Source organism: Cicer arietinum, chromosome 6, assembly GCF_000331145.2.
Source record: "Cicer arietinum cultivar CDC Frontier isolate Library 1 chromosome 6, Cicar.CDCFrontier_v2.0, whole genome shotgun sequence".
NCBI classification, from domain to species: domain Eukaryota; kingdom Viridiplantae; phylum Streptophyta; class Magnoliopsida; order Fabales; family Fabaceae; genus Cicer; species Cicer arietinum.
The window spans coordinates 44728410-44800498 of NC_021165.2; the positions used below are offsets into that span (position 1 = coordinate 44728410).

The window sequence follows — 72089 nt, forward strand, 5'->3', positions numbered from 1 at the left end:
ATGGATTAAAATAAGTTTATTTAAGAAGAAAAAAAAGACCTAAAATCTAAATCCATCGAAAGTAGTGCACTTATTAGAAGAACTACATTGACTAAAAATCAAAATGAACTAGAATAAACCTAGTAGATATCAAAATGACCTAAAATATGAATCTATTGAGACTTATGCATTTATTGGAAGAATTACATTCCTAAAGAACAAACATGGATTAGAATAAACTTATTAATGATCAAAATTATCGAAATTCTTAATCCATTCAATCTAACGCACTTATTAAGTGAACTACATTAACTTAGAACCAAAATGAACTAGAATAAACTAAGAGAAAACTAAAATGACCTAAAATATTAATCCATTGAAGTTTATGCATTTATTTGATGAACTACCTTGTCAAAGAACCAAAATGGATTAGAATAAACCTAGTAAAGAACAAAATCACATAAAATTTTAATCCATTGAAAATAATGCACTTTCTCAGACGAACTACATTGACTAAGAAGCAAATTGAGCAAAAATAAAGCTATAAAAGACTAATATCTTAATCCATTGATACTTATGCACTTATTGGACGAACTACATTGCCTAAGAACATAAATGGATTACAATAAACCTATTAAAGAAAAAATTGACATAAAATATTAATTCGTTGAAATTATTGCATTTTTCAAATGAACTTCATTGACTAAGAACCAAAATCACTTCAAAAATGACCTAATATCTTAATCCATTGAAAATTATGCACTTATTGGACGAACTACATTGCCTAAGAATCAAAATGGATTAGAATAAACCTATTAATGACCAAAATCACCTAATATCTTAATCCATTGAGACTTATGCACTTATTGGACAAACTATATTGCCTAAGAACAAAAATGGACTAGAATAAATCTAGTAAAGACCAAAATGTTAAAATCTTAATCCATTTAGACTTAGGAACTTATTTAATGAACTACAATGCCTAAAAATCAAAATGAACTAGAATAAAACTATTAAAATTAAAAATATCCAAAACTCTTAATCTATTTAGACTTATGCATTTATAGGAAGAATTACATTGCCTAAGAACCAAAGTGGATTAGAATAAACATATAAAAATTTGAAAATGATTTAAAATCTTTACCCGTAGAGATTTTGCACTTATTAGGCGAACAACATGGACGAAGAACCAAAATGGACAAGAATAAACCTAGAAAAGACTAAAATGACCATAGTTGCAATCGATTTAGACTTATGCCCTTATTGGACGAACTACATTGCCTAAGAACCAAAATCGATTAGAATTTACTATTAAAGAACAAACTGATCTAAAATCTTAATACATTGAAACTAGTGCACTTATTGGATCAACTACATTTATTCACAATCAAAATCACTAGAATAAACCTAATAACAACCAAAATGACCTAATATCTCAATCCATTCAAAGTTATGCACTTATTAGATGAACTACATTGTCTAAGAATCAAAATGGATTAGAATAAAACTACTAAAGACCAAAATGACCTAATATCTTAATCCTTTGAAATTTATGCACTTATTGAACAAACTATATTATCTTAGAACAAAAATGGACTAGAACAAACCTAAAGAAAACTAAAATGACCTAAAATCTTAATCCATTGAGACTTATACACTTGTTTGACGAACTACTTTGCCTAAGAACCAAAATGAATTAGAAAAAACCTATAAATAAACAAAATGACCTGAAATCTTAATCCCTTGAAAATAATGCACTTTTTCGGATGAACTACAAATAATAAGAATAAAACAGACTAGAATAAACTTACAAAAGACTAAAATGACCAAAATCTTAATTCATTGAGAATTATGCATTTAGTGGACAAAATACATTTCCTTAGATAAAAAAATGGATTAGAATAAACCTATTAAAGAACAAAATGACCGAAAAATGTAATCCACTGAAACTAAGGTACTTATTGGACGAACTATAATGCCTAAGAACCAAAATAGATTATAATAAGCCTACTACTTACCAAAATAAACTAAATTTTAATCCATTTATACTTATGTCCTTAATGGACGAACTACATTGCCTTAGAACCAAAATGGATTAGAATGAATCTATTAAAGACAAAAATGACATAAAATCTTAATCAATTGAATTTGGTGCACTTATCAGACGAACTTCATTAACTAAGAACCAAAATGGACAACAATAAACCTAGTAAAGACCAAAATGATCTAAAATCTTAAACCATTGTATGTTAAGCACATTTTTGACAAACTGATTTGCCTAAGAACCAAAATGGATTACAATAAACCTATTAAAGATAAAAATGAATTAAAATTTTAATCCATTGAAGCTAATGCACTTTTTAGATGAACTACATTGACTAAGAACAAAAATAGACTAGAAAAAACCTAGAAAAAACAAAAATGATCAAAATCTTAATCCAATGAGACTTATGTATTTATTGGACGAACTACATTGCCTAAGAACCGAAATGTATTAGAATAAGCTTATCAAAGAACAAAATGACCTAAAATATTAATCCTTTGAAACTAATTCACTTTTCGGATGAACTACATTGACTAAAAATCAAGGTGGATTAAAATAAACGTAGAAAAGACTTATTACTGCCAAAATTTTAACCCATTGAATGATATGCACTTATTTGACGAACTACAAAGCTTTAGAACCAAAACGAGGTAAAATAACCCTATTAATGACTAAAATGACCTAAAATCTTAATCTATTGATACTTATGTACTTAATGGACGAACTACATTCCCTAAGAACCAAAGCAGATTCAAATAAACCTATTAAAGAACAAAATTACCTAAAATCTTAAACTATTGAAACTAATTCAGTTTTCAGCAAACTAAATCAATAAAGAACCAACATGGACAAGAATAAACCTAGAATACACTAAAATGACCAAAATCTTAATCCTTTGATAATTATGTATATATTGGATGAACTACATTGACTAAGAAACAAAATGGATTAGAATAAACCTATTAAAGAACAAAATGACATAAAATCTTAATCCATTGAAACTAATGCACTTTGACATTGAACTACATTGGCTAAGAACCAAAATGGACAAGAATAAACCTAGAAAAGACTAAAAATGACTCAAATCTTAATATCTTGAGACTTATGCACTTATTGGACGAACTATATTATCTAAGAGCCAAAATTGAGTAGAATAAGCCTATTAAAGACCAAAATGACCTAAATCTTAATCCATTGATACATATGCACTTAATGGACAAACTACGTTGCCTATGAACCAAAATGGATTAGAAAAAACCAATGAAAGACAAACACGATATAAAAATTTAAATCCATTGATATTAGTGCACTTATTAGACGAACAACATTGACTAAGAACCAAATAGGACATGAATAAAGCTAGTAAAGACCAAAATTATCTAAAATCTTAATTCATTGAGACTTATCAATTTCTTGGATGAACAGCATTGCCTTAGAACAAAAATAGATTAGGAAAAACTTATTAAAGATCAAAATGACTTAAATCTTAATCCATTGAACCTAATGCACTTTGCGGACGAATTTCATTCACTAAGAACCAAAATGGACAAGAGTAAACCTAAAGAAGACTAAAATAACCTAAAATATTAATCCAATTAGACTTATGCATTTATTGGACGAACTACATTGTCTAAGAACCAAAATGGATTAGAATAAACCTATTAATGACCGAAATTACTTAAAATATTAATCCATTGAGACTAATACACTAAGACTACATTGCCTAAGAAGCACAACAGATTAGAATAAACATATTAAAGAAAAAAAAAACTAAATCTTAATCAATTGTTACTTATGCACTTAATAGACGGACTACACTGCTTAAGAACCAAATAGGATTTTAATAAACCAATTAACGACAAAAATGACATAAAATCTTAATATATTGATACTTATGCAGTTAATGGACAAACTACATTGCCTAAGAACTAAAACATATTAGAGTATACCTATTAAAGAGCTAAATGATTTAAAATTTTAATCCATTGAGACTAATGTATTTATTGCATGAACTACAATGCCTTAGAACAAGAGTGGATAAAATAAACTTATAAAATATCAAAATCACCTAAAATCTTAATTCATTGATACTTATGATGTTTATGGACGAACTACATGGCCTAAGAACGAAAATGGATTAGAATAAACTTATTAAAGAACAAAATGAACTAAAATCTTAATCCATTGAAACTAATACCTTCTCAAACGAAATGTATTTACAAAAAATAAAAATGGACTAGAATAAACCAAGAAAGACCCAAATGACCTAAAATCTTAATTTATTGAGGCTTATACATTTTATGGCAAACTACATTGCCTTAGAACCAAAATGGATTAGAATATACTTATTAAAGATAAAAAAAATTAAAATCTTAATCCAGCGAAACTTATGCACTAATTGAACGAACAACATTGAATATGAACCAAAGTGGACTAGAATAAACCTACTAGATACCAAAATGACTTAAAATCTTAATACATTGAGACTAATGCACTAATTAGACGAACTACATTGAGTAAGAACCAAAATGGACTACATTAAGCCGAGTGAATACTTATATGACAAAAATCTTAATCCATTAAGACTTATGCACTTATTGGACGAACTACGTTGCCTAAGTACCAAAATTTATTAGAATAAACACATTGATGATAAAAATGACCTAAAATCTTAATTCGTTGATACTAATGCACTTAATGGACAAACTACATTGCCTTAGAACAAAAATGGATTAGCATAAACCTTTTAAAAACCAAAATGACCTAAAATCTTAATACAATGACACTTATGCATTTGTTGAACGATATACATTTTTTTAAATCAAAAATTGATTAGAATAAACTTATTAAAGATCAAAATTACCTTAAATAATAAACCATTGAAACTAATTCCCTTATTTGGTGAATTACATTTATTAAGAACCAAAATAAACTAGAATAAACTTAAACAATACTAAAATAACCAAAATCTTAATCCATTGAGACTTATACTATTATTGGACAAACTGCATTGCCTAAGAACAAAATTGGATTAGAATAAACATATTCATGACAAAAATTACCTAGAATCGTAATCGATAGAGACTTATGCACTTATTGGATGAACTACATTCCCAAAGAACCAAAAGAAATAGAATAACCCTATTAAAGTCCAAAATGACCAAAAATCTTAATCCGTTAATACTTATGAACTTAGTAGATAAACTACATTGTCTTAGATCCAAAATGGTTTAAAACAAACCTATAAAAGACAAAAATGATCTAAAATCTTAATCCGTTGAGACTTATGAACTTAGTAGACAAACTACATTGCCTTAGATCCAAAATAGTTTAGAACAAACCAATTAAAGACCAAAATGAACTAAAATCTTAATCCATTGAGATTAATGTACTTATTAGACGAATTGCATTAAATAAGAGCCAAAATGGACTAGAATATACCTATTAAATACCAAAACGACTTAAAATATTTATCAATTGAGACTAATGCACTAATTAGACGGACTACATTGCCTAAGAACCAAAACGGATTAGAATAAACATATTAAAGACCAAAATGACCTAAATCTTAATCCATTGATACTTATGCACTTAATAGACAAACTACAATGCTTAGGAACCAAATAGGATTATAATAAGCCTATTAAAGACAAAAATGACCTAAAATCTTAATCCATTGATACTTATGAACTTAATGGCCAAAGTACATTGCCTAAGAACTAAAACGAACTAAGAGTATACCTATTACATAGCTAAATGATTTAAAATTTTAATCCATTGAGACTAATGCATTTATTGAATGAACTACATTGCATTCGAACAAAAGTGGATTAGAAAAACCTTATAAGAGTTAAAATGAGTTAAAATCTTAATCCATTAATACTTATGCACTTAATGGACAAACTACATGGCCTAAGAACAAAAATGGATTAGAATAAACCTATTAAAAACCAAAATGAACTAAAATATTAATCTATTGAAACTAACGCACTTCTCAGACAAAATGTAATTACAAAAAACCAAAATGGACTAGAATAAACGTAGAAAATACTAAATTGACCAAAATCTTAGTTCATTGAGACTTATGCACTTATTAATGGACAACATTGCCTAAGAACCAAAACGGATTAGCATAAACCTATTAAAGACCAAAATGACCTAAAATCTTAATTTATTGAGACTTATACATTTTATGAATGAACTACATTGCCTTAGAACCAAAATGGATTAAAATATACTAATTAAATATCAAAATGACCTGAAATCTTAATCCAGCGAAACTTATGCACTAATTGAACGAAATACATTGAATAAGAACCAAAGTGGACTAGAATACTAGAGACCAAAATGACTTCAAATCATAATACATTCAGACTAACGCACAAATTAGTCGAACTACATTGAGTAAGAACCCAAATGGATTAGATTAAGCCGAGTGAAGACTTATATGACAAAAATCTTAATCCATTAAGACTTATGTACTTATCGAACGAACTACATTGCCTAAGTACTAAAATTTATTAGAATAAACATATTGAAGACAAAAATGACCTAAATTCTAAATTTGTTGATACGTATGTACTTAATGGACAAACTACATTACCTTAGAACTAAAATGGATTAGAATAAACCTTTTAAAGACCAAAATGACCTAAAATCTTAAAACATTGAGACTTATGCATTTGTTGGACGAACTACCTTTCTTTCGAACAAAAATGGATTAGAATAAACTTATTAAAGATCAAAATTACCTTAAATCTAATTCCCTTATTAGGTGAGCTACATTAACTAAGAACCTAAATAAACTAGAATAAACCTATAAAAGAATAAAATTACCAAAATCTTAATCCACTGAGACTTATGCAATTATTGGACAAACTACATTTCCTAAGAACCAAAATATATTAGAATAAACATATTCAAGACAGAAATTACTTAGAATCTTAATCCATTTAGAGTTATGCACCTATTGGACGAACAACATTGCCTAAGAACCAAACCGGATTGGAATAAACCTGTTAAAGACCAAAATGAACTAAAATCTTAATCCATTGAGACTTAATCACTTATTAGACAAACTCCATTGAATAAGAACCAAAATGGACTAGAATAAACCTACTAAAGACTAAAATGACTTAAAATATTAATCCATTGAGACTAATGCACTAATTAGGTGGATTGCATTGACTAAGAACCAAAATTGATTAAAATAAAATAAAAAGACCTAAAATCTTAATTCATTGAGACTTATGCACTTATTGGACGAACTACATTTCCTAAGAACCAAAACGGATTAGAATAAATCTATTAAAGACCAAAATGACCTAAAATCTTAATCCTTTGATGCTTATGGACTTAACTTACGAACTTCACTGCCTAAGATCCAAAATGAATAAGAATAAACCTATAAAAGATAAAAATGACATAAAATCTTAATCCATTGAGACTTATGCACTTATTCGACGAACTATATTGCCTAAGAAAAAAACGGATTAAAATAATCCTATTAAATACCGAAATGACCTAAGGTTTTAATTCATTGATACATATGCACTTAATGGATGAACTACATTGCCTAAGATCCAAAATGGATTAGTATAGACCTATAAAAGTAAAAAATTACCTAAAATCTTAATCCATTAAAACTAGTGAACTTATTAGATGAACTACATTGAGACCTAGTAATGACCAAAATGACCTAAAATCTGAATCCATTAAGAATTATGCATTTTTGGAACGAACTACATTGGCTTAGAACCAAAATGGATTAGAATAAACTTATTAAAGATCAAAATGACCTAAAATCATAATTCATAGAGACCAATGCGCACTTATTAGACAGACTACATTGAATAAGAACCAAAATTGACTAGAATGTGAATGTACAAACACGAGAAGAATGGATTTAATTGTGTTTGACAAAGTTGATAGTTTTTTGCTAATTTGATAAAGGCTTGTTATTTTTTATGAATTACTTAAATAAGAAGCAATCAGGTTTAGAGGCATCAAACAGTGGAAGCATAAATAATTTGCCACATATTTATCCTGATTCACAACTAACTTGGCTTTATTTAGTCCCCTCATTCATAAGGCTTTAATCCACTAGTTCAAATACCTTGAATTATAAAGCAATTGACCCTCTAAGCCAAGTCTTCCCAAACAACATGACAACTTCAGACTTTTGAGGAACTAACCACTTTGACCCTGCGAGCCAAGTCTCCTCCCAACAACCTGACAACTCCAGATTGAAGATGGAATTAAACCACCACCGGGTTGGATACAAAATATTGGAACTTTAAGTGTTTGCTTCTAACCAAGCTGATAATAATAATAATTCTCACACTTTAAGAAAAAACACAAAAAATATTTCTCATTCGACCAAGTATTTCTCTAATTGAACTCTATGATGAATTATTAGAATTTTGAGCTTGAGTTCTTAAACTCTTTTCTGATTTCTCGATGATCTTCTTGTTCAGCCTTTAGTATCTATTTATAGATAACATTAGAGATTCAACTTAGTCCTTGTTTAATTATGAATTGTATCTTCATTCCTAGCTTGGTCAACAATGATCTCATTCAAAAATAATTTTGAGCAAGATGTTTTTGATAATATGTTATTTAGCCAATTCATTATTTTTGAATCCAATATGAGCATTTCTTCTAGATTGATTATGTTCATATTTTGTTCATATTGAGTTTATAAATTCGTCACATTGATTTTGTTCGTATTTTGTTCAGATTGAGTTTGTAAATTCTTCAAATTGATTTTGTTCGTATTTTATTGTAGATAAATCTTGATCAAATCTTCTTTAAATCTTGACCATATCTTCTTTTCAACTTGGTCAAAGTTTTTCTTCAATTATAAATTTGAATAAAATCTTACTTTAAATTTTATTCAATTATAAATTTGAATAAAATCTTATTTTAGTTTTTATTCAATTATAAATCTGATTTAAATCTTATATTAGATTTTCTTCAATTATAAATTTTAATCAAATCTTATTTTAAATTTTCTTCAATTAAAAATCTGAATCAAATCTTATTTAAGATTTTCTTCAATTATAAATTTTATTTCATACTCTATGAAGTCAAATATATTGGTCTCATAAAATACTATGTTATCATCAAAACTCTAAGTGTAAAACCAACTTGGTTCCAACAATTAGTCCTTGCGTAATTACAATTACTCACATATTTGTATTTGAGATTACAAAATTTTATTCACAAATTTGTTCCAGAGAAGATGACATTAATGTGAGATCTATGTTGGTAAGCCACGTATTCAGTTACAGTGCCACATCAAAATATCTAACATCAATGGTTTACTGAGGGACTACTTTGATTGGTCTTTTTACAATTTCAAAGATTTATTTAGCAATTTTGCAAAATTTAAAGACTAATTTGTCTATTCATTTGTGGTTTGTTGGTAAAAAAATTGGTATTATTAGATCGGTAGATCATAGACTAATGAATTCGAAAGTCCATTCTACTTTAGAGTGAAATACCATCCTTTTAACTTAAATTATTTGTCATAAAAAAAATATTAAAAAAAAAAGAGGAGGGGAGTTGGTAGCAAAATCAGGAGGTGTAGGTAATCTTGCCCCGACTAAATTTTGCATTTTTGGATTGTCTTTGTTAGGGATGTTATGGGTCGGTTTGGTTCAGTTTTTAACAAAAAATAAGTCCAAACCAATGAAATTTATATGGGTTAATTTGGTTCAATTTTACTTATTTTGTATGACTGGATCCGAACCAAACTAAACCGATGATATACGAGTTGGTTAGTTTTGATAATTGGATTTTAAAAAAAAAACAACTATAAATTTTTTAATTTTTGGCAGAATAAAAATAAATGCAAGTGCAGTTGCCACTTTAATTTCTTCCTCTAAAATAGAATTTGGAATAACTACAAACTCATAATTTAATCCTCTAAAAGACTAAAACAAAATATGCAGTAGCAACATAATTTGGTCCCTTAAAACAGAATTTGAAATAATATCGTGTAATAACAACCAAAGTTAAAATACAAAATAGGTCGTAGTAATGATAAATTAAATTAGAATTAAGTTGTCTAGATTCTAAATGAGAATTTAAATTACAATGCAAAATAAATAATGTCCAGAATAGGTAACGACAACCGTCTAAAGTATGCGGTAACAGTCCACTTGAATGATACAAACTTGAAATAAAATGAAATAAATAAACAGATAGAAATTGTAATATTGAAATTATTTCCAACTGTCATTCATGTCTTAGATTGCATTCTTCATTTATATCATGCAATAGATCCAACAATTTCTAAAAATTAAAACACAATCCACACAATGAAAATCATAATTTCTTCAAAGTGTATTTTTTGTCAAAATTGCATTTTATCGTAATTTCGCTAATCTCATTGTCAATACAAACATACACTTAGTTAAAGTGAGTCTTTAACTTTTTAAATATAAATGATGTTTTAATTAAATAAATAATCAATTTTTTTACGAAGATAATTATATCTAGTAATAACTAGTAATTTACAAAGACAATATTTTGTTATCGTTAAATTTATTCATAAATTATAATTTGAACTGCAAAGTCATTTATTTGCAAATTAATTATATAATAAAGAGGATAAAAAATTGCCACCAATTTTACTAGTAAATAGTGTACAATACCTAAGTATCACTGACTCTACGTTATCAAACCATGATGGACTAATTTATGTTTGGGACCATGCTAACCATCACTATACAACAAAATAGGAAATATCAATTAATGTACAATAAAATAGGAAACAATAATCAAAATAGAAAATGGGAACACCAAATCAAAACAGAAAAAGAAAACAACAAAAAAGAAACAACTTTGTTACCTCAATGCAAAGAAACAAATAGTGATAGAAAGAAACTAAGATAAAGAGATAGAGAGGAGGTTGCGGCGGTGAAAAACAATTGAGAGAAATAGAGAATGAAGGTGTTGCGAGACAGAGAAACGAAAAGCAAGGAAAGAAACAGTTGTAGGTTGACGAAGAGAGAAATGGTTGAGATGGTGAGCGAGGTGGACAACGCAATTTCAATGAGTGAGTGATAAGGTGAGTTTTTAGGGATGAGACGAGAAACTGACGATGATACAAGTGAGTGAATAAGCGACACAAGGAGTTGTCAATTGTCACAAGTAAGTCAATGTAGTGTTTGAGATCGGGTTGCAACATATTTTTTCCTTAATACGCCTGAAATAAATTTTTATCTTATTGGACTTAATTATTGCATAAAAACTAAATATATATTTATATATATATATATATATATATAAATATGAATAGTGTTGATTTAGTTTAATTTTTGTTGGTTTTTAAAATTAAAATTCGACAACCAAATTAATAATCTTCAATTTAAATTGATTTGGTTTGATTTTTTACCAAATCAGAAAATAACTAATAATTTTCGGGTTGCTTTAGTTTGGATGGCTGAATTTATTTCATCCATTTACACCCGTGGTCATTGTATACCCTCCCCAAAAGTCACGTTCTATAATAATTAAAAACAGGGGTTTATGCAAGAGCAAGAAGAGAGGAGGTTTATGCAAAGATGAAGCATTTTGTGGTGAAAAAAACATGGAGCAACGGCGTTAGAGTTGGAGCACTAGAAGTAGGAAACATCACAGCCACAGGAGGAGTTGTAATTGAAACACCTGCTCTTCTCATATCAACTCGTAAAGGACTCCCTCATTTTACACCTCCTGATCTTCTTCCTTCTCTCCCTTCTCCTGATTCCCATTTCCTTCAACTTTCTCCACTCCACTTGTATGTACTATAACTTCTATATCATTCCCTCTTTTTTTTTTTTTTTTAATCTTCATTTCATTCACACTATTAATTAATTTCATTTATTTATTTGTGTGTATTATTGTTGTTGTTTAGTTTGGAAGGACTTTCTCCAACTACGATATCGAAAATTGGAGGGCTTCATAAACTTATTGGTTTGCCTGATTATGCAATTGCAGCAGTTCCTAGGGATTCTATTCATTCGATTCCTGAATCTAAGAGTGCTTCCAAACTCGGACCCACTTTCGAGACTCCTTGTGGTCGTCTATTGGTATATTTATGCTATCTCTCTATAGGCAAAGAGAAAATATACTTTTCATAATCCTGTAGATCTTATCAAAATTAGCTCTAAAATGATCCTGAACATGTCTTAAGCTGTTTCTGTAACTTCTCTCAAACACTATCAAGTGTTTATACTAGTAGATAACTCCAAATACATGAAACTGAGAATGACCTGGAAAATCTGTTTGCAAGTGACATGTATCCCTTACCTTACAAGTTGATTTTGAGTAACTTTAGACTGATCCCTAAATTCAGGAACAACTCCTAAACATACTCTAAACTGAAATATAAATCATATATTCTAATGATTCTTATTTTAAATCTAAAATATATTTAAATATAAATCTCACTCTATGATCTTCTAAAGATATTTAGGCATATTATTCTCAACACTTCTCACTTAAGGAAATAAGTCATAAGTTTATGCTTCTTCCCTTATGATAAGGTAAGAGGAGAAGTTAAACACGAGAACTTCTGAAAAACTTTTAAGATGCACCGGAACTGATTTTAACTACACCAGAAGCTGCAATTTGAAAAACCCATTGTTATTATAAGATTTTTTAAATAACATTTTGATGTGTTTGTGTTTCTTGAGGAGTTTATCCTAATAGACTTTAATGAGAAGTTAAATGAGAGGTTCTGAGAAAATTAAGAAGAAACTAATTTTAACTAATACCAGACACTGCAATTTGAAAATAAACCCATAGATAGTTATTTTATGATTACTTTAATTTAATATTTTTTGTTTTTGTATTAGTGTTTCTTGAGAAGTTTATCCAAATATACTTTAATGCATCAACATGCTATACACATTCTTTAGTTTTACTTTTAAATAATGGTGGGGAGAATTTTAATGTATCTTCTGATTCTTAATTGACATGGCCAGGTTAAACCTAAAGATTATGTTCAAATGATTTCTTGCATGAGGCCAAACATATGGGCTACTTTGGCTGATGAAGTACCTGCTTGGGTGTCTGATAAAAGGAACAGAACCTCAGTGGATAGAACTTTGAGATGGCTTGATGATTGTCTTGCATTGAATCCGGTAAAGGACACCTTATGTTTTTCTTCTCTAGTGATATGAATTGCCTAAATCAAGACTACATGAAAATTTTAATAGCTGAAATGCTTTTGGTTTTGTTGGCAAGGCGCAGGGCTGCAAAGTAAGTAGTAAATAGCAATGAATTTGAAAATGTTGTCATCCTAGGCTTATTGAGTTTCTATTTAATTAATTAGTTATTGTGGTATTCATAGAAGACTCTAGAATGTTTTTCATGTTTTGGTTTAGATTGATATATTATTTTTGGTTCCTCTGCAGTGCTAACTTCTGTCGAGGGATGCAAAAATTTATCCTTTCATTCATTAATCTAACTGCATTTGCATCAATTAGATATTGTGGTATTCAAAAATTTATTCTATAGGATTGATAGATTATTTTTTTAGCCACTATATGTATGTAGCCGCCATATCCCTACCTGCTAGGCTGCTATACCGCTACAGCATTTTGGGGGTCCGCCACTATGCTGCTTAAGCTATCTGCTACTGACTACGTAGCTCTTACTAAGATTCTTGCTAGAAAGAGTTTTAGCACTAGATGGAGAGATTCTTTTTTTAACAGACCAAGGCCCTTATGTTCTCATTTTTGTCACTAACTAGTCGATGTGAAATGTTATTTTCAAATCAAAATCATTTCATCATGCTTAAACCTGTTTTTTGGGAAATAAAAAGTATTGAGAGTGTTGGTCTGTTGGAATGTGTGTTTTCCTTGTTTTATATTATCCAAAAAGGGGTTCTTGTAAGGAAAAAGATGTGTAAATATCACCACTCTTAGTCATCCCATTATTGTGTCTTTAAAGTTTAAACTGTAAGCTTAATATTGTAGTTTCAATTGGATATTGGATATAATTCCTTCCCCTTCAATCTTTTCCCTTGTGTATTTAATATAATTCCCTGGCTTCATCGAGCACTATTAACAATTCAACATATTTTGGTCTCTCAAAATTTAGGCCATTGGATCAATCTTTGGTGCCATTGTGGGAGGTTCTAATTTGGATGAAAGGAAGCGATGTGCAGAAGAGGTAGCCAAGCGAAATGTAGCAGGTTGCTTTTCCTTTTATTGAATAATTATGTTCTTCCATCCTAATAAGCCAGTATTTACTATAGCAGTTCATAACTTCAAACTTCAGATAGAATCGTGTAGCTTGTTTATGCAAATCTCATCATTGTATTATAGGTGAGTTATTGCATGCAGTACTTAGTGGTGCCTGGATGGATCAAAGGGAAAAATACTGTAGGAAACCAATTCTGCATAAAATATAAAATTAAAATAAATCGTAACAGATCATCTAGGATATACTCTAAACTTTAATGTATCTTCTGATTCTTAATTGACATGGCCAGGTTAAACCTAAAGATTATGTTCAAATGATTTCTTGCATGAGGCCAAACATATGGGCTACTTTGGCTGATGAAGTACCTGCTTGGGTGTCTGATAAAAGGAACAGAACCTCAGTGGATAGAACTTTGAGATGGCTTGATGATTGTCTTGCATTGAATCCGGTAAAGGACACCTTATGTTTTTCTTCTCTAGTGATATGAATTGCCTAAATCAAGACTACATGAAAATTTTAATAGCTGAAATGCTTTTGGTTTTGTTGGCAAGGCGCAGGGCTGCAAAGTAAGTAGTAAATAGCAATGAATTTGAAAATGTTGTCATCCTAGGCTTATTGAGTTTCTATTTAATTAATTAGTTATTGTGGTATTCATAGAAGACTCTAGAATGTTTTTCATGTTTTGGTTTAGATTGATATATTATTTTTGGTTCCTCTGCAGTGCTAACTTCTGTCGAGGGATGCAAAAATTTATCCTTTCATTCATTAATCTAACTGCATTTGCATCAATTAGATATTGTGGTATTCAAAAATTTATTCTATAGGATTGATAGATTATTTTTTTAGCCACTATATGTATGTAGCCGCCATATCCCTACCTGCTAGGCTGCTATACCGCTACAGCATTTTGGGGGTCCGCCACTATGCTGCTTAAGCTATCTGCTACTGACTACGTAGCTCTTACTAAGATTCTTGCTAGAAAGAGTTTTAGCACTAGATGGAGAGATTCTTTTTTTAACAGACCAAGGCCCTTATGTTCTCATTTTTGTCACTAACTAGTCGATGTGAAATGTTATTTTCAAATCAAAATCATTTCATCATGCTTAAACCTGTTTTTTGGGAAATAAAAAGTATTGAGAGTGTTGGTCTGTTGGAATGTGTGTTTTCCTTGTTTTATATTATCCAAAAAGGGGTTCTTGTAAGGAAAAAGATGTGTAAATATCACCACTCTTAGTCATCCCATTATTGTGTCTTTAAAGTTTAAACTGTAAGCTTAATATTGTAGTTTCAATTGGATATTGGATATAATTCCTTCCCCTTCAATCTTTTCCCTTGTGTATTTAATATAATTCCCTGGCTTCATCGAGCACTATTAACAATTCAACATATTTTGGTCTCTCAAAATTTAGGCCATTGGATCAATCTTTGGTGCCATTGTGGGAGGTTCTAATTTGGATGAAAGGAAGCGATGTGCAGAAGAGGTAGCCAAGCGAAATGTAGCAGGTTGCTTTTCCTTTTATTGAATAATTATGTTCTTCCATCCTAATAAGCCAGTATTTACTATAGCAGTTCATAACTTCAAACTTCAGATAGAATCGTGTAGCTTGTTTATGCAAATCTCATCATTGTATTATAGGTGAGTTATTGCATGCAGTACTTAGTGGTGCCTGGATGGATCAAAGGGAAAAATACTGTAGGAAACCAATTCTGCATAAAATATAAAATTAAAATAAATCGTAACAGATCATCTAGGATATACTCTAAACTAATCTAAGATATATAAATATATTGTCAGATATTTATTAGATTTTCTAACAATTTTGATGTAAACTTCTATTGATGATGTCAACATTTTGATGTCTTCTTTATATGATTTTCCAGCGGGTAATTATGGTTTTAATTGTTTTGCTGTCTGTATATCTATATCTATTTCTTTTATTTCTTCGAAGCCAACAAAATACAACCTTGTATTCTATCCATATGATTCAAAATGAGTACTATTTCTTTTACCATTTGTAGAGACAAGTTTTGGAGGAACACGACTTTCATTTTAGTAAACTTAAAGAATATATGGAATATAAGTTTACCAACAGGCATATAATTCTAGCTAACGGTAGGGGTAAAATTAGAAAACATACAAGCCACAAGTCTCACAGTTTATGTATCCTAGTTTCGTCATACAACTTGACGAGAAACTAAAGAGTGATATAAACTATAGAGTTTTTAGCAAGGTGGGGGGAGGAACGTTTTAGGAGTAATTTGTGATAAAAGAGAGTTACTAAATCAAGTGAGGGAAAATTTTACTGCACATTTATAGGACATGCAATGTTGTATAAGACTGAATGTTATCTGTTATGGAGCCAACAAAGTAAACACAATATTGCAAAAATGAGAATGTTAGGGATGACTGGACACATAAAACAAGATATGATTATGAATGAGATCATCAAATAAAAAAATATAGTTGCACTTATTGTGGAAAACATGGTAATGTCTCAGTATAAGTGATTTGGGCTTGTGAAAAATGCTCCCTAGAAGCATCAATAATGTGGTAGATTAGATGAAGGTTGATCCAATAGTTAGAGTTAGAGGAAGATCTAGGAAAACTAAGTTAATTCATTAAGAAGGATTTAGATTTAAATGGACTATCATTAGACATGATTTATCACAAGACATCACGGTGTCATTTAATCCTTGTAGTGGACCCCAACTAGTGGGAATAGACTTTGGTTGTTGCTCCTGTTTTGTTGTTTTCTCTTTATGTTATGTGATACATTTGAGACCTGGAAATGCCTATATTTTGTTTAGATATGGTACTTGAACTATGGTAAATCATGTAGGTTATTGGATTGGAGGATTTGGTCTAGGAGAGGCCATCGATGAGCGATCTTCTCTTCTGCGTGCTATTGTCGTAAGTGAAATTTATTAAGACATTATTCAAATTGGATTTTATTTAATGCGAAATAGATGCTGAACTTATAATAACACTCAAGAAAAAGCTCTTTTTTTTAGTTCACCTTTGCAACACAGAAATAAAGCAGAATAAACAATAAAAAATTTCCAGCTAAGAAAACAAGCAGAGCTGAGTTTATGGCCTGGCGTATGCCAGACATTTTTTTACTACCCATCTTCACTCTCTTTCACCTTCTCCTTATGCTAATTAGGGTCACTGTAAATTCTTGTATTTATTACTCTTTATATGTAAAGTATTTCCATTTCCATGGTAATTCAGACACAGATTGCATCACATATCTCTCATCTCTTTTCCTTCTTAACACTTGCCTCTCTCTTTTGCTCTCTTGCTGAGCTCTAGAGCTTGTTGTGGCTAAAATATGCAGCTTTTGTCTCCTTGAGTAGAAATCTTGCAAATAAAGTTAATCATCCTAGTTACAAATACAATAATCTTTTTTGTTTTACTCCATGAAAATGAAGAAATAATCTTAGCATTGCAATGATCTAATTCTTAAGAACAAGAACCGAAAGGAAAAAGAGGAAAATAAATCCTGTAAACAAGAAAAAACATGCATAAAATAAAAATCTGTCTTATGTTTTTACCAAGGGCAATGTAGGGATGGTCCTTGGAAGAGACCATTGGCTGAACGTATAAGGGAGGCCATGGGAATTACACTATCCTAATTAGTCACACTTCCTTTGGCTTGTTTATTACTATCTTTGCTGAAATATTTTCTTGAAGCTTTAAATAAAATGACAATTTTTAATACTGGTGTATTGGTAATATCCAAGTGGTTAGGAATGCAATCATTGTTTGCTGTGTTTCTTTCTAATAAAATTATGGCTAAATGCATGAAGTGGTCCTTTTTCTAATAACAAGTTAGTACTTTTAGTCTCTAAATGTTTGGGTTGTTACCATTTTTTTCAATTTTCCGTCCAACTCCATTAGTGTTCTTTAAACTCATTCATATTTATGAGTTTCTGGGTTTCAAACCCATAAATTTCTGAAGAGAACATGAGTTTTTTGGCAATCTTGGTGAAAAAAGAGACTTGAAACCCAAACCGGAGGTAAAAAAAGAGAAATTGCTCTCCTTTTTTTGGGTATATGCTTCAAATCTAAAATTTGAAATCGAAACTCCATTCCATCTTTTTCTAGATTTGAATCAAACTAGTGCAAAAAAGCACATTTTGAAGAACAATCCACAAATGGTAGCTTCGAGATCTCTTTTTCACCAAGATTGCCGAAAACCCCATTTTCTCTTGAGCAGTTTATGGGTTTGAAACCCATAAAGTTGTGAATATGATTGAATTTGAATAAGAACACAAACTGAATTGGATGGAAAATTGATAAAAAGGTTAACGATGCAGACGTATACAGACTAATAGGATAACTTGTTACAAAAAATACTCAAAGGAGTAATTTGTTATAATTAAATAATTTAAAGGACTATAGAATGCATTTATCCCAAAATTAATGAATTTCAGCACATGGTAGAATGAGTCAGTGCATTTATCCATGCTTCAATGCCCGAAGGCTCTTTTGTTAGGTGGTTGTGAGTGTTAGAATATCTTGAGAATATTTCACCACATCAATGTTCTATCATAAAATATATTTGTGGTTTTAGATTATCTATTAGGCTTGGCTTCCATATTTCCTTATTTATCTTGATTGTTTTCATATTTAATTAGGGTTAAGTGTCTATTATGATTGTAAGCACAGGTTAGTTCTTTACTTTTTGTAATAATCACATCCAACAGATCATTCACTTCAATATTAATGAAGTTTTGGTATTCTAAGCATTTATTTTTCTTTCTCTATATCTTAATCCTCTAACCAACACGATGGCTATCATCTTCCGAGACTTATATTATTGTTATCTATGGCGAATTCTCTAAAATATGAAGCTCTTTTATAAGAATGTTTTTCTTTCTCCATGTCTCTTTTCTTAGCGATAGTTCTACCAAAATTCAGGTTGTTTTCCTCATTGTCCTATTATTGTTGGTGGATTTTCTTTTTATCACTCCCTTAATGTCTTAGAAGCCTTGGATCAATTGATCCCACTGTCTTGTCATGTCCTCCTTCTATCTATCTCAAATGAAGATTATCTCTCAGCTATTGTAGAATCAACTTACCCGTGGTGGATAGCCTAGTAAAGTAGTAGGCCTCGTAGATATCCCAAAGAAGCATCCTAGCCTCACCAGAAACGCAGTTTGGCCCCACAACTGAAGCAGTGTGGCCCTGACTACCCTCTATATGGTCTGCCCCTTGTAGTCCCAGATGCAGTATGCAGAAAATATATCTGAATATTATTTCAAAGGTAATCAAAGTACAATCACTAAACTGTTTAAATATATTTGAATATTATTTCAAAGGTAACCAGAGTACAATCACTAAACAGTTTAAATATACTATGTCCTACAATCAAGAGAACAAAAAATAGCCTACAAACAGCAGTGAAGATGCTAAACAACTACTGTAACAATCAGCAACAGAGGCCAAAGAAGCGCACTTAAACCTTAAGCCACAAAAAAAAACTAACAACCCTAGTATAGAACGAACAACAAGAATACCCACGAAAAAAAGTATCTCTGCTTGTGATTTTGACCCCCAAAACATAACAAGGAAGGGCCGCGTAAGAAATAAAAAAAGTCCCATCGGAAAAGGAGATCAGGAAGGTGGCGCCGGAAAGTGGTCGGATCAAGGGTGGTGTGTGGCGGCAAGTTAGACGTCAGTTTGCCGTAAAAATTCAGGGTCTGACCAGTTTTGGGGTTTTGGTTCTGGTTCCGTGAGCGTTTGTGAGATAGGTGGCAGGTGGTAGTGAATAGCGTTTCAACAGTAGTGCATGAACAATAACTTTTCCAACCAGTGAACAATTACATGTAACAGAACTGGTACGACAGTGAATAGGCATAGAAAAATCCTAAGTGGCTGCAAAGGGGGCAACAATGAACCAAAGACAACGGCTAGGGTTTATGCGGAAGTAAGACCTCCAAAATCAGGAACTCGTAATACCATGTAGAAAGTATATCTGAATATTATTTCATAGGTAATCAGAGTACATTTACAAAACTGTTTAAATAGACTATGCTATAATTAACAACAACTGGGGAGTAGCTTAACCGGTTTGAGCTAAGGGTTGACGGTGTTGAGGGAGTGATAGGGCCAAGGTTCAAACCCTGGCGAAGGAGAATTTACTAACTTAACTAACAATACAATACTTTTCCTATAAAAAAATTTCACAACAACGGGCCTAATTAACGAGTACTATAAAATATGTTCAAATAATTAATTATATTTACAAGTTACAACACAGTATGACCCGAACTAGGACCTTTTCAATAACACAAGTTTTGTTTTACTTTTTTTTATTTTTCATTATGGGTATCTAGGTCATTCCGCACCCACTTAAGCCTTAGTAATCAAAGTTAGCATAAAGCTATTATTAATAATATTCAAACCCTTATTGTTTTCTCTCCTCCTTTTCTCTAAAATCCCACAACTTCAACATGGTATCTAGAGCCTATTTTGATCTTCCTTGAAGAATCTTGTCGTTGTTCACCTGTCGAGTTCCCAATAGTTTAGTAATATAATCATAGTTTCTCTTGTGCAACGTGATTATTCCTTTTTCTAACCACTATTGTGACACATTCTAACATCGGTTTCACTCTTTTTTGTTCAGTTTGCTATTGCCGCCGCCACCACTATTTTCGGCGAATTTTCCTATGAATAGCGTAATCCTCTCCAAATCAGGTCATGCCCAAAAGCGCGTCACTAAAAGCCGTCACATGTGCTCTCACGCGTTGCTATTCTCTCATGCGAGTAGATCTCACGCGTCGTTGTCTCCACAATGTGTGACAGCGCGTTCTGACACTGCTCGGTTGCTATCTATCTATCTCGCCTCAACCTCTCGGTTCTAGATCTGCCCTAACTTTCAAATTTTGATCAATGAAAATATGTGTTTCTATTCAAACAACCATTATCTCTCTTGTTTTGGACACATTTTTTCACTCCGTTGACAGATCATGGCTTCTATTCCCACCGACGATCATTCTGATGCATTGGCCCCATCTTTGTCCCAAATATATTGGTCTCTCTTCTCTCTCCCTGAAGCAGATTAAAGTTTATATGTTTTGGGTCTCCGATATTACTGGTTTGAAGCTTACAAATGCAGTTTTTAGAATAATGGACCTCCCTTGTTCAATTGCTTGCTATGAATTTCTATCATGCTGGTGATCATTTCTGCTATCTAGCAAGGCTATATTTATAGCAATTCTCTCCGACTTCACCCACATCTTCGAGTTGTCTTTCCATCTTTTTTTATTATTTTGCAAAGCAATACATTGTTTTCTTATTACAAGCTAAAAAACTTAGTAAGCTTTAGCTTGAGGGGAAGTGTTAAAATATTAGAAAATATCTTATAATATCTACTATATTATATTAGATTATGTTGAGTTATTTCCTATGATCAATTTATAATCATAGAGATATCTTAGAATATGTCTCATTATTATTATGATTTGTTCTTGATTTAAGATTGAGTCTATGTTTCTCTATAATTAGAGATTAGTATTGAGTCTTTTGTAATCAAGTTAGCATAAAGCTATTATCAGTAAATATTCAAACCCTTATTATTTTCTCTTCACTTTTTCGCTAAAATTCCACAACTTCAACAATTATAAACCCCCAAAGGGGTTGGTTGAGCATCGTGAAAAATAAATCGTTTTCATTTTTCCTCTGTTTCATTCTTTCTCTATTACCATTGTTCTTGCTCTATTGTTTTCGTTGTTTTTGTGACTTTGGTTTGTCTGCTCTGTTCTTTATTTTGTTGATTACAATTATTATTAGAACTTGATTTTGATGTTGGATTTTGATTATTAAGTATGATTACCCCTTTAATTTTGTGTATTTTGCTATTTTTTTTAGTATTTTTGTATATTGTTTGTATTTTATGTTTAGTTTATATACTGTTTTTTGGCCTTCGCAATAGCTGTCATCTTGCTATCCGCGACCCCGCTATCCCACTTTTAGGATTTAGCGCTCCGCGCCGCTATCTGAGACTAACAACGTAGTTCCCCCAAACACACTATCGCCTTAGTTTTTGTGGTAATTATGATCTAACCCTAATTTTCATCCCAGCTGCGATCCAACACCGATTCTCGTCCCAAATGTGATTTGAACCAACTCTATTCTTAAATAGCCCTAACTTTCATTGGAGTTGACTTTCTTTTTTTTAGATGGATAAGTTGGAGTTTACTTTTCTATCAAGCTTTGTGGAGTCCATATAATTTTCTTTTTATAGGGTTCATTTGTAAATTGTAGCAACCATATAATTTTCTTTTTATAGTGTTCATTTGTAAATTGGTACAAGATTTATCTTGAGCGGAGTGTTAGAATATCATACCATGAAATATATCAGCACATGCTAATTAGGACTAAGAGTAGTATTAGTATAGTCTCTGTTGTCAATCCTAGTGTGATCCCGGAATCAAGTGTGGTGGAGGGACTGGTTGCAACACAACTGGCCAGAAAAGCGAGTTCGACGATGGCAGTGCGTGCAGCTGCGAATCGCGACCCGCTCCATGGATTTTTTTAAAATGCAGATTTTTTTTATCTCTCACGGCTTCATTACGGGTATTTGGGTCATTTCGCACATTTAAGCCCTAATTTTTTATATTATTATAAACCCACGAAGGGGTTGGTTCAGCATCATGAACCGTTTTCGTTCTTCGTCTGTTTTGCTCTTGCTCCGTTGCCATGTACTTGTTGTGTCGTTTCGTTCTCTTCTTGCTCCGTTCAGCATCGTTCGTTTTGTTCCGTTCTTAGTCCGTTCAGCATCGTTCATTATGTTTCATTCTTGCTCCATTCAGCATCGTTCGGTTGTTTCTCTATTATTTTCGTTCTTTCTGTTTTGCCTGCTCTGTTTCTTCTGTTTTTTTCTGGTAGAACTTGATTAATGTGTTGTCATGTCACTTTGATTATGATTACTATTAGAACTTGATTTTGTTTACTCATTACTAATAGAACTTAATTTTGGGTATTTTGCTATTTTTTAGTATTTTATGTTTATTTTATATACTATTTTTTTGCCTTCACAATAGTGGTCATCCAGCTATCCCATTTTTGGGGTTTGGTGTTCCATGCCCTATCTGAGACTGACAACATAAACTCTAGTAAATAAGAATTGTGCTCTGGCTTTTGTAATAACATCTGTTAAAATATTATATTAGAATGTAAATAATTAGATTAGATGGGCTGTAAGTATTATGGCCCGTTAGTATTACTGTCAATTATGTTTGTTTAATACTCATAGTCTATATAAAGAACTTCCGTCGTATAGTTGAAACACACGGGTTATTCAACATGTCTCTCGATACTTTGTCTATGAAGTCCTATACCTAGGGAAGGAGGTAGTATAGCTTTTCATGTAACAAAGTTACATTATTCTCAGGACGTCTTGCCAGATGAAAAGCCGCGCATGATCTGTGGTCTTGAACTCCCAGGTACACAACTATTAAATTCTTCATGTTTAGTGACCTGCTTTGCTCAATGGATGTGGTTATTCTTTTCTTGCTATGTGGTTATCTTATGCTCCTGTACTTTATTTCTCTTGCTAATCATTCTCTTTTCTCGACTTAGAAAAGAAAAGTTCATTGACCTAAGTCATTTTTACTTATGTTGGCCGCTGTTTAATTGATTATGAATTTATCACATGTCATGAACTGCCTAACGAAATCATCAAGAGTTACATCATACATGATTAAGAACATATAGTCATTAAAATGGTTAAATCATATATATGATTCTAATTTTTTCTTTAAGCCAAAAAGAAATAGAGTGCAAAAGCATCATATAGTAAATGTGAAATCCCAACTATGTTGGCACCCCAAATCAACCTATCATTTTGTTAGTAAAAATACTATTGATTAGCCATTTTGTTAGTAAAAATAATCAATCATTATCTTTTGTCCATTTTTCCCCAAGTTTAAATTTTTAAGGTGAAGAGACATGAATGGTTTTCATATTATCTCTTTAACACACCCTCTTCCAAAAGAGTCATGTGGGCTTGAAGCATGGACAATGCACAGGTGTACTTTGATTGGCTAAAAATCAACTTCTTTATTAGAAGATGGGGTTTGTGAGGAACAAACTTAAGACCATTTGGTTATAGATTAGAGGCTCTTACATCATATCATGATGCACTGTATATCCCAAAGCATAAGCTATTTGGCAAAGACACATGCTTGCTTTGATATAAACACTATATTGAACACACTTTTTATCTTGAAATGGATTATTCCATGATGAAGTTTGAATATATACAAATTTGTTGCTCATAAAAAGTTACTATAACTTTGCAGAGGAGATCTTACAGGGGATTGCTGCTGGAATTGATCTTTTTGATTCAACGTAAGTAGCTATTTCAAATTTTCATTTGTTCAATACCCCTATTCAGCTTGGTGTATTGTGTCACCGAAAATTTAGATGGTTGTTGTGATGACTCAGGTACATCTATTCCCTCACACTTGGAGGGTTTGCGCTAACCTTTTCACTTGACAAGAATGGGAATCAAGATAATTTTCAGAAAAACAAGATGGGAAGTGACTCGACTAAAATTAATTTGCGAGCAACAGTTTATAGGTAACATAATCATTTTAACTGCTTTTTGCATTTTTTTCGAATTCAATTTTATGAATAGTGGAATGAAATATTGGGTCTGTGGCTTACACAGATTTTACTAAACTTGTGATAGAAAAAGGCCATTTAAGCTTAAGGGTAATTTTATACCATGGCTATAAACATTAGTGACTTCAAATATGGAATTATATGCAGAAAATAGATCTTCTGACTCAGAGCTAGTGACTTCCGATGTGTAATACAGCACACAAGTTTTTTGTTACATTCACCATTTCCTTCACAAAATGTTGTCGAAGGGAAACTTTATTAAAGCAATGTGTTTTTTTTTCCTGAAATAAGTTAACTGAAGATGAAAAATTGAAAATAAACCAAGCAGTGACAAGCACCTTATTTACTAATTCCTTTGTTTGTGTTTTCATGCAGGAAAGACATGTCCCCCATCATAAAAAACTGCACCTGCCATACATGCCAGAATTATACAAAAGCATACATCAATCACTTATTCAATGTTCATGAAATGCTGGCACAAACTCTGCTAGAAATGTATGAATTTCTATGCTTCAAATCTTCAATGATACTCTTGACTTAAAATAGGATACCGAAACATATAGTGTATGTGTATATATTTATACACAATTAAATATGCGAATAATACATAAAATATCTAAATTGTAAATTAAGATGACCACCAAATAATCACCAAGGCAGAATGAAAATTATAATAGATGAAATAGGAGACAAAAAGGCAAATGGGAAAAGATAGAGAAAACATAACAGGATTATCCAAGAAGTATCAGAGATGTGTCAAGAGAAGAACAGTATCTTTTGGGACATTTGTGTGAGGTATCTGACATGTGTCTGACACACAAATACGCCTAAACCTAGAAGTGTCAGTGTTTGGTGGGTTAAGATGCTTAGTTAGGTTGAGATAGTTAACGTAAATAAATAAATTAGGCATAACTTGCTTAAAAATAACAAAGACGGTTGGCTGGGAGACTGGGTTTTTTTGAGGCATTAGTATTGAGGAGAGTTCTGAGACTCAAATATCTGGAAAAGTGCATGCTCTTTTCTGTTCATTCAATAATAATTTCTTTTTATTGTTCTCAGTCTGAACCAGTTTCTATCATCGCCCTTTGTATTGTAATAGCTAATTATTAGCAATCATAATTTCTGCCCTAGGCTATTCAATTTTGATAAAATTCAATCATAAGCCAGCAAGCTTATTTTAGTCTACTTTTTCTCCCTCTACTGTTTTCTAGCAACACTATTACAAATAATTGTGATTGGTGAAGTCCTTAGTCATAACAACCACAATCATATTACTAATTATAACACATGAGCATTAATATTCATATGCTGAATTTTGCAGCCATAATACACACCACTATCTGATGTTCTTTCGTGTGATAAGAGAAGCAATACAAGAAGGGAGGTTTGAAAATTATCGACAAACATTCATTGAAAGCAGGCGCGAGCATTATGATAGAGGTGTGGTCTGTGAAGTCGAAGGAACAAGGTGGTTAGACAAAATAGTGCAGTTTGTTTTGAAGTGTATAGGCTTTGGGGTTAACTAACATTATTGTGTTGGGGAACAATTCAAATGCGGGGATCATTGAATTCATAGAAATATTAGATTGAAAATAGGCCAAACTCATATTTAGGGGTGAAGATAGATCAAACTACATGACAAAGGCTATGACTTAGTCTAGGTTAGATTCAAGCCAAATTTTTTAAAAACAATTGACAAAGTCAAATACTTGAAAGGGAGTTGCTATTTACACTCTCCAATTTTTCCTAATACACCCCCACCTTTTGTGTAAAATTTTTGTTTTTTCTCAAAATATTTTTTTTTTAGGTATACTTTTGTACTTTATCAATACATGTCTGAAAATTAATTTCTCGAATTAAAATGTGTTTCAAATATTAATATATTTTTGGAGTGTTTTGTGAAAAAATAACTTTCAGAATACACTTTTTACTTCCAAAGAACAGCATAGAAAGAGATAGTGAGAGATTGAACAGAGCATTTGTGACTCTTTTGCTCTCTCATTTTATGACTCTTTGTATTGTTGATAAGTCGTTCTCATTCAAGCACTTTAGAATTGTATTCAAGCATTCTCCGTTTGTATTTGTATTTTAGAAGCACTTGCTCCCAATGACATATACGCAGCTTTAGTCTTTTTATTGATCGGGAAATGATTAAAAAATTGAGATCTTTGAAGTTTAGTCTTTCAAAAAAATATTTATTCATTTTTAATTGTAAGAGTTTTTTAAGGACTAAAAGTAACATATTTTTACAATTTCTTTTTAAAATAAAGAATAAAATAAATAAATAAAATATAAAAATTTGAGAATTTTATTATAAGAACTAAAAATAAATTTTTAAATTTTATAGGACTATAAATTTTTAAATTTTATAGGACTATAAATTTTTGTTTAACTCTAAAGAAAATAATATAAAAGCTACAAGATAGGAGAAGAGAGATTTTATTAAGGTCAACCAGCAACTCGTTAAGATGAGTTACATTTACACAATGAGAAATAAATTAGGGCCATAACCTCTTAAAGCCATAGCATCAAATTAAACATTACTCCCTCTGCCCTGTAAATAAATGACTCATTTGACCGTTTTATATATTAAAAAATAGATTAATTAATATATAATATCAGTGTAAAGTTTTTTACCCGACAATCAATCATCATTTGTCTAATAAATCAAATAAAAAGTTGAAAAATGGAAGTTATACAACTGTATTAAGTGTTCGCAAGTATGATTGGTTGTCAGTATAAAGTTTTTATTCTCTTAAAAATACAAATAAACTAAAGATATGATATTTTTACTAAATTATTCTTATCAATCAATTGCAAGTGTGCAAGTAGACACAATCATATCACATAAGAGTTGAATGAGGTGATTTGAATGGACAACAAACCTCATTTCTCTAGATGTTGAGATATGTTAAAAAAAACATATTATGTCAAATTATTTTATCCTTAAATTTTAAATTTTTAACACCATTTTTAGACTCTTGTAAAATCCAAAGTAAATGGTAAGGATATTGCTAAGCGGAACAAGTCAATCATCTAAAAAAAGTAGGTAATTGATATATATCGTAATAGGAATGTTATGGACACCCACGTAGTAAATGTTTTACTATTTAAGCATAGTTAATCATTAATTAACTTAATTTTACGATGTTTTATATTCAAATACAAAAATTGCAACAAGTCAGAAAAAATGAGATTATTGGACCTATCAATATGTCGGTCACCAAAACAAGGCCTTGCAAAATCAAGACTTCGAAAGTCTTCCCCTAAAAAGGGTTGTGCACCTACTTCTCGATTTTTACAGTGTCTTAAAATATTTGTAGAAACAAATATGTCTACGGATGTCGACATGTGTGAAATATCATTGGAGAAACGTATTTTTGGCGTTTCTTATGTAGAAAATATTAGTAAGGAGCAAATGATAGAGTTTTTAAACATCAAAAAATAAGTACTTCTGTTATCGCCATATATAAGATATTCCAAATAACTTTAGATGAATGAATTATTTTTTTGTATAAATGAACCAGTGACCTAAGTTTATATTTTTATTCAAGGTACTTATATAAAAAATTGGTGTGCCCGCGTCAATTGTTCAACAAGTTCTCCTTCATATCTCCCCATCTGATATCCATGTTTAAAATTGATTCAACTTGGGTCAAAGATTATGTAGTTGATGTACTGGTGAACAATAAAAATCATCTAGATAAGTTTATTATATCATATAATTATGGGTTAGTTTTTCTTTCAAATTTAATTTATGGTATATTATTTTCTCTCTTTGCATTTGATTTGCTTATTGAATATTTTTAGGATGCATTGGGAGTTTTTTTTTTTTTTTATCAAAAGTATTAGTCCATTTTAAACTTTTTTCTCGTATATTTAGCCCAACTCAATTAACCTAATAAGTAGTTAATTTTAGAGTTGGTAAATAATTACTTACCAATTCACAAAATATTAGAGGACTTTAATTGTTAAGATTTTATGGTTTCATAATTTTAGTTTCATGTTTTTAATAGTTTGTGAATTGGTATGGTGGAGTCATTAACTTTTTATGGCATGTTGTATAACTTTGAATGATGAATCGTGAATGTTTGAATGATAATTTCTATATTTTTCTTTGACTCATTAATTTTATATGTTAGTTTCCTTTAATGGTCTTTAATTTTATTTTTCTATAGTTTTTTATGAATTTATGAATTAATTAAAAAAATCAAAAAGTTGACTAGGTGGCTCACCTTATACAAGAATAGGGTAAGATTTTCAACCCATTAACACTAGTTGGTCCGCTCCTTTTTAGATGGATAATGATGGGGCTGAGCAAGGCAGAGCAAGTTAGCCATATTTTTTCATCTCTATATGTAAAATACTTATGTTTTTATGAAGGCAAAGATCAAGGAAAGTGATCAAGTTGCAAACTAAAAAAGAAGTCAACAATCAAGTCAACTATGATCAATATGCTAGAAGTCTTATAATGTAAGGTACATGATGCAATCTAATATTATTATATTTCAAATGCACATGAGAACCTTCTATTTTAGCATATGCATCAAAAGAATTTTAAAAGTGTCAAAATGCATGAACAATGTTTGAAAATCAAGTTTTTGACATAAATCAAAGTTGTATTCGACTACAACATGATGTAGTCGAATACAGACTCAAGTCAATAGCAAAAACTGAATATATGTATTTGACTACGAGATGGTGTAATCGAATACAAAACCAAGTCAATGGTAAACTTCAATCATCTGTATTCGACTACAAGGTGTCGTATTCGCATACAAGGTTAAATTTTTCAAATAAAACTGAACATTACAGAGGTGTATTCGACTACACTCATGATGTAGCCGAATACAACTACGAAACAATGCAATTTCTCAGTTCAGATTCAACTTGGATCATTGCATATGTTCATCAAACCTCTAGGAATGATTGCCACTGATCTAAAGTGATGTCTAAGGAGTATAAATACTTCATAGCTTTAAATTTAACGAATCAATGATTTCCAAATCTTTTCATCAATCTTAGAACAACTTTGAACAAACTTTCTGAAGTATATTGATTTATTCAAAGTCTTAGTTTCATATTTCAAGTACATATTTTACATTTTCATATCATTGAGAAATGTTCTTTATTGTACCTGAAATTATATTAGATTGTTATCATTGTACTCAATCGTTATACACTTTTGATTTCAGTCAAAGTCATTATTGTAAATCATTCAAGTTATTGTGTAAATTGAGGAAAATTGTGTACTTTCTTCAAGTGTTGTAATCTAAGATAGTGGTTTTCTATCTTAGGGTGATTGTTAGAAGTTTGTAACAGAAGTCTTAGAGTTAGACTTGTACTTACTCTAACAAATAGTGAAAAATCTCTTGTGGTGTGCAAGAGGACTATATGTACCATTGGTTGTAAGTGAAACCAGAATAAATTGTTGTGTTCTTTATTTTTTGGCCATGCATTTACATTTTTCCATACACTAATCCTAAATAGAAAAATAATCCACTAAGTCTCTAAACCAGAAAACTTATATACACCTAATTCACCCCCCCCCCCCTAGATGAGCCTCTGTACTAACAATTGTTGAATTGATTATGGACATACAGAAAATATTTTCTCATCTTACCAACCACTTGACGAAGGTTGGTAAGATCTTCATTAATGATGAATTGAACCTCAAAGTTCTAAGATCATTAACAACGGCTTGACAACCTAAAGTAACGACAATTTTTAAAAAGAAAAGCCTATCAAAGATGTCTCTTTCTGCACTTTTCAGAAAACATCAAGAACATGAAATTGAACTTCGAAGGCTAGAAAAGAATGAAAGTCAAGAAAAGAAGGCCAAAGAACATTGCCTTAAAAGCAGAGTCTAAAGAACAAATCAATGATGAGAATTCAGATGTAGATGAAAACATCACCCTCCTAGTAAAGAAACGATAAAACTTTTAAAATGAAAACTTTCAAGAAGAAGGATTTTTCCAATACAAGTCAAAACTTCACTTGTTTTGAGTATGGTAAACAAGGACACATAAAAGCGGAATGTCCAAATATTGTCAAGAAAAATGCTCTCAAGAAGAAAGAATTCAAAAAGGCCTATATAGCATGGGAAGACAATGAAGTCAGTTCATCCTCAAATACAGAACGTGACGAATGTGCAAATGTTGTTTTGATGGCATCACACCAATCCGACGAAGAAGAAGAGGTTAGAAACAAAGATTCTTCTCATAATAATGATGCTAGTAGTGAATTGATTATTGAGTGTAATGATGTTCAAAATGCAATAAAAGAATTACTTATGGAATGTAAAATTTTGTACAAAATAGTGTCAACTCAAAAGAAACAAATTTCATCTCTTAAAGAGAAAATTGACACTACGGAAAAAGATTCTGAAAAATAAAAAAAAAAATAATTTACATGCAATAAGTGTGATTCTCTTTCTTTTAAAATTGTCCAATTAAATAGAGTCATTGGCAGATTTGAAAAGGGACAAGTTGGATTGGAAAATGTTCTTAATATAGAAAGATATTCCAATAACAAGAGTGGTCTTGGTTACTCAAAATTTGATAAACCAAGTATAAACAAAACCATCTTTGTTAAGGCAAGTGATCAATCCAACAAAGAGAAAGCTATAATTATGCAAAAAGATCATCATTACTATAAGAAGAATTTTGTTCAAAACAAATTTCATATACCTATGTATAGAAGTAAATCTACTCCTACATGCTTTTATTGTGGTCTAAATAACCACATACCTAATGCTTGTCATTTTAGGAAATTTGATGTTCCAAATGGGCATTATGCGTGGGTCAAGAAAGACACTGATCCTCAAGGACCCAAAGCACCTTGGGTACTTGACAAATTATGACCTTGTTTTGTAAGTATGCATACAAAGTACCTCTAATATGTGGTACTTGGATAGTGGGTGTTCAAAACACGTGACAGGTGACAAAACAAAATTTTCAACTCTAACTCTTGAATCAAAAGGCTATGTGATCTATGGAGATAACAACAAGGGTAAAATTTTGGGCATTGGAAAAGTTGGTGAAGTCTAACTTGTGTAAATGATCCATATGGATATGTGCAAATCTTTTATGCCATAGCCATGCATCATTGTTCTCACTTACCATAAGACATTTTATTTTCAAGGATAAATCATCAAGATTAATTATAAAAATATTTTTAAAATGCATACCAACAAAATGGATTTCATTTGATACCTCATTTCGGATAATGCATTAATCTTTGTTGAAAGCTATTTTGTAACCCTTGTCACAAAGCAGACTAATGCTAATAAGATTATGCTTTTGACAAGCATGATCTTGTTGTAGGCTTACCAAAGATGAAATTCATTAAGGACAAATTATGTGATGTTTGTCAAAAGGGTAAGAAAACTAAGGTTTCCTTCAAACCCAAGAATATTGTATCAACTTCAAGACCACTTCAATTGATATATATGGACTTGTTTAGTCCATCAAGAACTAAAATTCTTGGTGGAAATTCATATGGACTGGTAATTGTTGATGATTTCTTAAGGTTCACTTAGACCTTATTTTTAGCAAATAAAAATGAAGCTTTTAAAGCATTTAAAAATTATGTTAAACTAGTCCAAAATGAACAAGAAACCAAAATTATATCAATAAGAAGTGATCATGGAGGAGAATTCCAAAATGCTTCTTTTGTAGAATATTATGAAGAAAATCGAATCTTCCATAACATTTCTGCACCAAGAACACCTCAACAAAATGGAGTTGTTGAGAGAAAGAATAAATCATTAGTGGAACTTACAAGGACCATGCTAAGCGACTCAAGTTTACCAAAATACTTTTGGACAAATGTTGTAAGTACAACTTGTTATGTATCCAACCGAGTAATAATTAGACCAATCCTAAAGAAGACTCCATATGAACTCGATAAAAGTAGAAAGCCCAATATCTCTCACTTTCACATATTTGGATGTAAATGCTTTGTGCTAAATAATGGTAAGGAAAGTCTTATAAAATTTTCATAATACTTATTTGTTTAATTAATATATTTTGTACTATTTCATATATTTCAAACATAATCTATCAGTGTTATTTTGTAATGTTAATTTTTAGAATATTATTCGTTATATTTTGCTTCTATTTTGTTACTTAAATATAACTTTATAGTAATAATATTAAACTAATATTTTATAATTGTAATTTGAATAAACACAAAAATTGATATATTTTAAACAACATTAATTGGATCATATCAAATTTTTTAAAATGTCTTTCAAATCAAATTGAACTACGACTATTTAATTTTTAGATCAAATAACATTTACCTTATAATCAATCAAAACCGCACGATAAATACCACTAATTCATAGTTCAAATTATGTTAAATTTGGTCAAATCTATTATATATCTTACATAATCAATTTCCTTCATTTTAGATTTTTCATAAAATATTTACATTTAGTTTTAAATATATGTATCAAATAAAATTTTTATTTTATAGATTTTAAAAACTAACTTACCAAATAATTTTTTTCATTTTCTCATCTCTAAAATAATTTTTAGAAATAGAATTGTCAAACAAATATTTTTAAAATTTTATTCTTAAAAACACTTTCTTAAAATTAATTTATAAAATAGTTTTCAAAAATTAAAAAAAAAACTCAATTAAACAAGCCCTAAATCTCTAAAAACCAGAAAATTTATATACATCTAATTTATCCTCCCCCTTTTCTTTTAGGTGCGCCTCTACACTAACATTATATTTAAAACTAGAATCTTCTCGGATAGAATTAACTTGAGAGATAATATATATATATATATATATATATATAAACCAAAAACTAGCCGGAGTAACTATGCAACCATATCATCATCATTTATGTTATCTTTTCTTTTATAATATAATTTAGAACTACAATAAATAAATTTTTTCCCCGCAATAGCATTCGTGTAATTTTTGCTTAGTATATCACATTTAATCTTCACATGTTCTACTATAATGACTGCAGATATTTTTGGGAATGGGTACAAATGTACAAATACCCCTACACAAATAATTAAATTGAAAAATTATAAATTAGTTTACAAAACCGACATTTAGACACAATGTTTTATAAAATAAAATTTTATGTTTAGTAAAATTGATGTTCAAAAGTATTATGGAATAAAAAAATAATTATGTAAAATTTGTAGTTGAGTTTTACACGATCAATTTTTAAAAAGATAATATTGTACACTAACTTTTACCGAAATAATTTTTCTTTTGTAAAACTCAACTTCATATAATCATTTAGTATTATAATCTTACAATGCCAATAAGTGTTCTTTGGCACCAAAACTATTCCTTCAAAAATAGAAAAACCACATGTGATATCATGTAATAGACTCAAAATTAATAGTGTGATATCATGTGTAATTATAATTATTTTTTCAATATTGAGATCATAAATTTGAAATTATAATTATAATTAATAGTGTGATATCATGTAACTTTTACCGAAATAGAAAAACCACATGTGATATCATGTGTAATTATAATTATTTTTTCAATATTGAGATCATAAATTTGAAATAATTTTTCTGTCCCAAGGCAATGTAAGGCTCAAGGCATAATAAAGAATCAACCCTAGGGAAAATGTGAAAAAATTTCTAGTCAATAAGAAAGATAACAACTATAGTCATAATCATTATTGTTGCATTGACACCAAAAAATTTAAGTTACTCTTCTTTCTCAAGGTAGAGCAAGGTTCAAGTTTTATAGATGCAACCATAATCATTATTTTTGTATTGAGATCACAAATTTGAAATAATTTTTTTTTTCAAAGCAGCGCAAGGCTCAAGGTATAAATATGCAACCATTGAGAAAGTGTGAAAAAAAAAATTATGGCCAATAAGAAATATAGGATGTGCAAATAATCATTCATGCATTGAAACCACAAATTTAAAATAAATTTTCTTTCCCAAGTCAGTGTAAGACTCAAGGCATAAAAATGTAACCATTGAGAAAGTGTGAAAAATATTTCTAGCCAATAGAAAAAGTATCATGTGCAACCATAATCATTATTCTTGCATTGAGATCACAAATTTAAAATAACTCTTCTATTACAAGGTAGCACAAGACTTAAAGTAGATAGATGCAATCATTGAAAAAATATATATCAAAAAAAATTTGGCTAATAAAAAATATAACATCTGAAATTATAATTATTATTATTGCATTGAGACCAAAAATTTGAAATACCTTTTCTTTTACAAGAAAGTACAAGACTCAATGTATACATAATTTGTGTACCCAAGATTCACTCCTTTCTTCATCATCTCAATTTTCTTAAAAATATCTATTAAATCTTCTTTCATCGTTGAAATATAAATTATTGTTTAATTAAGAAAGTTGATATCAATATAATATTGCAAATAGAAGATTATAAACTAATAACCATTTGTTGTTTGTATAATTATGGTAATGGTGGTTCTTTGATCAAACAAAATCATAATCTTTTTCATTTTTTTTTTACTACCCTCTATTGGAGGCAATTTCAACAAGAAATTTGAGTTATGATGTCCAGTACTACAACATCTCTAGTAATCACGTCAGCTGCACCATAGAATAAGAAAACATCGAGGAAATGCAAAGTTGTGATCACAAGAGCTTTCTCTAGATTGAATACAGCAACTGATTAAGCATTGACTTAAGAAAGTGACACTTAGTATATGATTTGCAATTATTTCTTCATTGTTGAAGAAAATTACACCATTGTGTTGTATGGTGATGCAATTTCTAATTATTATAACAGCATGATATAAACTAGTTTTGCTGTTATAGAGTCCTTGGGTTTTTCCCTATTTAATGTATGTTAAATTTTCAAATAACGAAGTTAAATGGAGACAGAAGTTATATTATTGTACATACCAACTTGGGAAAATTTTAATTGTATTTCAGTTTTTTCTATTTTATTTTAGTGTTAAAATAATTTTTTATCTCTATCAAGTTTAAAAATTTCATTTTTTGTTACCGTAAAAAAATCACAATTTTTAATCTTTACAAATTTATTCTACAATCATTTTTAGTCCTTGTTGAAATGAAACATGTTTATATATCCTTTAATTTTTAAACTTTTGAATAATAAAAATTTAGAACGTTTTAACTTTAGATGAATTAAACACGAATTTATAAAAGCCCCCAATTCAAAATAAAAATAACAAAAATATGGATCTAGAAATCGAATTTTGATATTACTTTTTGTGGATGAACGTTTTATAATGTTATAAACATGTATACCAAAATATCATTCAAAACTATAATGTTGATAGTCCAATAAAGACTAAAACTACTTGCAAAATAATTTTTTAGAGGCTTAAAAATGTGATTTTCTTTAAAACGATTAAAAACAAAATTTTAAAATATTTTAGTATTAAAAATTTATTTAACCTTATTTGGTGGTATATATTAGATAAGTATTTAGCTTGTTAACATTTTCCATATATTATATAATCTTTGATATGTAATCTTTTGTTCAAACAATGAATTCACTTAGTCAGAGTAGTTGTATTGTTTATGTAATGTTTGGGTTTAATGCATATCTTAACCATCACTTTATTATGTAATCTTTCATATGTTGAGGATATGTTGCACATCTTGAACAAAAAGAAGATGAAATTAATGATGAAAGTTGCACAAATAAATTTCATAACGTGTTTATCACACTAAACTTTAGGTTTGATTCGCCACCACCAATCTATGAACATTAGATTCAAATGGATTAACCGACGAATCCCCTTCAAAATACTTTGAAATTCTTGAAGTGAATTGCATATTCACATCATACCTATCGATCAATGATAGTTTACAGAATAAAATTCATTCATTTACTCTCATGTACTAGAGAAAAGAAGAAATAACTCATAAATATTTTTAACATAAATTTGATTCATGTAAATATGAAAAATTGTGTTCTAATTTTTGTGTCTAAAATGTTTTTATTTATAGAGAAACTTATACTTATTCATGAAGGAAAACAACTCTTGAAAAAGTTTATAACCCTTGGTAACTTAAAAAATGCATTGATGCTAACAAATGCATTAATCTAAAGCATTGCAACCATTTGACCAATTGATATATTAAGTTATTTAATTTTATTATATCAATATAACTACTAGAGAATTTCAAATATATTTCTAAAATTCCCATGTGAGAAAGAATAAGGAAGAAAATTGAAGTTGATTCTAATTCTACTTTTGTATTCGATGCAAAATCAAGATCAAGCATTTGTGTTTACTCAATTAATTACCGCAATTTTGGCTTCAAATTTGTCTAATCTGTTGGATCATGCGGTGACTCATATCCAGCTTTGTTTCCAATTGGAGTTTTTGGGATTCTATGAGTACATTGAAGGTGCTTACATATGAGTTCTTAAAATGTTATGAAGAGTTGAGATTGATTCCTCAAGTTGAACATGGCTGATGAGTTCAAGACTAAGATCAATGTGCAAGTTCATTTAACAATTTGGTTTACAATTCTGACAGATTTGCAGATTTTGGCTTAGTTCTTATTTGCTGAAGTTCCTTTTGCACACCAAGCATTTGGGGATGTGCTCCATTTTAATAAAATAATTGTTGACTAACTTGCAACTAATCTTACTTATTTGCAAGTAATATAAACTAACTCTAATGGTCCTTTCAAGTTGTAATACATTTTCATATTTTTTACTTCGGATGAATTTTACGATTTAAAAAAAACAAAATATACGGATCAAAGGATTTTTTTAAAAATATCTAAAATATATTACCTAAGACATTTTGAATGTCGAAAAATATATTGGCTAAAAATTTTTGAATGTCGAAAATATATCTATAAATTTTTTTTATAAGATTTATTATTCTCTTGAAATAAAACAAAAAAATATTCTAATGCAATCTTATTTTTTATCTTTTGTATTATATATGTTGAATCGAGTCTACACTTTAATATTTTCTCTTGTTTTTTTTTTAATGAAATATAATATGCACTCCTTAGTCCTCTTGTGATTCAGTTAATTAGTTAAATGAACATTGTTAAATTAAATTAAATTAAATTAATCTAACTTACACTAAAATCAAAGTTGTTGATCCATAATTTTAAACTAATAATTATTTAAACAAATATAATTAATTAAAAAATAACTTAAGAAATTTAATAAATTAATTAAAATGGATTCAGATAAATATTAAAGTAGATTTTATGGAAGGTTTTTATTTTAATTCAGGGGTATTTTAATACTTTTAAAATAGTCAACGTTTTTTTTCTATATTTTTCTTATACCGATCAATTTATCAAATTTATTTTATTTCTCAATTTTCCTAGAGTATCATGTGTCGATGACAGATCCACGGAGGCTGACAGATCCGTGGAGGCACACTCCCGTAAAATTCAGAAGATAACTCATGAGATCATCTATTAAGGTACGCCAGTCATGACATATTTAAATTAATATTGAAATTTACTATGTCTCTTTCTGCTTATATGTTTGGATGTTGAAATCAATAAAATGTCTCTTTCTGCTTACATGTTATGTGATTTTATTTTTTTACATGCTATACCATATGATGTGAACACATTTGATTTCAAAATTAAGTCACTTTGGTTTAATTCTAAAGTTATTGTTAAATGATTTTGAAAAATGTGATTTTTATAGTCAAGCTAAAATAACAAAGAGTTCACATAAATATGTAGTTAGAGAATCTGAGTCTTTAGATTTATTACACTTTGATATGTGTGAACTTGATGAGACGTTACAAGTAATGAAAAATAAAAGTGAAACGTTTGACATGTTAAGGATCTTTGTAACTGAAATTTAAAATCAATTTAGTATAAAGATTGAGAGGTTCCAAGTATGATTCTAGTTTATTCAATGAGTTTTATAAATTGTCTTGAATTATACATGGAACAACTACACCATAATTACTTTGAAGTGAATGGTAAAGTTGAAAGAAGAAAAAAAGAATAGAACTCTTACTAAACTAGTTGTTGCTAGTATGTTTAACTCTAGTGCTTCACCTCATTGGTGTACGGAAAATATATTGTTTATTTGCTATGTTTTGAATAGAGTTCTTAAATCTAAAAACAAAACATCTTCTTATGAGATAGTGAAAAAAAGACAATCGAACTTGTCTTATTTTCAAACATGGGGTGGTCTGGCATATGTCAGAATCCCCGATCCCGAGCGAATTAAACTCACCAGTAGAGCCTATGAATGTGTATTCATTGGGTATGTGGTAAAGAACAAAGTATATATGTTTTATGACCTAAATGCAAAAGTGATCATAAAGTCAAATGAAGTTGACTTTTATGAAAATAAATTCCCTTTCAAATGGAGAAATAGTGGGGGCAGCGAACTAAGTCACGTTTCTGTAACTAGAAGCAGCAAACAATGTTCATTTAACTAATTAACTGAATCACAAGAGGACTACCCACGCCAAAATCAATTTCTAGCATATTGTTTGTTACACTATTTCCACATTCTAGTATTTCACCTAAAACTTGTGCCTTTTTAAATGATTTAGCTTATCGTTTTGTCTCTTGTAAAGCAGTTTGGTATGGTCGTTTTCTTATATTAATATCGTCACACCAATATCCACCATTTTAAAAAAGTTTGTCATGGTCATCTTTCTCCATCAACACACAAACCCACCACCGAGAATTGTGTTTGAGATGGCACAACACAATATAATCTGATGAAAAATTTAGAGACAAGGGTACAATGGGTATAACATAAAAAGTAGGTTTCTCTCCTCAACAAAAAACTAGGTAAAGTAATTAGGCAACCAAATTTTTACTGTTCGCTTTTCTTGGGTTTTCACAAAAAAAAAAAAAAAAAAACCCAAATTGCTATTCCGCTGCAACAGGTCACAGGTCATACCTGTGTTTGGCCGCCGTGTGCACCAACGCACGTCTCAGCAGGTGGTTATGACGTCTTCAGCAGCCTTGCGGCTAAGCAATCTTCGACGACACTTGGATTTGGGTGATACAGTGAGAGTGAATGGTTTTGAAGCGTCAATCACAGTGAAGGTAGGTTCAGAGGTTTCTGAAGCGTTATCACTAGGGCGTCCTGTTGTTGCTCTGGAATCTACCATCATTTCACATGGGATGCCGTATCCTCAAAATTTAGAAACTGCAAAAGAGGTTGAAGGTATTGTGAGAGACAACGGTGCAGTTCCTGCAACTATTGCAATTTTAAATGGCATCCCTTGCATAGGTATCTTTGCCTACTCTCTCCATTCAATCACTAACCATCTCATTTTTTTTTATCATTAACTTTAACCTCAAAGAAGAATGATCGAGTCATTGCTTCCCCCTTTTCTAATCAAATTCTTCTCTTCTTTCCTATCTATTGATATTGTATTTCAAATGAATGCTTCCAACTTTCAGGGCTGTTAGATATAGTTAGAGTTGTTTTAAGGTGATTAGAAGTTATTATGATTAGGTGGAAGTTGGTTATGTTAGTATCTTTAGGAACATTGTATAAAGATGTATCATATTCTTCATACTATCAACTTCAAGTTCAATTTCTCTCTGTCTTGGACTCAACCATGCTTCTTAACAACTTTTTTGTTGTATTTCTTAGTTTCAATTTGATAATTTTTCTGTTGCTCGCTTGTTTTATTTGAAATTTTGAATAGGTCTAAGTGTGGAAGAACTTGAAAGGTTAGCTACTCTGGGAACAAAAGCTCAGAAAACAGCTCGAAGGGATATTGCATATGTTGTGGGTGCTTTTGGTACTCTATGTATCCTCTTGCTAGTATCCATCATTTGTAGCCGACGTTTCACTCAAAAATTGAATTAAACTAATATTGTAGATTCTTATAAGCATTTGAGATTGCATTCTTGAATCTTGAGTAAACCAATGGTCTGAGATATTAAGTTTAGTTACTAAAATTTTATCCTTTTCACAAGCTAAATTTTGCATGATAGGTTGTATAATTTGTTATTCTCTGCTACTTCAAGTCTTGAAAATAGGCAAAAGAAGTACTCATATTGTTTGGTCTCAAAAATAAGCAAATATAACTAACTAACTTGCCCTCTACTTAATGATATCTATCCTAAAATACCCTTCAATTAATTTAAGTTTTATTTTCTGATGACTTTCTTATTCTCATCGAACAAGTTTCCTTGAACTACACTTTTAAGAATGCACTAATATTTTTATCAGCTCCAGAAGATTAATTTCATTTAACTAAATTTCTTTTTCAAATGATCTATATTAAACATCAAATTAACCATGAGAAGTGAATTTTCCATATTAATGCAATATTGACAGAAAAAATTAATACTTTTCCCTTGCACCTTCATAGTTTTTCACTGTTTCACTATGATTTTACATACTAATAACAATACCAATCTATCTTGTTGCTTTTAGGTGGCAAGAGGTGGAAATGGTGCTACTACTGTTTCTGCAACAATGTTTTTGGCTTCTATGGTAATTTTCTCGTATACTATGTCCATAGTTTCTTAATGTGATCGATCGGCGATATGGTTAGTCCCTTTATCATGTCATTTTGGTTTAACTGTATTTTTTAAAATTTTCTGCAGGTTGGTATTCATGTCTTTGTGACTGGTGGAATTGGGGGAGTTCACAGACATGGGGAACATAGTATGTTAACCTCCTATATCTTAATGAGAGAAACAATTGGTTTTCATAATGAATGCTGACAAATAGTTAGATGCAACATGTTCGGATCTAAATTTTAGAACCAAATGAATCAACCTTTGAATATTAACTTTTTATTTTTTCCTTGGCGGGACATAAATTTGCAAGATATACAACAGAGAGGGAAATATGGCCTCAGGAAAAGTTTGGCCTTTCACTGACGAGACCTTAAACACTTTTGTGTAGGCCAAAAATACTTGTTGTAACTTATTGTGCAACTGCAAATTATCCACGTCTACAATGCAGTATTTATATTTGGTCTTTTAATGAATTCTATGATATTTTCTTGTAAGTAAAGATCAAAGTTGCTCCTTTAACACAAGATTATATAAAAGGAACCAGTATATAATCTGAATTTATGTGTAGTACGGAAATGTTTTTGTAATACAATCTGCAAAGCTGCTCTTTTAATTGCACAGTTGAGCTGCATTGTTCAAAAGATATTTTCTTTCTTGTTGCCATCTAGAAACTTAAGAACTGAAAATTCTTTTTGTTTCTATTCTATGTTGGGGTTTCCAGAAATAAGACTAGTATTTTTACTGAGGATATCATTTTCATTTCTCTTTGGGCAGCTATGGACATATCTTCAGATCTCACTGAGCTTGGAAGAACACCAGTAGCAGTTATATGTGCCGGTGTAAAGTCAATATTGGACATTCCCAGGACCCTTGAATATCTAGTACGAAATTACGTTTGTGATAACATTACTGTTCTGCATGATTTATGGATTGAGCTTATATTCATTGTCATTATCTTGAATAGGAAACACAAGGAGTTTGTGTCGCTGCTTACAAAACCAATGAGTTTCCTGCATTTTTCACAGAATCAAGTGGCTGCAAGGTACTTTAAATTTTGGTTTGCCTAATGCTTTTTCTTAAGCTTGCTGTAAACTTGAAGTAACATCAAACGATGTTTAGATCATGTTTTCCTTTTCCCACCAGCATATAAATGCATTCACACACTGGATGTTAAATCTGCAAATTACGATCTTATTTTCCCCTTCATCTAAATAAAGTGGAACTACTCTCTCTTAATCTTGCTTTTTTGGGGTAACATGTTTATATTGAAAATTGAAAATAAATAAATAGTCCAATAGACAAACTCTCAATAGAGTTGAAATGATTATAGCATTCATTAACTTAGAAAACCTCTCAGAAGTCACGGTTCAAGCATGAAACAATTATTCTTTTCAATCGTAGCTGTCACATAACATGAATCATAAAGATTTTTTTGGGTATCAGTACCTTTTATATTCCTCCTTCGAAGATGCTCAACCTTGTTCTCTTGGTTTTCCTTCCCTCGGCCTCTCAATTGCACATGAGAACTATTATGCTGGTCTCCTATCTCCCTTGTATTCTATTCGACTGGTCCATCTCCTTTGCAAGTGATATTTTGAACTTATTGCCTGCTTTTTGTTGCTGTTCTGTGTGGCCACAATACAATGGATCAATTTATTATTAGTTTTTTTAATTTTGAAAAATAAAGATATTGATGTTGCTTGGAATCATTGTTAAAGCATCTCTTCAATTTAAATGTTAAAATTGTATGTTGCTAAATCATTTTTTTACTGTATGACTTGCTTTCTTTTTATATTTTGGTTTCAAGTTGTTGACTATATAACGAGTATTTTATTTTATAATTTAAATATCTAAATATTTGTAGTGTTTCATTATGTGAAAAATGCATTTTGTGTTATTTTATCAATTGATCATTCATAATACATTTCAACTCACTGGTTTCAAAATAGGCCTTGTGATTTGTGATCCAATTTGTGATTTTTAAACATGTTGTGGCTTATCATTATTACGGTAGCATTTTAAGATTTAATCTGATTGGAATGTAAACAGTTTGACTGTTGTATGATGTACTAACTACTAAAAAATAAGTTTAATTGACAATCTATTGTTTGGTCATGGCTTAATTTCTAGGTTCCATGTCGGGTAGATACCCCTGAAGATTGTGCTCGTTTAATAGGCAAGGGAAACATTCATTTTCATTTTTGGTGTAAATACATGTTTTAACAGCACCTATGTGATTTCTTCTAATTTTTATTCTTCTAGCAGAAGCAAACATCAAACTCAAGCTTGGATCTGGAATTTTGATAGGAGTTCCTATTCCTCAAGAACACTCGACTTCTGGACACATAATTGAATCTTCCATCAATAAAGCCCTTAAAGAAGCAAGGTGAACTTTTCTTGCTCTCCTTTCTTTCTATTTTTTATGACATTTATACATTAAGATTGCTTAGTGACTGGTTTAGTATTTGCTTTGTTACAATTAATATATTTAGTATTGGTTTCATTATAATTAAATTTAACTCTTTGCCACTTTTAGGGAAAAGAATATATCAGGAAATGCTGAGACTCCTTTCTTGCTTGCTAGGGTAAATGAACTCACTGGAGGTGTCTCACTTGCTTCAAGTATCCTCTTTTGAAAATTTTCAACAGTACATTATTATAAATTATAATATCAGCAATTGATTAATACTGTGCATTTTATATTATATTTTAATTTAATATAAAACTATTATTTATATTTTAAATTATATCTTAGTTTAAAATAAAACTATTATTTGTTAACATGATTTCAAACCACATCCTAATTGAATATTTGGCCTAATGTTCAATAATATCTTAACCATATTTAGACATTGCTCTTGTGAAGAATAATGCCCGTATTGGTGCTAAAGTTGCTGTAGCCCTTGCTCTGCTTAGAGAAAATAGTCAAAGGTAACCTTATACGTTCTTGATATGTGTTGACTTGTTCAGAAAGTATATTTTATGAATGAAACTGATCCTTACCATTGTGAACTATGAAAGTTCCTTAACATGATCCTCCAAAGGTTGATCCAGTCTCAAATATTATGTCTCATGTCTTCTCTATGCAATTTTTTTAGGCATTTGTTAGTGGTTTATTTGTCTTCTGTATCTTAATACTCTTTAAGCGTCCCAACCCATACCGGTGGGCAACACCTTCAGGGACTTTGCTGTGCCAGTTAGATTTGCTTTCGTATGGTAATTATGTATTGCCAAAATTATAGCATTCAAATTGTAGTATCTTCCATTTTATATTTTGGATATCCACCACACTCTCAGGACTGCAACTCAAAAATTGAAATAGTTTTAAACATATTCAAACATTTCAAATCTTGTTGTCATCAAAATTATTGCATGTTTGATGAATAGTTTCATTCCACGTTGATAAACCTATTTGAAAGGTTGGAGTTCCCTCTAAGAGGTCCTTTATTTGAACAAGAGAATTTGAATATTGTAAGTATGCTAATGTCCCTTGTTTCTAAAGTTTGCATGTTAGGCTGTTCCCTCATTCATTATATTTAAAGTGGACTAAGATCTCAACCTACCTAAATTGAAGTTTGTTGTACATTTAAGAGTCAAATTAACTTGAGAGGAAGCTTGAGGTTTTTAACCTTCAGTTTTTTATGGTGTGATGGTTTACCTGGGTTATTGAATTTTTTCAAACTTTATAAAGATTAAAGTATGACATATTTTATGTTTTAGAAACTCACGGAGTATTCTACTCACTCATTTTTTTATATGGATTTCATATTTACAGGAAACAAGAGATAGAGTAGCACAACGGAAGATAGGGTCCGTATAAAATGGACCAACAAAAAGATTGGTTCAAAGTAACCATGAGATTTAGCCTTTTGATTTATCACATCCACACCATTAAACCTTACACTCTTCATATGTAATCCCTTCCCCTCTCTTCACATATAAGAGACAGAAATTGTGAAGACGGGATCTTGCTTCTATTGTGATTAAGATTGAAGAAGATTTATGATTGTGAAATAGGAAAGATGCAGGTTTTCTGAAGGGAGAATAAAGATGAGATAGTAAAACAAGAGAATATTATATGGTATTATCGAGAGTACATCATAAGATTGTGAAGTCTACTTCATCTAATGTTTTTCACACATTTGTCCATCATGGACCAATACATCTAATGGTCCATTCTATAAGGTTTGAAGGAATTTTGAAAACATAAAATTATTTGATTTAAATGTCTTTAGTCTCTGCAAATATACTACTTTTTTATTTTAGTCCATGTAAGATTTTTTTTTGGATTTAGTCCTTGTAAAATAAGAGACAATCAGTTTTGATCCCTAAAAAAAAGCTTGTAAATTGCCATGACATGTGGGCCTATAAATATACACCAACACCATTTTTTATGATTTATTAAAAATTAAAATATTTTATATTATTAATTCTTAAATTTATTTATTGATCATTTAATAATTAGTGTTACTTTATAAAGAAAATATGAATAAAAATTAAAAGAAGGATTTAATGGTTTTTGGAAAATTCTTCATTCTTTTAATGTTAATTTGACAGTAGGGATCAAAGTCGATCTCGTCTTTGATTATGCATGAATTAAATCCAAACAAAAAATTTACAGGGTCTAAAATCAAAAAGTAGTATATTTGCAGGGACTAAATATATATTTAAACCAAATTATTTTAACACAAGTATTCATCACTATATCATTCTCTTATACTAGGAAAGAGAGATTGAGGAATAAGTGGAGAATAAGGGTTTTTTTTTCTTTCATTGTTTGGCATGAGAGAATGAGAAGAAAGAAAATTATAGTTTTTTTCCATCATTTTACGTTCAACTTTGTGGTTAATGACATTTAACATTGTTGTTAATTATGTTAAGGACCCTTCAAATATAGAAGCTTTGTTTGTTTATTATTTTGAAGATTTCTTCAATTCTAACAATACTTGTATGGTTAGAGATATCATCCTTCATCTTGTGGGTAATTCTATGAATGCAATGCTTACTAACTTGTCTAGTTTTGAGGAAATTAAAGATGTTGTTTTTGACATGAATTTAGATATTGCTTTAGGCCCTAATGGTTTTGGTGCTTTTTTCCTTCATGTTGCTTACTTTTATTATATCTAATATCATATCTCCTCATTAAATGGGCGCTATTCAAGGTAGATATATTGGTGATTGTATTTGTCTTACTTTAGAAGCTATTAATATGTTTTAGAGCATAAATTTTAATGAAACTTAGCTCTCAAGATTGATATACGAAAAGTCTTTAACATTATAGATTGAACTTTACTTATTAAAGTTTTGCAAGATTGTGGTTTTAACAACAAGTTCTATCATTGGATTAACATTATTCTCAAGTCTTCTAACTTTTCATATTAGTTAATTGTAAATTTGATGGCTTATATTTTTTTTGTCAAAAACGGGGTAGGGCAAGGAAACAGTGTCTCTTTTGTATTGCATTGCTCGAGTGACTTTTAGCAGAGTTGTATCTAAGTTGGTTGACTAGAGTTCCCTTTGTTTGATAAATGGTCCCAGAGACATTTAGGTTCCTTCACATGTTTTTGTATGCTGATGACTTGATGATTTTTTTGCAAGGTGTTCACTTATGTAAACATAAAATACAAAGGGTGAGTTATCCTATGGAGCTACCTAGGAGGAGCTTCAAGAATACTCTGAAATAACTAAGGAAAAAGTACACTATTAGAGATAAAATGAATATGCACATTCTTCCTCCTAACTGTCTCTTTTTATAGTCATCTCTTCTTGACCTAATGGGCCATTCTTTGGACGTCCAAGCCTATTAGGTTACATCTTTGAGATCCACACTACTTGCATGTACGAGTACTTCATCACATGGAGTTGGTTGCTCCTTCTCCATGCACCTTGTTCATACATATCACGTGGAGTTGGAGCACACATAGATCATGTCACTCGTCCGTCCCAGACGTGTGCCAATGCATATAACATTTTTTAAGAGGACCACAACTTTCACTTGGACAATAACTTGGTGCCGAACATACTTGTGTAGTTGAAATGAGGGTGGAGCTCAACATAACCTGAATGGTGGAGCTGAGCTCAATGGGGAAGCTGAGTTGGGTTGAGCTGAATGGTAGAGATGAGCTGGACTGAGCTGAATGGTAGAGCTAGGCTAGGTTGAGCTGGATGGTGGAGTTGAGCTAAATGACTGAGCTAAGTTAGGCTGAGTTGGATGGTGAAGCTGAGATAAGTTGGAATCAATGGTAGAGTTGAGCTGGATGGTGTAACTGAGCTAAATAATTGAGCTAAGTTAGGTTGAGTTGGATGGTGAAGCTGAGCTAAGTTGGGCTAAATGGTCAAGTTGAGCTAGATTGGACCTGAATGGTTGAGCTAAAATTGGTTATCGTGGAATGGCAAGGGTCACATGGTATGATCATCTATACCAGTCCACAGTCCACCAAATATTTGTTTCTTCTTGATGTGGATTTGAGTGCTTCCACGTGAGATTGAATATCAAATCAAGTGATTTCATCAAATAAAAAAAAAAAAAAAAGAAACAAAGATGAATTAGGTTGAGAAGATGAAGAATGCACCACATTCAAGGATGATTGATAAGTCAAATTAAACATGAATAAAACTAAAAACCATTATAAAAGTCTTGACTTGAAATATTCTTTGTTTTTTTCCTCCTAATTAGCTCATTTTAGGTCTTCATCATCACCTCATTCTTAGAAGAAATTTAACCTCAAATTTAGTTTAATCATAATCTTGAGGAAGAAAAAGACAAGTCAAAGACATGAAGAACAATGTTAACGCAACCACTAGGATCAAATGGAAATTGTGAAAAAACACCATATGTGCCAAGTAGGTGAAACACAACTCCACTTTTTGCATTTAACAATTCAACATATTTATTTTTAATATAATGAGTTTTCAAGATAGAGATAAAATTGTACCTCTTGAATTTTTACATTAAGTACCAATGTTACATTGCTTGCATTGGAATTGGTGATAGACAAAAAGTTACTTTGTATTTTCAAAGGCTACAAAGTAAGTTGAGTCTTATGGACATTCTTTTCATCATAAATCAAGGAAGGTTCTTTTTGAAACAAGGTAAACCCTTCAAGTTGAGACAAAATCTCAAATTAATGTTTTGATAATAATTAAACAAAAGGTAATTAAGACTTCTAATTATGATTCTAAGATTTTTGGTATTTAACATGTGTGTTTGAATGTGTTAATCAAAGATAGGTACCAAGCATTTCAAGATAGATCATATTAAAAAGAAGCAAGTTCATTTAGAGAAACGAAGAACGTTCTTGACAAAATTTTGTAAAATGAAGAACATTCTCCACATTTCCAAAATAACAAGAATGATCAGATTCTTAAACGAAAGACTAGTTCCATTATTTACAATCTGTTCCAGAATTTCACTAGAAATATACAAATATCATTTAAGTATAAGAATCACTCCAAAGAACAAAGGCAAAAGCCATGCTTCATTCTCCAAAATGAGCAAGCAATAAGTGCAAAAATGACAGATTGGACTGAACACCTCAGCTGTACTTTTTGAGCAACATGCACACGTGATACAAAGCAGGGAATCACTTCAGATAGCTGTCAAGCGAAGCTTAAAACTCAACACCCCTCAAAGCAGACACGAAGATCGTTCTTGCTTTGCAAGAACATTCCTCCTTTAAGGTTGATCTTATCCACTTACTAACACATGACAATTGGACCATTCTCAACGACAAAATGAGTTGTCATAAGCCTTCTTAAAGTCTATAAAAGAAGCCTCAAGATGAAGGATATATCAGAGCTTCAAGTGCAAAGCAATACATCACTCATACAATCATATTCAAAGTCTCTTAAGCTTCTCAATCACTTCAAAGATTTAGTTATGTTCTTAACTTGATATCAGAATCATTTTTACTGAGTTCTAAATTCTAGAGTCTAACCTCAAACATGAGTTGAGCATATTCAAATTCTACCAATCTCTTTATATCATCACTTTGTAACTTAAGAATATATTGTTGAAATAGTTTGAGTAATTTGTAAAAATCCTTTTATGATTAAAAGGTAATGTGTAAAAATCCTTTCTGAAGATTGAAAGGTAACCTTTGGAAATACTTTCTAGGTTGAAAGGTAATACTTTGTAACATATCAAGATAGATCTGTAAAAGCTATGTGAAAACCAAAAACGGTGTTGTTTTGAGCACTTAGTGAAAAATCTCACAATTGTGAGTACTGGACGTAACCCGTGTTTGGGTGAACCAGGATACATCTCTGTGTAATATTTCTTTCCTTATCTCTATTTACTTTTTATCTTATAATCTTATATTATATAGATACATTATAATTTTGTGTTTTTCCTAATCAAGAACGTTATTCGTTTATAACCAAGATCAATCTTGAGTTAGATACTTTGAGTTTTTAACAGGAATTTTAAAAAAGTGACAATTACAATTCAAACTCCCCTTCCTTGTATTTGACAATGTTACTTCACTTCAAACCAATTAGGAGTATCATATGAATGTTTAAAAGATTTGCAAATAACAGAAAGAGTAAGGATAGGTGTAGTAGTGCAATTATCAACTAATTCCACATGCAAACATTTACGCTTCAAAGAAAATTTCAAAAGGCTAACTTTATTTTTAACACAAGAGTAATTATTCAAGTTAGCAAACAAATATTTCTTAAGAATCACAATACATTCTTCAAAAAATTTGTCATGAATCAAATTTACTTTAGTAAGCACAATAACACATTTATCAAGAAAGTCATTCAAGTCTTGGCTCATAACTCTCAAATCAAGTTTAGAAGAATAATATGAATTAAACACTTGATGCATCATGGTTTGAACTTTCAAATGGGGCTTATGAAAATAACACAAGTTAGGCATTTCAACATGTATATTTGCAAACTTATCAAGCATAGGAGGAAGACATTTATCAAATAATGTAAGACAAACAGAAATTAAAGTATTTGAAGAATTAAAGTTGCTGAGATTCAAATCAAGATTTCTTTTGCAAGCTTCCTTTTAGGAAACCTTTGGCCAATAACCTTTAACTTCAATGGATTGTGGGAATTCCTCTTTTGGAGATATATCTCTAAGCTTTTGAACATAAGAATCAACGAAGTTAGGTAAATAGTTAAACTCAATTTCTTGCTATGTGCCTCTCAAATTTTGTTCCACTTCATCTTTCTTTTCTTTAGTTTTCACTTTCTTTCTCAAAGCAAACTTATTTTTTCCTTTTCCACTTTCTTTTCTTTGATTTTCTCTTTGCCTCTCAAGGCTAGTTTCTCTACTTTTCTTGCCTCTTTTGCATATCAATTTTCATAAAGATATTTCACATACTCTAGATCCAATACATAATCTCTAATATAATAATGATATGAATACTTCTCTCTCTTTTTTTTCTTTCTTTTTTTCTTGATCCTCATTTTTATATTTTACATGTCTTTTCTCTTTTGCATATCTCATATCATACCTCTCAAAATTCCTAAGCCTCCTTACTTTTTCTCTATTTCTCCTTTCATACATCCTTTTCTCCTCACCATAATCTCTATATCTTCTTTCTTTTTCTCCATTTCTTCTATTATACATCATTTCCTCCTCACCAAAATCTTTATATTATCTATCTTTTTTGCTATTTTTCTTTTCATACTAAAGTAAAAATGTCAATTATAAGGAATGAGGTTTGAATTATAATTGTCCCTTTTCAAAAATTCCTCTTAAAAACTAAAGTGTTTAACTCAAGATTGATCTTGGTTACAAATGAATAACGTTATTGGTTAGTGGAAAGAAAACAACAATATTAACATATCAATATAAACACTGATTATAAGACAAAAAATAAATAAAGATAAAAAAATACAGATCACACAAGGATATATCCTGGTTCGCCCAACACGGGTTACATCTAGTTCTCACAATTGTGAGATTTTTCACTAAGTGCTCAAAGAATGAACGATCTTGGTTTTCACATAACTTTCACATATCAATCTTGATTTATCACAAAGTTCTACCTTTCTACTTAGAAATGATTTCCACGGGTTACCTTACACTATTTCAGAAAATATTTTATAAGCTACCTTTTAAATCATTAAAGGATTTTTACAAACTACTCAAGCTATGTCAACAATATAACCTTGAGTTACAAAGTAATAATTTTTTAGATTGTTAGAATCTGAGTATGCTTAGCTCGTGTTTGAGAATAGATTCTAGATTTTAGAACTCAGTTAGTACTGATTCTAATATCACACTAAGAACATAACTGAATGTTTGAGAAGCTCAAGAGGATTCAAGTATGATTGAATAAGTGATGTTTTGCTTGACACTTAGAGCTCTGATTTGTTCTTCATCGTGAAGCTTTGTTTATAGGCTTTAATGGAGCTTATGACATCTCATTTGGCCGTTGGAAATAGTCCAGCTGTAATGAGTAAGTGAATGGATAAGATCAACCATAAAGCAAGAACATTCTTGCTGAAAACACGAATGTTCTTGTGAACCAAGAATGGACTTCGAATTTGTCTTGAGATGAGTTGATTGATGTTCGGATCTCAACAGTTGTCCGAAGTGATCCCATACCTTGAATCACGTGTGCATGTCTGTTTGAAAGTACAACAGTAGTGTACTTTCCAGCCTGTCAGTTTTGTACTTGCACTTGATTAACTTGGAGAATGATCTTGCTTTATTTATTTTGTGAAGCAAAATGTTTTGCCTTCGAATTCTGGAGTAATTCTTGCTTAGATTAATCCTTGTATATTTCTGATGAAGATATGAAATGGATTACAATTCCTGGATTTAATCTTTTATATAGGAATCTGATCAATCTTGTTAATCTGCAGATGTGGTCCACACCATTAAACCTTACACTCTTCATATGTAATCCCTTCCCCTCTCTTCACATATAAGAGACAGAAATTGTGAAGACGGGATCTTGCTTCTATTGTGATTAAGATTGAAGAAGATTTATGATTGTGAAATAGGAAAGATGCAGGTTTTCTGAAGGGAGAATAAAGATGAGATAGTAAAACAAGAGAATATTATATGGTATTATCGAGAGTACATCATAAGATTGTGAAGTCTACTTCATCTAATGTTTTTCACACATTTGTCCATCATGGACCAATACATCTAATGGTCCATTCTATAAGGTTTGAAGGAATTTTGAAAACATAAAATTATTTGATTTAAATGTCTTTAGTCTCTACAAATATACTACTTTTTTATTTTAGTCCATGTAAGATTTTTTTTTGGATTTAGTTCTTGTAAAATCAGAGACAATCAGTTTTGATCCCTAGAAAAAAGCTTGTAAATTGCCATGACACGTGGGCCTATAAATATACACCAACACCATTTTTTATGATTTATTAAAAATTAAAATATTTTATATTATTAATTCTTAAATTTATTTATTGATCATTTAATAATTAGTGTTACTTTATAAAGAAAATATGAATAAAAATTAAAAGAAGGATTTAATGGTTTTTGGAAAATTCTTCATTCTTTTAATGTTAATTTGACGGTAGGGATCAAAGTCGATCGTCTTTGATTATGCATGAATTAAATCCAAACAAAAAAAATTAGAGGGTCTAAAATCAAAAAGTAGTATATTTGCAGGGACTAAATATATATTTAAACCAAATTATTTTAACACAAGTATTCATCACTATATCATTCTCTTATACCAGGAAAGAGAGATTGAGGAATAAGTGGAGAATAAGGGTTTTTTTTCTTTCATTGTTTGGCATGAGAGAATGAGAAGAAAGAAAATTATAGTTTTTCCATCATTTTATGTTCAACTTTGTGGTTAATGACATCTAAACACATGAAAATCATGGTTAATGACATTTAACATTGTTGTTAATTATGTTAAGGACCCTTCAAATATAGAAGCTTTGTTTGTTTACTATTTTGAAGATTTCTTCAATTCTAACAATACTTGTATGGTTAGAGATATCGTCCTTCATCTTGTGGGTAATTCTATGAATGCAATGCTTACTAACTTGTCTAGTTTTGAGGAAATTAAAGATGTTGTTTTTGACATGAATTTAGATATTGGTTTAGGCCCTAATGGTTTTGGTGCTTTTTTCCTTCATGTTGCTTACTTTTATTATATCTAATATCATATCTCCTCATTAAATGGGCGCCATTCAAGGTAGATATATTGGTGATTGTATTTGTCTTACTTCAGAAGCTATTGATATGTTTTAGAGCATAAATTTTAATGAAACTTAGCTCTCAAGATTGATATAAGAAAAGTCTTTAACATTATAGATTGAACTTTACTTATTAAAGTTTTGCAAGATTGTGGTTTTAACAACAAGTTCTATCATTGGATTAACATTATTCTCAAGTCTTCTAACTTTTCATATTAGTTAATTGTAAATCTGATGGCTTATATTTTTTTTGTCAAAAACGGTGTAGGGCAAGGAAATAGTGTCTCTTCTGTATTGCATTGCTCGAGTGACTTTTAGCAGAGTTGTATCTAAGTTGGTTGACTAGAGTTCCCTTTCTTTGATAAATGGTCCCAGTGACATTTTGGTTCCTTCACATGTTTTTGTATGCTGATGACTTGATGATTTTTTTGCAAGGTGTTCACTTATGTAAACATAAGATACAAAGGGTGAGTTATCCTATGGAGCTACCTAGGAGGAGCTTCAAGAATACTCTGAAATAACTAAGGTAAAAGTACATCGGTAGAGATAAAATGAATATGCACATTCTTCCTCCCAACTGTCTCCTTTTATAGTAATCTCTTCTTGACCTAATGGGCCATTCTTTGGACGTCCAAGCCTATTAGGTTACATCTTTGATATCCACACTACTTGCATGTACGAGTACTTCATCACATGGAGTTGGTTGCTCCTTCTCCATGCACCTTGTTCATACATGTCACGTGGAGTTGGAGCACATATAGATCACGTCACTCGTCCGTCCCAGACGCGTGCCAATGCATATAACATTTTTTAGGAGGACCACAACTTTCACTTGGACAATAACTTGGTGCCGAACATACTTGTGTAGTTGAAATGAGGGTGGAGCTCAACATAACCTGAATGGTGGAGCTGAGCTCAATGGGGAAGCTGAGTTAGGCTGAGCTGAATGGTAGAGATGAGCTAGACTGAGCTGAATGGTAGAGCTAGGCTAGGTTGAGCTGGATGGTGGAGTTGAGCTAAATGACTAAGCTAAGTTAGGCTGAGCTGGATGGTGAAGCTGAGATAAGTTGGACTCAATGGTAGAGTTGAGCTAGGTTGAGCTGGATGATGGAACTGAGCTAAATGATTGAGGTAAGTTAGGTTGAGTTGGATGGTGAAGCTGAGCTAAGTTGGGCTAAATGGTCGAGTTGAGCTAGATTGGACCTGAATGGTTGCACTAAAATTTGTTATCGTGGAATGGCGAGGGTCATATGGTATGATCATCTATACCAATCCACAGTCCACCAAATATTTGTTTCTTCTTGATGTGGATTTAAGTGCTTCCACATGAGATTGAAGATCAAATCAAGTGATTTCATCAAATAAAATGTCAAAAAAAAAAAAAAAAAACACACAAAGATGAATTAGGTTGAGAAGATGAAGAATGCGCCACATTTAAGGATGATTGATAAGTCAAATTAAACATGAATAAAACTAAACCATTATAAAAGTCTTGACTTGAAATATTCTTTGTTTTTTTTTCTCCTAATTAGCTCATTTTAGGTCTTCATCATCACCTCATTCTTAGAAGAAATTCGACCTCAAATTTAGTTTAATCATAATCTAGAGGAAGAAAAAGACAAGTCAAAGACATGAAGAACACTGTTAACGCAACCACTAGGATCAAATGGAAATTGTGAAAAACCATCAATTGTGCCAAGTAGGTGAAACACAACTCCACTTTTTGCATTCAACAATCCAACATATTTATTTTTAATATAACGAGTTTTCAAGATAGATAAAATTGTACCTTCTTGAATTTTTACATTAAGTACCAATGTTACATTGCTTGCATTGGAATTGGTGATAGACAAGAAGTTACTTTGTATTTTCAAAGGCTGCAAAGTAAGTTGAGTCTCATGGACATTCTTTTCATCATAAATCAACGAATGTTCTTTTTGAAACAAGGCAAACCCTTCAAGTTGAGACAAAATCCCAAATTAATGTTTTGATAATAATTAAACAAAAGGTAATTAAGACTTCTAATTATGATTCTAAGATTTTTGGTATTTAACATGTGTGTTTGAATGTGTTAATCAAAGATAGGTACCAAGCATTTCAAGATAGATCATATTAAAAAGAAGCAAGTTCATTTAGAGAAACGAAGAACGATCTTGACAAAATTTTGTAAAATGAAGAATGTTCTCCACATTTCCAAAATAACAAGAATGATCAGATTCTTTGTAAAAATCCTTTCTGAAGATTGAAAGGTAACCTTTGGAAATACTTTCTAGGTTGAAAGGTAATACTTTGTAACATATCAAGATAGATCTGTAAAAGCTGTGTGAAAACCAAAAACGGTCTTGTTTTGAGCACTTAGTGGAAAATCTCACAATTGTGAGGACTGGACGTAACTCGTGTTTGGGTGAACCAGGATACATCTCTGTGTAATATTTCTTTCCTTGTCTCTATTTACTTTTTATCTTATAATCTTATATTATATAGATAAATTATAATTTTGTGTTTTTCCTAATCAAGAACGTTATACTTTTATAACCAAGATCAATTTTGAGTTAGATACTTTGAGTTTTTAATAGGAATTTTAAAAAAGAGACAATTACAATTCAAACTCCCCTTCCTTGTACTTGACATTGTTACTTCACTTCAAACCAATTAGGAGTATCATATGAATGTTTAAAAGATTTGCAAATAACAGAAAGAGTAAGGATAGGTGTAGTAGTGCAATTATCAACTAATTCCACATATAAACATTTACGCTTCATAGAAAATTTCAAAAGGCTAACTTTATTTTTAACACAAGAGTAATTATTCAAGTTAGCAAACAAATATTTCTTAAGAATCTCAATACATTCTTCAAAAAATTTGTCATGAATCAAATTTACTTTAGTAAGCACAATAACATATTTATCAAGAATGTCATTCAAGTCTTGGCTCATAACTCTCAAATCAAGTTTAGAAGAATAATATGAATTAAACACTTGATGCATCATGGTTTTAACTTTCAAATGGGGCTTATGAAAATAACACAAGTTAGGCATTTCAACATGTATATTTGCAAACTTATCAATCATAGGTGGAAGAAATTTATCAAATAATGTAAGAGAAACATAAACTAAAGTAGTAGAAGAATTAAAGTTGCTGAGATTCAAATCAAGATTTCTCTTGCAAGCTTCCTTTTAGGAAACCTTTGGCCGATCACCTTTAACTTCAATGGATTGTGGGAATTCCTCTTTTGGAGATATATCTCTAAGCTTTTGAACATAAGAATCAACGAAGTTAGGTAAATAGTTAAACTCAATTTCTTGCTATTTGCCTCTCAAATTTTGTTCCACTTCATCTTTCTTTTCTTTAGTTTTCACTTTCTTTCTCAAAGCAAACTTATTTTTTCCTTTTCCACTTTCTTTTCTTTGATTTTCTCTTTGCCTCTCAAGGCTAGTTTCTCTACTTTTCTTGCCTCTTTTGCATATCAATTTTCATAAATATATTTCACATACTCTAAATCCAATACATAATCTCTAATATAATAATGATATGAATACTTCTCTCTCTTTTTTTTCTTTCTTTTTTTTCTTGATCCTCATATTTATATTTTACATGTCTTTTCTCTTTTGCATATCTCATATCATACCTCTTAAAATCCCTAAGTCTCCTTACTTTTTCTCTATTTCTCCTTTCATACATCCTTTTGTCCTCACCATAATCTCTATATCTTCTTTCTTTTTCTCCATTTCTTCTATTATACATTATTTCCTGCTCACCAAAATCTCTATATTATCTATCTTTTTCGCTATTTCTCCTTTCATACTGAAGTAAAAATGTCAATTATAAGGAAGGGGGTTTGAATTATAATTGTCCCTTTTCAAAAATTCCTCTTAAATACTAAAGTGTTCAACTCAAGATTGATGTTGGTTACAAATGAATAACGTTCTTGGTTAGTGGAAAGAAAACAACAATATTAACATATCAATATAAACACTGATTATAGGACAAAAAATAAATAAAGATAAGAAAATACAGATCACACAAGGATATATCCTGGTTTGCCCAAAACGGGTTACGTCTAGTTCTCACAATTGTGAGATTTTCCACTAAGTTCTCAAAGCATGAACGATCTTGGTTTTCACATAACTTTCACATATCAATCTCGATTTATTACAAAGTTCTACCTTTCTACTTAGAAATGATTTCCACAGGTTACCTTACACTATTTCAGAAAAGATTTTATAAGCTACCTTTTAAATCATTAAAGGATTTTTACAAACTACTCAAGCTATGTCAACAATATAGCCTTGAGTTACAAAGTAATAATTTTTTAGATTGTTAGAATCTGAGTATGCTTAGCTCGTGTTTGAGAATAGATTCTAGATTTTAGAACTCAGTTAGTACTGATTCTAATATCACACTAAGAACATAACTGAATGTTTGAGAAGCTCAAGAGGATTCAAGTATGATTGAATAAGTGATGTTTTGCTTGACACTTGGAGCTCTAATTTGTTCTTCATCGTGAAGCTTTATTTATAGGCTTCAATGGAGCTTATGACATCTCATTTGGCCGTTGGAAATAGTCCAGCTGTAATGAGTAAGTGAACGGATAAGATCAACCATAAAGCAAGAATGTTCTTGCTGAAAACAAGAATGTTCTTGTGAACCAAGAATGGACTTCGAATTTGTCTTGAGATGAGTTGATTGATGTTCGGATCTCGATAGTTGTCCGAAGTGATCCCATACCTTGAATCACGTGTGCATGTCTGTTTGAAAGTACAACAATAGTGTCCTTTGCAGCCTGTCAGTTTTGTGCTTGCACTTGCTTAACTTGGAGAATGATCTTGCTTTATGTATTTTGTGAAGCAAAGTGTTTTGCTTTCGAATTTTGGAGTAATTCTTGCTTAGATTGATCCTTGTATATTTCTGATGAAGATATGAAATGGATTACAATTCCCGGATCTAATCTTTTATATAGGAATCTGATAATTTTTCATTGATATAACAATAAAGTTCTTAATCATACAAGTGGTTCAAAATAAAAAAATACAGAAGTAGTCATACAAAAGGAACTTTTGATCTTACTTAAAATCTAAATATTGTCTCACCCTTTGTCATGGAAAAAAGGAATAAGAGAGTAATCTAAAGCTAAATCAGAAAGACAGTGAAGGGGAATACCCCTCAGACGATGGAGACTGGGACGACTGAGGTGTGTCTGAAAAATTTGGAGGAGGATTAGGCATGGGAGGCTGAAGTTTGAGCTTGGGAGCAAGCTAGGTAGCCATCTAGTCCCGCAAAATAGCTTGCTCTTTGTCCTGATGTGCTTACCTAGCAATGATAGTCTAAAGAGCATAATTTTTTTTTGGAGATTTCCTTGTATGTCTTTAATGTTTTCCTTTCCATTTTGGTCCTTTTAAATGGACGCTGACCATCTTCAATTGGAGTGGATAAAGGAGTATTGAGAGATGGTGCGACAGTGGTGCATAATGTGGACAAGGTGGCCAATGAGGTTTTAATATGAGGAAGAGAGTTTGTAGGGGCAGAATGACGAGGCACATATGGGCCATCTTTGTCTGAATCTGGAAAAACCAGATATTGGCTTATTCTAAAGATGAAGGAAGTTGTTTTTTGTGGTGACACAAATGCTGGTGACATCAATGAGTTGTGTTGTTTTTGAAGTGGAAGGCATATATTACTTTGAGAAGATGAATTGGCGAGAAGTTGAATTGCAGGAACTGTAGGGGATACCTGATCGAGGAGGAGATTCAAATTTTGTGGAATAGTAGGATATGAAGAACGTTCTTCAACATGTTGGTGAGGGGAAGAATGTTCTTGATATGAGGATTGCTCAACATTGGTGTTGATAGTAGAGGTGTGTGTAGACCTTTTCCTTTTAGTGGTAGAAAGATTGAAAGTAGTTTTTGGTGATGATGGGATGGTGGGAATTTGTTTCATGTGTGAAATGTTCTTTGAGGAGAATTTTGATATCTTAATGTTAAAAGATCCAGTCAACAAAAGGATATGAAAATGCATGAAAATTTGGGAGAAAACCATACCATATGAAACGATGTTTCTTTTATAATCCTTGTTGATTGCAGCAATTATGTGTTGGATTATCAGGTAAGGTAAATTCAACTTATTGCAATGAAGACGATGATAAATGACTAGTTTGTGCATCATTATCAGAAACAAATTTGTAGCTGTCACAATGGGGAATGATGGAATGTTGACTGATACTGTTGAAATTTTTTGGAAGGGGTCTTAGGTCAGCTGAGAAAAAATTTGTAGACCCATCAATAAACAACTCTTGAAACACTTCTGCTTTTGTAGTGTTTAAGGCTGAGTACCAATTTTTTTCCAAATATTGTTGGTCCTTCAAATGGCAGTTGAAGAATATCAACAAGAGTTAAAGGATCTAAACGATTTTCAATACTCTTTAGTGTTCACACAATGAGGGATTTATTTGCAAATGCTTCAACTTTTTAGTAAAATGCTCGAATGACATCAGTGTAATAGAAATAAGATGTTTTAAGAAAATCAGTCCATCCAAGGGCATCAGTGTGATGTTGAATGGAAATTCCCTCAATTTTTAGGTTTTCTAAGATAAAAACCCAACCAATGCCAATAAGTTGTTGAACCCATTTCTCAGTGTAGAGTTTTTGAAGTTTTGAAGGAATCGAGGGAGGAATAAGAATTTTGGAAGAAGAAGGTTTGGTTGAGGGTTTTATGGTTGCTAGTTTGGAAGTTTTTGTTGGTTCTGGTTTTGGAGTTTTTAGTGGAGAACGTTATTCGGTTGAGGGTTTGGATGAAGAACGTTTTGAAGTTTTCTTTGTTGATTTTTTAGGATTATTTTAATTTCTTAAAGGCTAGAAACTGAGAAAGTATTGAAGAAGAGTTGGACTTAGGAATCGTTGTTTTAGTTTTAGAGGGAGTGGTTTTGGATGAACTCACTTTTGAAGGAGATTTTTGAAGTTTTGAGGATTTTGAAGGTTCGGAGGGTTGTGTTGCAGGAGCATATTTTGATTTGGGAATTTGTGGTGGTTGGTCTTGGTGGAGGTGATGGGGAACGAGCTGAAGATGGTGAAGGAGATGATGATGGTGTTGGTGAGTTAGGGTTCTTGCGTGTTGCTGCTTTGATGCAAGCCATTTTTGAAAAAAAAAAATGAGAGTTGAGGATGAAGAGGACAAGGAGATGAACTTCTTTTAGAAAAATGATGAAGTTGTAAAGTAGCAAACGTTTCAGTTTCAAAAGTTGATTGTGAAATTATTTTCATGATGAAAACAAAGAATGTTCTTGAGCTATTTGTAGCAAACATAATCAAAACGAAGAACCTTCTACGTTATGGCAATAATGTTATGGTTTTAATTTTAATGTTTATGAGTGGGATTTCTAATGACTTTTATTCTTTATTTGATATAATTAAAGCTTTCTTCAACAAGATGTTTTGTAAAAATGTCATCTAACTGATTCTTTGTATCAGTAACGATTAATTCAATTTATTTTTTACTTACACGATCCCTAATAAAATGATGTTTTATTTCAATATGTTTGGACCTTGAATGCTGAATAGGGTTCTTAGATAGATAAATGACACTAGTATTATCACAATAGATTGGAATATGAGAAGATCTTATTGAAAAGTCTTCAAGTTGATTTTGATCCATAAGACTTGGGAGCAACAATTTGCTACTGAGACATATTCAGCCTCAGTGGTTGATAGGAAAATCGTATTTTGTTTTCTACATGACCAGCTTATCAATGCTTCTCCTAGGAACTAACATGCACCACTTGTGCTCTTTCTTTCGATCTTATCACCGACATAATCGACATCACAATAAGTTACAAAATCAAAATGAGAATCTTTGCTATACTAGAGGCCAAGATTAGTAGTACCAACAAAATAACAAAAAATTCTTTTCACAACAGTTAAGTGAGATTCTTTTGGTGAACTGTGAAAACAATGTCAAGCCTACTTGCAGTTAAATATAGTAATGAACCAATCATACTGTTGGTTGTATGACCTCGAAATAATCGGAAAGTATTAGTTCTTTAAGAAATTAAATCAGAATCATACGCACAGCGGAATTAAATTGCGGCATACAAGATTAGCAATTACAAGTAGATGGATAAGAGATTAACCAAGATGCATGCAAGTCAAATTATCAGTTTAAACAATATTACCTAACACAAAATATGTTTAACATGCATCTAATATTAATCACATATACAGATATTGCAAGATAGAAAATTAAAGGAGTTAAGGGTTAGAGAAGATTGCACCAAGAATTTATCCTGGTTCAGTTGTCAACTTGACAACCTACATCCAGTCCTGATAATCCAAACGGATTTCAGATTTTCTTCTCCAATAGAAAGAATCAATTACAGATTGTCCAGTTTCATCCCCGAAACCTATCTATCTTAATGATCTCTTTCCTATTGATTACCCTCTGATCCTTGTAGATACTCGGCAATCTAACACAGAATCACAGTGCGACTCTTTCTTGTTGAGACCTCTCACCCAAGAAAGTATCCACCAGTTTCTAGCTGGATTTCGCGCTTTCGTTTCGTTTCAAAGTATTGTTACAGACAGATTAAAAGAAGTACAAAAAGAAGTCTTCAATCTTGATCAATGTGTCTTCTCACGAATCTGGATATTCAAGGATTGTTCATGAGAACTTTGTCTTTTCTTTCAAGATCACTTTTCCAGCTCTCTCAATGATTATGGATAATCTTTTTATCTTGATTTGAAAAAGCAATATCAGATTGTTAACAAAGTGTATTGTGATCTGTTATTGAAGTTATCTTGCGTTCTCAGAAATATGAAAGTTATGATCAAGGTTCTTAGAGAAAAAGATTGAAAAACAGTTTATATAGTTTCAGAAAAACAACTACTAAATCGATTTACCAATCGATTTATTAAAGTTATAAAACATGTGTAATCGATTTGCCAATCGATTATCGCGAGTCTTGTTTTTCTTTAATCTTGAAACTACATAAGCTAATCGATTTACCAATCGATTCTTTTTAAAACACTTTTCAGAATAAATCGATTCACAAATATGCATAATCGATTTGGCCACAAACTGGGAGTTCACTGAGATATCAAAACATTGTTTCAATCGATTTCCCAATCGATTGTGTTTAAGTCAGTGACTCAGCTATTTTGATGTTAGTCGATGTGCCAATCGATTTGTGTGTATTTGCCTGAAAAGTTCTTACCTGGCGTTTAGTTCAATCGATTTCCCAATCGATTGCAACCAAACTTAATTTGATTGAAATTTCACACAATAGATTGTCCAATCGATTGTGATAGTCAAAGCTTAAGTTCCTTTTGAAATTTTATTTAGGCAATCGATTTGCCAATCGATTTCCTAGTGCCCTGTGACTTCCCAATCGATTTGCCAGTCGATTAGTTTCAATCAGTTTTCATTTTGTGATATGCACAATCGATTAACCTGTAAATCAGGTTGCCACTGACTTGTTCAATTTTCAATTCTAATTTAGTCAGTCGATTGCCCAATCGATTATACAATCACAAACATATACTTATCCTTACACCCTTGTTATAAAATCGATTTCCCAATCGATTTACTCAGTGAATAATCAACTTTTGTTGATTTCTTGTGTTCCAAGCAATATGTTCCAAGTGTGTAGGATTGGATTGTTGTTCCTGAAATCTTGCTCAATTCAAATATTAGATTTATCATATGATGTAAGAACATTGTATGTTTGTTAATTATGTCAAAACTAGGATTAAGAGGACTAAAGTCCAACACATACCCTAGTATTCTTTTTCAGAAATTGATTGTCCATTTTCATCTTTGTCTAAAGAAGATGATGGATGCATGGGAGTAGTCATAATTTTGGCTTCACTCATTTTATATTTTGTTAAAAGATCCTTGATATATTTTTCTTGACATGTGAAAATTCCATCTTTATGTTGCTTTATTTGTAAACCAAGAAAATATCTCAATTCTCCCATCATGCTCATTTCAAATTCACTTTGCATGAGATTTGAAAAATCCTCACACATTTTTTCAATTGTTGATCCAAAAATAATATCATCAACATACATTTGAACAATGAATAGATCATTTTTATTTGTTTTCTTGAAAAGTGTTGTGTCAATATTTTCTTGAGAAAATCCATTTTTGATAAAAAAAAAATAATAATTTGATCTTTCATACTATGCTCTAGGAGCTTGCTTTAAACTATATACGGGTTTGGTGAGTTTAAAAATATGATTTGGTTTCTTTTGATCTTCAAATCCAGGAGGTTGACGAACATAAACTTGTTCATTTAAAAAGTCATTTAAAAATGCACTTTTAACATGCATTTGAAAAAGTTTGATATGTTTATGAGATGCATATGCAAGAAGAATTCGTATGGCTTCTAACCTTGCAACTGGACAAAGTTTTCATCGTAGTCTATTCCTGCTTGTTGATTATAATCTTGAGCTACTAACTTTGCTTTGTTTTTCACAACATTTCCTTCTTCATCTAGCTTGTTTTTGAAGACCCACTGTGTTTGAATTATTGTTTGATCTAGTGGATCTAGGACAAGAGTCCAGACTTTATTATTCTCAAATTGAAGAAGTTCTTCTTTCATTGTATCAATTCAATATTGATCAACTATAGCCTTTTTGTAGTTGTTTATTGCTTTTTTCACTTCACATCGATTTTATCTCTTTGGATTTTCTTGGTTAGTTTTTTAATGAAATAGTTGTTTGTATCATTTTGGATTGTTTTACTAGATTTTGGTATAGTTTTTCAAATATATATTTTTTTTCTTTTTATTTTTAATAATAATTTTAGCATACTGTAAATGATAAGTAATTGACTTGAAGTGCCAAATTAATTGAAATATCATATTAATCATGTGATGTATTTACATTTTAATTTTATTTAAAAAAAATATACTATACAATATATATCTAAGAACGTTTAAGCTGAAAAATATTCATATCCCCACGGTGAGTATTTCTGAAAAGATCCTTGTAAGACCCATAATTTTAAAGTACCAATTATGTATTTTTGGTATATTTTGGATTTTGGCTCGGAGGCTTTTAAGCCAAAGTTAATAATATTTTGGAGTTTTATAATCAAAAAGTTATTTCGATGCCAATTAGAATTTCTCGTCGATAAATAAATTGAATTTAACTGCGGTAAATACTTTACGGTTAATTTAAGGCGTTTCGGGTGAAACGGTAATTTAATAAATATCTAGATTTTGAGATATTTGTTAAGTTATATTTATTATATTTATATATGTTTGTTTGGAGGGAAAAAGAAAGGAAAACTAGAAGGAAGGAAAAGGAAAAGAAAATAGTATATAAAGGAAGGAAGGAAAAAGGAAGAAAGGAAAAACAAAGGAAAGAAAAAGAAAGGAAGGAAATTTCCAAATTTCCATCTCCTTCCTCTGAACCTCACGCGAGAAAAACCCAAAATTCCATCCTTCTCCATTTTTCGTTTTCGTTGCTTCCTTTTCTTCAAAGCTAGTGACCCAAGGTTGGGTGAGAGTTAGATCAAGGTTTTCGCAACTCCACTCTTCCTCTTTGATTCGAAAACGAAGAAAAACGGTTTTGAGATCCAAACACAAACCCCTCCGTTTCTTCTAGATCCAAACCTCATTTCTCGAAGAGATAGAAGGGAAAGTTGCTCACCACCACGCTACGGTGCTAGTGAACTAATTTGGAAGCGGCGTTGCGAGCGGAGATTTTACCGGAATTACTCGCGGTACCAGAAACGCACGATAAAGCTAACGTTGAGGTAAGGGCTCCTTCCAAACTTCTAGCTTGCATTAGGGACTTATCTGTAGTTGTGTGGGAAGGAATTTGTTAGGGTTAAATGTATCGATTTGGGGAAAAACGAAACTAGTGCGTTATGGGTAAAAACCTTAGAGTTAGGTTTTGTTTATAGTGATGAATGTTTCGTGGTAAATGAAATTTGATGTATCTGGGTGTTATGTTGCGTGATTTGTGTTCGTTGTATTTGGTGTGTTCGTACTTGATGTTTGTTAATTGGTGTGGTTGTTGTGAATTATGGTTTGAATGTGAAAGTATGTTTGAATTTGTTTCTGTGGAATTTGAAAACCATTAGAGTTAAACGAGTATTAAAAATGGGGAATCTTTTAATACCTCGGTTTACTTAATGTGTATTTGAGGAAAATGTTTAAGTTAACTGGGCGTTGAGAATGGGGAATCTCTTAATGTCTCGGTTACTTAACTATCGTTTTTGAAAATCGTTTCGGTAAATGAGTATTAAGAATGGGGAATCTCTTAATATGACTGTTTGCTTAACGTTTTGTTTTGAAAATCATTAAGTTAAATCGGTATTAAGAACGGGGAATCTCTTAATGACTTATTTAATTAATGTTGTTTGAAAGTCGTTTAAGTTAAATGGGTATTAAAAATGGGGAATCTTTTAATATCTGCATTTGCTTAACGATTGTTGTGAATGGAGTCTGTGTATGCTCATGCATTTCATTTGGTAAATTGTGTCGACCCGTGATAGGTGACACCTTGGTAAACTGTACGGACCCGTGATAGGTTGTACGTTTGCGATTTACATTTTAGTAAATCGTGTTGACCCGTGATAGGTGACACCATGGTAACTGTACTGACCCGTGATAGGTGGTACATTTACGATTTACATTTTTGGTGAATTGTGCTGACCCGTGATAGGTGGCACCTAGGTAAACAGTACTGGTCTGTGATAGGCGGTACGTTTACGATTCCCGCTTTTTCTTTTAGTAAATCGTGTTGACCCGTGATAGGTGACACCATGGTAACTGTACTGACCCGTGATAGGTGGTACATTTACGATTTACATTTTTGGTGAATTGTGCTGACCCGTGATAGGTGGCACCTAGGTAAACAGTACTGGTCTGTGATAGGCGGTACGTTTACGATTCCCGCTTTTTCTTTTAGTAAATCGTGTTGACCCGTGATAGGTGACACCTCGGTAAACTGTACTGACCCGTGATAGGTGGTACGTTTACGAGTTACTATTTAGAAAATCGAGTTGACCCGTGATAGGTGACACCATGGTAACTGTACTGACCCGTGATAGGTGGTACGTTTATGATTTACGCATTTTAGTAAATCGTGCTGACCCGTGATAGGTGGCACCTCGGTAATTGGTACTTTGGCCTGCGATAGGCGGTACAATTATGATTTACGGCCCTTCGAGGAGGGTTTTGGTTTGGAATTCCGAGTCCATGCATTTTGGCATATACGCATTGCATTAGGGTGCCTGGCACGCGAGTCATGTTTGATTTGAGTTTATGATTGAGTGATTCGAATTTTGATTTATCGTGATAACTGAGATGAAGGTGTTAAGTGCTATGTGTTGTGTATTGTGTGTGAGTATGATGGTTATCGAACCTTCGTGTGTCGTAGTAATCGCGTAGGAATTGCTAAGTGTTAAGTTGTGTAAGTTGTGCTGACCCGGGATAGGTGGCACCTCGGTAAACGGTACGGACCCGTGATAGGTAGTACGTTTACGACTTACGTTCCTGAGGGAATTGTGTTTGTCCGCGAGAGACTACACCCTGTTGATTTGTGAACTGTTGGTTCATTTTGTTTGTGTAGTAATGTGTTATAAATGCTAAGTGTTATGTTTTGGAATTTGGTGATAACATGTTTGATTGCAATACCATTTCGAAATCCATGATGTCGTAGTAATTGTGTTATCAGTGTTAAGTGTTAAGAATTGGGATTATGCATGAATGTGATTGAGTTAGTTTATGAATTTTTGAAAGAATACACAGGTAAATCGATTTCCCAATCGATTGGATAGTAAACAGGGACTTGGCCAAATGGACAAAATCGATTAGCCAATCGATTTTGTAATCAGTTTTTCGAAAATCATTTACGAAATCGATTGCCCAATCGATTGGGCCTAAGTCAGGGACTCATCCATATTCGACCAAATCGATTTGGAAATCGATTGGCCATTAAGTCAGGGGCTCAGCTATCCTGTCAATCGATTGCCCAATCGATTGAATCAAGCCAGAGTTCAAAATTTCACTAAAAACCTTCAGGAAATCGATTTGGAAATCGATTGGTATTAAGTCAGGGGCTCAGTACTCACTCAATCGATTTCCCAATCGATTGATTTCAGCCCAGGATTCTGTTTCATCAAAATCCTTCACCCCAATCGATTGCCTAATCGATTGGCTCAGTGAAAATCCTCAGTTTTAGTTGTATGATTGTTTGCTCATGAAACTATCCATGTCTTGATTTGTTATGTTATAATTAGGGGATTGAGAACCTCATTTTACTTTCATTTTAACTGGCAAAGTATTGTATGAACTTTTCGCATATTGAAAATCCTGCTAAGGTGCATGCTTGGTTGTAAAGTTATTTTTAGCATTCAAAACTTAAATGTTATGTGTTAACTGTTATTTTCGGTTGGTGACCTTTACAATTATTGTGGAAATCTGGGCTTTTCCCTCAGATGAGAGTCAGGACGATCCTACCGGTTGTTACCCTACGGACGGAAATGGAGATGGGAACGCTTGACTGCAGCTACGTTAGGAGAATCTCACGGGGCGCGTGGAGATTAGTCAGGGTGTTTAGTTGTGTTGTAAAATGATCAGATTAGGTTGGCATAGAGGGATCAGATGCCTTTCTTTTGTATTGCATTTATTTTAAAATGGAAGACTGTACCTATACTAATATTGTCAGCTTGACATGTTATTTTCGATGGGTTACATGTACCATTTGTTGTTGGGTAAATGGTTTGGATTTATAATAGGAGTAACTTTTCCGCTGCCTGTAAATTATAATGACTCAATTATTTATCCAAAGGCATTTCTTTATTTATTTCTCTGCTTTATTTTAAATTCTTTTGAAAAAAAAATATACCCTCGCTTTGAAAAACGGGGTGTTACAATCCATATATATATATATGAAAAATTTAGGGCAAAATCTCCATTTTCTCATGGTTGTGAGTTTAATTTATTTAAATATAATTGCATAATTTTCTTCAAATTTTTTCTTTTAACTAATTAATTTGCGAAAATTAATCTTTCAACCAATTGACTAGCGATAAACATTTGTTATATGTATAATTTATACAGTAAATTACAATTAGTATATTATAAAATTCTTTAAATTTGTGAGTAAATGGCATTCAAGAAACACTTATAATATAATACATATTTATCTTTCTACTAATTAATTCGTAAAAAATAATATTTTAATTAATTCACAAATGAAAAATATGTACCGTGCATGGTTTGTTTGCATAATAAATCATAATTATATTATAATTGATTCTAAGAGACCATTTTTTAACTAACATACCAATGAAAAATATCTATCTTGCTAATGAAATAGATATTTTGTTTTAAATATTTGTTTATAAAAGATAATTCTTTAATTAAATGTCTGATATAAAATATTTGTGCTGACATGGTTTACATAGTAAATTATAACCATTTTATTATAATTGATTGGTAAAATACAATCTTTTAATTTAATAATAGATTTATGATTGATTCGTAAAATATCATCTTTTTAATTAGTTAAAATAGTAAATTAAATAGTTTAGTTTATATAGTAAATTATAATTATAATTATTTTTTAAAATTTTAGTTAGAACATTTAAGAAACAAAATATTATTAAAATACATATTTTTATTTTAACTAATTAATTCGTTAAAATTCATTTTTAAAATAATAGACTGATGGTAAAATGATCCCGCGTATGATTTATATAAAAAGTTGTATTAAGTGTATTATTACACCGTTGAAGTTTTTATGTAAAAAATATTTAAGAGATACATTACTATTGAAATGGACGTTTTTCTTTTAATTAATAGATTTATGAAATACATTTTTTTAATCAATTGACTAATAACAAATATTTGGCTCATATATAATTCATACATAAAATAAGTTTGGTTTTAATTAATAGATTTATGAAATACATTTTTTTAATCAATTGACTAATAACAAATATTTGGCTCATATATAATTCATACATAAAATAAGTTTGGTTTTGTTCAAATTTTATAAAAAAATATTACAAAAATGGTACCAAATCAAATACCTATTTTTAAATGATTATAGTTATTTTAGAAAAAAGTTGAACCGAATTGACTCTTTAAGCTTATCAATCATAATTTTTTGAAAATAAAAACAATAATTTACTTTTTTAGGATTTTATAAAATGAGTATTAATTTTATGAAAAAATGTCAGTCACGTAACCAAACTAACATGTTTTTCACCAATTTGATTCAATTCATATTTTGTGAAAAACTATTACAAAAATTATACCAAATAAAATACCTATTTTTAAATGATTATAGTAATTTTAGAAAAAATTGAACCAAATAACTCACTACACCCTTATCAATCATAATTTGTTGAAAATAAAAATAATTTATTTTCTTAAAGATTTTATAAAATAAGTATTACATTTTTAAAAAAATGTCAGTTACATAACCAAACTAACATGTTTTTCACCGATTTAGTTTAATCCATATTTTAAGGGAAAATATTACAAAAAATCAAACCACAATGTATATTTAATTGATTTTAGTTTTTATCACTTTAAAAAATCGAACCAAGTTAGCTCATTGCACTCTATCGATTAGAATTGTTTAAATAATTTTAAATTTTAATAAATAAAAATTAAGTAGAAAGAGGAAAGAAAAAAAAAAAAACACACTTTTAAATAATTCTAATGTTTTTTCTAACAAATTGAACCAAATCCAACCTTTATACTCTTATACATCAGAACATGTTGAATATAAAAAGCAATAATCTGTGAGTTATTTTTAAAATAAAGTTATGAAATAGGTTTTCAATTTTTATAAAATGTGAATCAAAGTGAAATTATCTTGAAATTAAGAATTTTAAACTTCATGAATAGTGTTAGAACATGAATACAATCTTAAAAGAATAAAGAGAGAAATTATAAATAGGAACACAATGTTTGGTAATGAAGTTCAGTCAATGATGCCTACATCTCCGACTACAGAGCAGTCGTAATATCTTTTTATTAGAGGAATGAATTGGGTTTACAGATTATGAGTTGTACTTAATAGTAATAATAAGATTATATTACAACAAATACCTCTGAACCATACCACAAGGAGGTATTGCCACCCACACCACAATTACCCCACAACTATCAATTGGGTCAAACTACCCTCTTGATACTATCTATGAGTCATACTCAACAATTTCCACCTTGGCGAATATAAAACTCCTACGAAGATTTACTGCAGGACGTTCACATCCTAACATTTGAGGGGTACAACTCCTACTTAACAATGAGAAACACGTAACAAGTCCAAGATGTGCTTGAACTTGTCACCATTGACTAGCTTGGTCAACATGTCAGTTGCATTCTCTGATGTATGAACCTTTTCAAATAATATTTGTCCAGATGCAAGTAACTCTTTGATCTTATGAAACCTCACATCAATATACTTGATCTTGGCATGATACACCTTGCCCAACACCCAATTACTTCACTAATCTTGTAAGCCACAAAACCTATTTGGTAGCCTCAGCTACTACTATGTACTTTGCTTTAGTTGTAGACATAGCCATTATGGATTGAACCGATGACTTCCAACAAATAAGACATCCTACAAGGGTAAAGACATATCTTGTTGTAGACCTTTTTATCATCAATATCATTTTCATAATCAGAATCAACATATCCTACAACTGAAGAATCACCATGTCTACTGCTAAACACGATATCATGACGTATTGTGTAACACCCCAATTTTCAACAGCACAAGTGTATTTTTTTTTTCTTTTAAAACAAATTCATAAAAACAAAGAATTTCAATTGTAACAGCCCGTTTTTTTGTAAAACAAATAGAAATCGAATTTCAGAAATTAAGAAAGAAAGAAATACCTTTGGATAAAATATTTAAGTCGTATCATAACGACAAAAGTCAACAATTATTTACAAGCAGCGGAATAGTTTTTGAAATAAAAATCCAAAGTATTTAAACATCAAAATACACCGGGGCAATGAGGCCTATCAGACATAACTCATACCCTTGGGGTATTCTCAGCAGACACCTATACAAAGGCACTGCCTTAAGAATTTTAACTCCCCCACGTCACATCAAAAAGTGGTACATGAACCCATCAAAATAAAAGTCTAGCTGACAATATGAGGTATAAGTACAATCTTCCAAATTGAAATAAACACATACACCAAAGAAAGACATCTATCCCCTATACAACCATCTAATCTGATCATGCTTCAAAAAACTATACAACTCGAGTGATCTCCTCGCGCCCCGCAAGATCCTTCTGACACAACACCAGTCAGGTATGTCTAACTACATGTCCGTCTCTAGGGTACTACCCGGTAGGATGGTCATAGTTCTCATCTTAGGGCAAAGCCCAGATTTCCACAATAATGTAAAGGTCACCAATTGAAATTAACAAATATCACTTAGCATTTAAATTTTAAATGCACAAAATAACCTTTCATCTTAGCATACTGCTTGAAAGGGTTTTCATATGTCAAACATGCATAAACAAGTTGAAAAATGAAGTTTTTAACAAAACTGCACTGTCGTATTCGAATACATCATCTTTGTATTCGAATACAGTGCTGTTTTGCAAGTCAGTAGCAAAATCAGCACATCTGTATTC

General features: G+C 31.0%; 2 protein-coding genes across 3 annotated transcripts; both read left to right on the plus strand.

Moving 5' to 3' along the window:
• Nucleotides 1-11508: 11508 nt before the first annotated feature.
• On the plus strand, nt 11509-26670 carry LOC101502130 (uncharacterized). Its single transcript, XM_004516854.4, has 10 exons — nt 11509-11810; nt 11928-12102; nt 13000-13158; nt 14120-14213; nt 17065-17135; nt 23626-23677; nt 24536-24584; nt 24681-24815; nt 25236-25355; nt 26182-26670. Exons 1-10 carry the CDS (start codon nt 11596-11598, stop codon nt 26384-26386), a joined length of 1275 nt encoding a protein of 424 aa, XP_004516911.1. The 5' UTR covers nt 11509-11595; the 3' UTR covers nt 26387-26670.
• Nucleotides 26671-39483: 12813 nt separating this feature from the next.
• Nucleotides 39484-45505, plus strand: LOC101502447 (pseudouridine-5'-phosphate glycosidase). Of its 2 annotated transcripts, XM_004516856.3 has the most exons (12): nt 39484-39623; nt 39722-40071; nt 40496-40578; nt 41233-41292; nt 41406-41466; nt 42096-42202; nt 42286-42363; nt 43452-43497; nt 43587-43707; nt 43858-43943; nt 44171-44252; nt 45097-45505. In XM_004516856.3, exons 2-12 carry the CDS (start codon nt 39783-39785, stop codon nt 45113-45115), a joined length of 1032 nt encoding a protein of 343 aa, XP_004516913.1. In that variant the 5' UTR covers nt 39484-39623; nt 39722-39782; the 3' UTR covers nt 45116-45505. The 2 variants fall into 2 exon arrangements, with proteins under 2 accessions (XP_004516913.1, XP_073226625.1); XM_073370524.1 differs by having other exon boundaries at nt 39570-40071.
• The last annotated feature ends 26584 nt before the right edge of the window (nt 45506-72089 follow it).

Excerpts from the sequence above, each read along its gene's own strand:
- LOC101502130 (XM_004516854.4), top strand. The coding sequence starts at position 11,596 with ATGAAGCATTTTGTGGTGAAAAAAACATGGAGCAACGGCGTTAGAGTT. Across the intron at positions 14,214-17,064 it reads AGCCAAGCGAAATGTAGCAG|GTTATTGGATTGGAGGATTT; the intron begins GTTGCTTTTCCT and ends TAAATCATGTAG. Across the intron at positions 17,136-23,625 it reads CTCTTCTGCGTGCTATTGTC|GACGTCTTGCCAGATGAAAA; the intron begins GTAAGTGAAATT and ends CATTATTCTCAG.
- LOC101502447 (XM_004516856.3), top strand. The coding sequence starts at position 39,783 with ATGACGTCTTCAGCAGCCTTGCGGCTAAGCAATCTTCGACGACACTTG. Across the intron at positions 42,364-43,451 it reads CAGAATCAAGTGGCTGCAAG|GTTCCATGTCGGGTAGATAC; the intron begins GTACTTTAAATT and ends CTTAATTTCTAG. Across the intron at positions 43,498-43,586 it reads AGATTGTGCTCGTTTAATAG|AAGCAAACATCAAACTCAAG; the intron begins GCAAGGGAAACA and ends TTCTTCTAGCAG.